At 42.8% G+C, this 50479-nt stretch overlaps 1 long non-coding RNA gene across 1 annotated transcript; it reads left to right on the top strand.

The window, feature by feature from the left end:
* Nucleotides 1–206: 206 nt before the first annotated feature.
* Nucleotides 207–24619, top strand: LOC131519713 (uncharacterized). Its single transcript, XR_009265750.1, has 3 exons — nucleotides 207–1160; nucleotides 2680–2768; nucleotides 18201–24619. It is a non-coding gene; the product is annotated as an uncharacterized LOC131519713 (long non-coding RNA).
* The last annotated feature ends 25860 nt before the right edge of the window (nucleotides 24620–50479 follow it).

The following is a 50479-nucleotide window of genomic DNA, read 5'->3' on the forward strand; positions in this document are numbered from 1 at the left end:
TTTTTGAAATCTTAGAAACTATAGTTAAGCAATCAGAAGAGAACTGAAAATATCTATAATTACTACTGCACCATTGACATTGATTTGTATAACTTCCAGGTCCTTCTGAGAATACGTTTTGATGTAGGCATAACATTATTAAGTAGATAAGCTTCACATTCTTATACTGAGAAGATCCCCTGGAAAATACGGGGGTTAGAAGAAAGAACAAATGCTTTTGGGTAGATATGTTTTAGCAGCATTAATATCAAACTGACTGTTCACAAAAGTTCTGCCACTTGAATATCACTTTAGCCATTTTTTGCAAAACAATAAAAAAAAAAAGAAAGAAAGAAAGAATGAGAAAAAAGAGAAGGTGTGTGCTGTGTGCCAGGCTGCTGTGATGCAAATACCGTCAGTCGACATAAAGTAATGGCCAGAATGAAAACCCCAAACACATATGGCTGGTAGAATATCTGTGGCTAATAATTATTTTTAAGGTTTTTTTTTTTTTTTGAGAGAGAGAGCGCGCACATGCATAAATAAAACATTGAAAAATAACAGTAAGTCCTTTTGAACTTACTTTGCTTAAGAAGTAGTGGACCAAAGGGAAACATTCAAATATCATCTGGATTGAGTCTAAACCAAACTCATAGTCCTTTTCAATTTCTGCTCTGAGGATCTGTGAGACTGAAGCAGGGTTCTCCACATTTGCAGAGACAGATGAAGGGTTTCTGGGTCGTGCCGTGAGCGTAACTGGTCATCAGAGGAAGTGGTACAGTCTGTCCATAGGCTAGAACACACAGAGCGATCTCTACGTGTACTTTGTATCTGGTGCCGCAAAGGCTTTAGGGATATGGGGTGAACAACACAGAAATGCATTCCACCCTCCTTGAGTTCACTGTCCAGTGAGATGACCATTAAACAAACAAGTACTTAGTCCCAAAGGAGAACAAATGACTTCAGTAGTGAATAACTGAAGAACCAATCTTTGTCTCCAAGCTTCAAATGAAACCTCCCGGAGGATCCAGTGGAATGCCAAAGGTGAAGGAGGAGTTGGTCCCCACCTCAGCCCTTCCCCGGAACTTCTGGCAAGAGGCAACCGAACACCAAAGGCTCAGAGGCAGACATTCACAAAACTATAGGAAGACCTCTGTGGCTAAAGAATAAGTGAAGGAGAGGTAAGTTCTTGGTTCATTCTACTGCTATACACATAAACACCATTATAAATAGGGGGTGGTGGATATTTACGAAGAGAATCATCAAACTATGGTGTTAAATCGACAGAATACAAAATTCAGCCCCTTCTTTCTATAATTCTGATCAGCCTTCCTCAGTCTCCCTTCTTTGTTCCCACTTTGAAGGTTGATAAACCCCATAGTTCTGTCTTTGGTCTTGGTCCTCTTTTGTTCTTATGCTGCACACTCTCCTTGAAGATCCCTGGTGTTTCTCAAACAAGTCTGATAGCCTTTGCCCATCCAGGACACTCCTCCCCTCTGTCTTCTCATGGGTTGCTCTCCCTTCCTTTAGGTTTCTGCTTGGATGTAACCTCTTCAGAGAGGCCTTCTGTGATCCCTTACCACTCTCTGTTCCCTTAATGTCCTGTATTTTTCTTGAGAGCACTGATATATCTGGCATTGCATGCTATTGTATTTCTTATTGTGGGTCTCCTTCCCACTCGAATGTAAGTTCCATGATGCCAGAACCTTCGTCTTCTGTTCACTGCTGCGTAAACATTCAGCTACCCATACCATGTTGCTGGTATAAAGTAAACAATAAATATTTGTGTCATGGATAGATTAATGGGTACATGAATCAAGGATAAAATGCATTTCATGCTGTCAATGGATTGAGCTACTACCCACATGCCCACGACTCCAAGACCCAGACTTCCTGCCTTCTCTCTCTTGAGGGCCAGATCCACTTATCCAACTTCCTGTGGGACATCTGTGTTGTCATGATCTAGAGGCACTCAGATTAGCATACCCCAAATAGAACTCATCAACCCCAGTAACCTCATCGTGCTCTTCCTCTTGCGCTCCTTTCTTTTGTGATGTGAGTGACTCCCCCGTCTGCCCAGTTGCCCAAGCTAGAAGCCTGAGAATCCTGTTCCGTTTCTTCCTCTCCCTTATCCTCTGCATTCGGTCACTAAATCCTGCTGATTCCGTCCTTTTGACTTGATTCCATTCCTGTACAGCCCCATGGACAGCATATGATTCACCTGTTTCTCATTTCTTTCCTGAATTATTGCCCCTGACTAGCTGGCCTATCACGAATCTTGTCTCCACCAAATTCATGCTTTGCCATGCCGTAAGGAAAATCTTTCTACGGTACAATTGCAATCATGCTTAACATTCCCCAGCGGCTCCCCTTTGCTGTAAGGTAACAGTCAAGCTGCTATGTATGGTGTGCAAAGCCAATTAAAATTCAGCCCCCATCTAAATTCTAAAGCGTGTCTCTCACTAAGTCTCCTTTTGTCTCCATCTTGTTCCGCCACCACCATTCACACGAGCACAATGACGTGCCAGAAATATTTCCAATAAATATTTCTGGGTCAATTCTCAAAAAAGTATGTTTTTCTTGGCTTCTTGGTTGACCCTTAAGTTTCTGGATAAAGGGAAGGGTCCTTAGAGACAATGTGGCTTACAATGACCTCACTCCCGGCTAAAACCTTTCTGAAAGTCTGCCTCTTTGTGGAAGGTGGAGAGCTATGCTCTCTGGAGGAGCCTGATCAAAACTGTGAAAGGAAGACCAGTCGTGTTCTCAATTTCTTCACTTCCAGGGAAGAGGTAAGCTTTCAATTTGTAATCAGGGGATCGTCCTGACACCGAGAACTTCTCCATCTCACTGACATGCCTCCGTTGATACTGGAATTGTTTCCTTAAAGAAACATCATGCCTATCTCTACATGGGTCCACACAGCTTTCAAGCAGAATAGGGTATCTGGTTAGTCTTTATAAATCTAAGTGGAATAACCAGGACCCACGAGTAGAAGCTCCAGTCATGCCTATTCATTCCTTGGACTTAATAAAAGGGATACATCCCTGGAAATTCAAGCTGTCCAACAAATGAATGAGCCGTCTGGCAAGGTAATGAGTGCCTCATCATTGAGGATACGCAAACAGAACATAGATATCCACTCCATGGTTATTAGATGTTTCAAAGGAATCTTACATCTGAACAGGTGTTGAGTCAAATGAGCACAGATGTCCCTTCCTTACTCTGATATTCTTATTTGTCTCTGAGTCAAAGGATAATTACACGTCCTCCATTTTACTTTGGCTGTAGAGACCTAGACTTTGGTTAACAGATGGGAAAACAGACTTCGAAACTAAAAGCCCAGGAATTATTGTGCCTATTTTTGTCAGTTGGTTTTGTATAATCCTGAGATTAAAAAAAAATACTCCAAAGAAAGTTGTTTGTAGAATGAATTTCATCATAGCGAGTATTGTCACAGTAAAACATTTCCATGGCCAGTATATTGTCAAATCGCAAATGATGAGGCACTGTGATAAACTGATGAACACTTTTCAATGCATTAAATAATGTGGGCCTGTTTTTGAAGTTTACTGGAGTCTGACAAGAACACCTTTTTTTTTTTTTTTTTTTTTTTTTTTTACATTCTGTTGGTTGATTCTGTGAAATGAGCAGCTGTTTGATACAGACTTTTCAAGTTCCAGGTTTCAAAATTAAAGATCGTAGAGAAGCTTTCAATTAGTTTAAGGATTCAAGCTCGGACAAATTATATATAGTATTCGTTAGGACATACTTAGGGAAAGAGAAACCGTTTAGATATTTCAAACAGAGGGAACTTAATATAAAAATTGGTTCCAAGGGCGGGGGAAAGGCTGGAGGAGCAAGAGGGGAAAAAAAAAATCAGGTTACTGAAAAGAGCAACCCCAGGAAAGCAGTTCCTCCCCAAGCCGGGGCCGCTGTGACTCAGGAGTCAGGAGTGGACACCCCAGAGCAGGCCTTGCTGGGAGCTGCCAGACCACTGCTGCAGCCGTGGGACTCCCCTGTCCCCCACCAGGCGCTGGGCCGGCTGCTGTAGCTGCTGCCACTCTTGCTGCTGCCCCTTCCACCCAAACTGACAGCCAAGATGGGAAGAGAGTCAGTTCTCTACTCTTTGTACCTTCCAGGGTCCCTTGGAGCCTGCATCCAACGGGAAGCAGGGGACAAGGGCCCAGGAAAGCACGGCCGGCAGGATCTCAGCCCCTAACTGTCCAGAGCAATGCACAGAGGAGCGATTGAGCTAAGGGCACAGGGGCAAATGTCACTAAAGCTTAGAGGCTGGTGATTGATTTGAAAATGTTGGGGTTCAGAGGAAACGGCTGCTAGGAAAGAATTCTTGGGACACCGTCAGTGCAAAAAGGTGGTTTTATTAAAGTGCAGGGACAGGACCCGTGGGCAGATAGAGCTGCACGGGGGTTGTGACAGGTGACTGATTACATACCTTCAAGTTGGGAGGGGGTTAGGGACAGCGAAAGTCTCTGAGGAATTTTGGAAGCAAGGTTTCCAGGGCCTTGAGGGAGTTAGTTATTGTTTGGAAAAGGTCATTTATTACTGTTTAGTAAAACCTCCATCATGAGACCCTTCAGATGTGTATCAGTGGGCCAGATGCTGGGAGGGTGATTCCTAATATATATCTTGGAGGTAGAGATAAAGGAAGTTCCCAAAGGAATTTCTATATGTTAAAGAAGACTTACAGGGTCCTGGAGATGGGGATAATGTTAAGCTAACATTGCCTTTTGCCCTTAGCAAAGTATTAACATCGAGGTAGCTGAGTTCCTAGAGGAAGGTCACTCCGCCTATATTAAGGACTTGTCATTGGGCTGTAAGTAGTAAGGAAATTTAATTTTTTCTTTTGCCTTCGTTTCCCACATCAGTGACTATTGTCCTAATTTTCAAAGAGGGGCTAACAGTGATTTCTGTCAAGAGTAAACCAATTAGAATGCACCAACCTCTAGCAAGATTCTAGAATGGGTGACTAAGTGATTGTGGGACTGTTATTTTATTGTGTTTAATACCTCTGGAAACCAGAGAATTGCGAGGGCCAAATCTTAGCAATTCCAAAAATGGAAAATATGGGCCATCTCAGGGTACAAGGGTCTGAGAAACTTGTCTCAAATCCGAAAGCAGAGATTCTATAGGAGCATAGAGTCCCCTGGTCCATTAAAGTCCATGTATATGTAACATTTCACAGATGGAGAGGGCTTTTGAGATCTGGCAAGACCACCGAGATCTCCTTTATCTCTGTAGCAGTGGCTGGGATTCAGATCACTGAGCGCCTTGTCTGAGGTCACACAGCTGAAGTTGTCGAGGTGGGTGTACAAGTCAGCTTGCTGTCAGTGCTCTACTCCACGCCAGTCCCCACAAAGGATGGAACACTATGCAGCTAGGTGGCATCTCTGTAAGGATGATTATTGTCTTTGCTGTTGAGATGGAAGTTTTGCAGGGAATCATCCAAACGCTGGTTCTCCAGCCACTGTGTGACCGATGGCAAGCTTTGGTGAAGCATTGCAGGAGTCGGGAATGTGGTTAAGATGTGTCTTTGACATCAGGGACATGCCTGGGCAGGCTCGAGCCTGCTGGGTTCCCTTGGTTCCGTATCCCCTTCCTAGTTGGAACTAGAAACTGTGTTTGGAGTCTACTGTTTACACTAAAGGTATTGCTTCCTAAACTTATTAAAGTTTGCCTGAATAAACTTAAGCATCACTACTGAAAGTAGCACCTAGTTCACCTCTAGGAAAATTTAATTAAGTCAAAAAGAAATTTGAAAGGAAAAATAGCCATGCCCACTGTCTTCGTTCATTGGGGCTGCTATGAAAAATACCACTGACCGGGTAGCTTATAAACAACAAAAATGTACTTCTCACCGTTTTGGAGGCTGGAATCTGAGATCAGGGTGCCAGCGTGGACAGATGAGGGCCCTCTTCTGGGTCATGGACTTCTCCTGTGTCCTTGCATGGTGGCAGGGGCTACAGAACTCTGTGAGGTCTGTTTTATAAGAACATTAATCCCATTCATGAGGGGTTCAGCCTCATGACCTGAGCACTGCCCAAAGGCCCCACCTCCCAGACCATCACATAAGATGTTAGGATTTCAGCATATGAATTTGGGGAGATGGAGGGGACACAAACGTTCAGACATACGCAAACCTAGCATCCACTTAACTGTCATTCACTAAACTGCCCCTTGTACACCTGCTTTGTGCCTGGCTCTGACTCTGCCTTTTATATGCATTGCTTAAAGTCCTTAACCACACTTCTAGGGGCCCCTGGGTGACTCAGTCAGTTGAGTGACCAACTTGGGCTCAGGTCATGATCTTGCAGGTTGTGAGTTTGAGTCCCGCCTTGGTCTCTATGCTAACAGCTCGGAGCCTGTGTCTCTCTCGCGATCTGCCTCTCCCCCACTCTCTCTCTCTCTCTCTCAAAAATAAACATTAAAAAAAATTTAATAAATTCAAATAAAATCCTTACCACTCTCCTGTGTAGGTATGATGTAAGGATTGCCTGTCCTTTAAGGATAAGAAACAGATTCAGAGGGTTATCACATGCTAGTAGTGGTGAGGTTTGGGGGTGATGGGGGGGGCGGGTCCGGAGCCGGTGGCCAAGAAAGAATTCTTGAAAACGTCTTTGGTGCAAAAAGGTGATTTTATTAAAGCACGGGGACAGGACTTGTGGGCAGAAAGAGATGCACTGGGGTTGTGAGGAATGGTTGGTTCTACACTATGGAGTTGGGGAGGCAAAGTCAAAAAGGAGACCTCCAGAGGGACTTTGATATGCCAAAGAGGACTCCTAAGATACCTGACGCCTTGTTATTGTCAAGCCAGTAAAGCATCAACAGTAGGAAGGTAGGGGGTTCCCGGAGAAACTCTATACTCTGCATTTGCCCCAAGTGTCTGCCGATGGGCTGCAGGCCATGAGGAAATTCAACTTTACCTGCCATTTTCCTCTTGCCTTTGTTTCCCATATCATTATTGAGGGGTGATGTTGGAGTGTGTAGGTTTCTGGAGATCAAGCTATTGACAAGATCACCTTTTTCTTATAGCTTACTAAGTTATTTGTAAACTGATGGAGACCCATGTCCTGTATGACTGTGATCTCTGTTGGCTGGCCATTTGTTTTCTTTCCTTTGTCCTTGAGGAGCCAGGGGTGCCTGGGGAATATCACACCTATCCCACCTGGGGAGGAGGGGTGCGGCAGCTTGCACTGAGCCCTCAGCCCGCCCCACAGTGCCTCATCAGTAGAGGAGGAAAGTCTGAGAGCTGAACCGAGTCCCTCTGAGCCCAAAGGGCGTCCTCTTCCCACTCGGATACACCTGGTTTATGTCATTTTTTTTTTTTCTGGAAAAGTCACAGGAATTGTACCTCAAGTATAGTACTCGAAAATGCATTTGTTAAAGAAATAGAAATCCATTTATAAACACGGGTCGATGTCACGTTCTAATAAAATAAAACGGGCTCTTAGGTGCTTGCAGTGAACTTCTGAAATATTTATGTGGCTCCCAGAGAGAGGTTATTTCGCCACTGATGAGATTCTGGGACTTCATTAACCTTAATAAAATTACGTCTGATTCTTTAAATCAAGCAAGAATAACGTAAAACTGAGGACAACTTCTGGCTTAGAGTAGAACATTGCCCATGGCTGGGGGACATGTCACTGTAATGATACTAAGTATTTGGAAGGGCTGGTGAACATTTGCAATCTGCACTTAGCGGGAGACCAACCGTAAGGCTAATGTGTTACTGTGCTAGGAATCTATTTTATTGAAGACAAATGATCTCTTTGGGTAGATATTTTAAGAAAGGAGATTACATTTTTTCTTGTTGCATTTATTTCCAAAGTATCCCCACTAACTGCAGCAGAGGTTGGCTATTTCTGCAGAGGAACAGGGAGTACACATTTAGGCTTTGCAGATCACATGCTTCTGTTGCACCTATTCAACGTTACCACTGTAGCGTGAAAGTACCTCAGACAATAGGGAAAAGAATGAAAATGGCTGTGCTCCAATAAAACTTTATTTACCAAGTGGGAGGCCAGGGAGAGGACTATAGTTTGCCCACCTCTGGACTACAGTGTTAGAAGGCACCATCATAAAAGTTACTTCTACCTATATGCTCAAGAGACTATCAAACCAAAGAAGCTTAGTGACATTTATTAATTTTTTATGTCACTGTACCTACTGGGACATGCAAAGCCAACACAGAATATGACGTTTATGTAATGTGTTGCCGTACTTAATTTAAAGGATTTGGATGAAATCTTTCGTGTTAATTTATCTGTTGTATTTCTTAGTGACTTTGCATAAAAACAAAAGAATCTAGACGCAAGTGATGGAAAGAGGCCAGGATGAGTTTCCAGGTGTTCAGAATCTAACAACTGATGGCAGTGCTAGATCAATATTCAATTAGGAGATAATGAGTATCTTTCCAGCTTCCGTATTCTACCATCTCTGAGACTAGAATTGTGCAGGTTAAGGGCGGGCTGATTTTACTTCAATAAGTTATTAGAATTTTCTGTGACCAAAGTATATGCTAACTCTTCTAAAGTGTTAATCAAGATTAAGCAATTTTGGGGGCACCTGGGTGGCTCAGTCGGTTGAGCGTCCGACCTCGGCTCAGGTCATGATCTCATGGCTCGTGAGTTCAAGCCCCACGTCGGGCTCTGTGCTGACAGCTCAGAGCCTGGAGCCTGCTTCATATTCTGGGTCTCCCTTTCTCTCTCTCTCTCTCTGCCCTCTCCCACTCATGCTGTCTCTCTGTCTCTCAAAAATAAATAAAAAAAAATTTAAAAAATTTTTAGAAAGATTAAGCAATTTTTCATGAAGTTTCTTGGTTTTGTGTCTATGTTTAACCAATAAACGGAAGTATCATCTTTTAGACAGCCAATAATAACATATTCAATAAGGTTTAGTGACAATAATAAATTAATTCAATTATAGGTCTTTTCCTTAGAGATTTTTTAAGGGTTATGTTTCTTATAAAAAAATGACACTCATTTTACATATTTTTCTTAGTTATGATGGAGAATTTCTATGATAATATGAAAAATTCATTATATCATTCCTTGGAACCTTGGTTATCAATCTCATTACGATGTCATAGCAGGTTAGATGTTGGAGCTCAACTGTAGGTAAAGAGAAGAGATAACTTTGAAAATGTAAAAATCATTTTGAAATCAAAGTTATTTTCTAATTGAATTTAGTAATAACAGTTTGACTTCATGCAGTGGATTAGCCTTTGCCTGTTCTTTTCCAACTGTGACCTCTTCCGCTCGGCAATATCCAAAGGCAGTAGGAAGGCTGTGGCCATCCTTCACCCTGTGTACTCTGGGATGCAAGGCTCACGTCTTCCACTTCTCCCTGGGTTCCTTGGCCTTCGAGTCAGACTGTCCTTGGAGGTGGCCAAGCCTAGCTCCTCCAAAGGCTTTCCAGACCATGGCTTGAGAATGAATAAGGCTGATGGGCCCTTCTGATCAGTGTCCTGCTTTGCCTCCTATGCCTACGGTGGCCCTTGCTCTCCTGGAGCAAGGGACCAACACTTCTTACAGAATGTGACAGCTTTACTCACTCGGCCCACAGACCCCTTGCCTATCCTGGCTGGTGGGGATGTGTGAAAGTCAGGCGTGTGATCAGTAGGGACAGGGGTCACTTTCCGAGATTGTGGTGATTTCAGCCTAGAGTTCAAGAGAAGACAGAGTGATCTGGAAGACATGCTGTTCCCTCTTTATGCTATCAAATTCCAAACTGTGAATTTTATATGACCCCCAAATGGAATACTGTTCACATGTTCTGGAATTCCCTATTCTCCCTACGTGAGACTTGCATTTGTGGCCATTATCAGTGAAGCACAATGATGACTTTGTGACAATCATTGGAAACCAGTAATCACAGATCACAGGATGCGTGTTCCAGGACCATGCGTAAGTGATATAACAAGGCATTGAATAAGTGCAGAGATGAGATTCGTATGGTTTCAATATAAACAAGTTCCAAAGGATCGTAACATTGTGAGTAATAACAACATTGCAACCCTTTGCTGTAGTGGAAAATAAAAAATTATCCAGAAGTGGCACATCCAACAATAAAAAACGTGAGTGATGATTCCTGGACCTTTTCAGGAAAAGATGGTCCCTGGACATTGGCCAGACTGAATAGTAAATACACCCCCAAAGTATCTCTTCCACTCCTTCCCATTATTCTGCATCTTTATTGATAAATTCCTATACTTTCCAGGGGCCTACACATTTTGTAAAACTATTTAATCAAAGTCCTTAGTTAGACAGGGCCTTGCAAAAAAATTTTCCCTGGGTGCCATATTCCGCACATGGGGCAGCTCTGCTTAGTTGTGACCTTTTCTTTCAGAGTGAATAAGTATTAATTGACTCACTGCACTGTACAGTGTTCTATGACAAATGCTGTGAGGCCACACCTTATCAAAACTTGTAGGATGCAACCACTGCCCTCAAGAGCCATGGTCTTTCTGGCTACACACAATTAAACACATGAAGCGGATCAAGGGAACTAGAAGACCAGACATTAGTTGGCACGTATTAAATCTCAAAACACGGCAGAAATGGTTAATGCTTGGGGTTCAGGTAGGGCCAAACTCAGGCTGGGCTGGTATCTCCAGGAAGGCTGGTGGCACTTAACACAGGCCCTAGGCCTAGGCTGGGTGTAGAAGACCTCAGAAAGATACAGGCGACAGGTTGGGCAGTGGCAGCAGTGGGAACCCCTTGAGGAGGGAGCCCCACTTCAGGATTCAGACTCAAAGACATTCTGAATCGAGGAAGGCATGGCCCCTGGCCCTGAAGAGCATTTGACTGGCCTGGAGTGGGGGTGGTGAGCTATTAGGAAAACACTGTGAACAGGAGATATTGATAGAACTCCTTTTGGGGTATAAGTCTCTCATCAGAAATATCTTGGTCGGGGGCATCTGGGTGGCCCAGTCAGTTAAGAGTTTGGCTCAGGTTATGATCTCACGGTTTCGTGAGTTAGAGCCTCACGTCCGGCTCCGTGCTGACAGTGTGGGCTTGCTTAGGATTCTCTCTCTCCCTCTCTCTCTGCCCCCCCCCCATTTGTGTATGGTTGTGCTCTCTCTCAAAAATTAAAAAAAAAAAAATTAAAAAAAAAAAAAAGACATCCTCTTGGTGGTTTCTTCAACACCCATTTCTTGGCATAGACCTAGCCCAACAACCACTCTCTTCCCTGTCTCTCTCTCCACCTTGTTCCTATCCTCCCACCCCCTACTGGCAGGGTGTGATTTCAGTGCTTTTCTGCCTGCCATGTTCTCTAAGCATGAACGCTGGTTTTTCACCTTGCACTCCTAACCAAGCCTCACGGAGTGCTCATATGATGGCATGAGCCCCAGACGTGACATCAGAAGACCGGTGGCCGAGACTAGGTCTGTCACTTGCTGGCTCTGTGGCCTTGGGCAGGTTACTGGATGCCTCTGAACTTCTGTTTCTTTTTGCATGGACATGGTGATGCTTTACTACTTACTTTACAGGGCATGGTGAGGAGCAAATGACGTTCTTGAGCTTAAGAGAATAGTTTCTAATACTTAAATAGAGCTTACTTGGTGCCAGGCAATCGTCTAAGGGCTTTAGATATACTAAGTATTTTAATTCTCACAATAACCTTGTGAAGAAGAAACTATTATGATTACATGTGCAGTGGGGAAGCTTAGGCACAGAGAGATTAAGTAATTTCCCAAAGATTACCGCATTCATTCAGGGTAAGCGCTGGGAGTTAAACCCTGGGGAGTCTGGTTCCAAAATCTATTCCCTTAACAAGCACATTATACTGTTTATCTAAAAACAATACGAGAGAACACTCAATACAAGGCTCACTACTTGTCCGATACTGTACCAAAGGCCCAATTAATTCATTTAATCCTCACGATAGCCCTTTGAGGTACCTATGAGGTGGGGGCATTACTAACTATTGGAAAATGATTTGTAAAAACTTCCACATTTAGGAAGGGAGAGTAGATGAAGCCTTCCCTATTCTTCCCACTGAGTACAACTGAAATCCTGTGCAGTGTATATAAAACAAACACAAGAAGACTTTGAAAGGTGGAGATGAGAAGGCAGATCAACTGGGGACCTTGGAATCAGAGGAGCAGGATGCTTCGAGTTACCTGAGTTTTCTGTTTTGCCTCAACTATCCCAGAGCTGGGGCTGAAGAAGCTGGCAGCCTGGAAAGGCCAATGAGTGTAGCCCCCGAAAGCCCCAAAGGAAGCCTGCTCTTGGGAGCCAAGGGAGCAGCCTAACAAGACAGAGACCTTTATCGACAATAGCTGCTCTCCTGCAGCCAAACCCTGCACAGGAATCTGGGAGCCCGCTCTCACCCATGCCAGTGAGGCCCAGAGGGAAGCCTGGACTTCTACCCTTGTGAGGCTTTAACAAGGAGCCCAAACCTCTCTGCCGGGGATTTCATCCCCCGAAGGTAACGAGCCCCCTCTGTGTAGTCGTGTCAATGGAGACCAGTTGGGCACCCTAGACTTCCGTCTCCATCCGGAAGTGCTGAGGCGCCTCTCCCCATCCCGACTGGGATGGTGTCAGAGAAGGCCTCATGCAGAATCAGGACTTTCAGCACTGCCCAGCGGTAGTGAGGCCCCTCCGGACATGCCCGCCATGATGTCAGTGGAGACCATGAGAGGAGCGGTGATGAGGCACCCCCTCTTCTGCCCGGCTGGGGCGAAATCAGTGGAGGCCCAATCCACCGCGATTCTCCCATGCCCCGCGAGCTGGGGGCATCAACAAAGGCCAAGTGGAAAGCCTGAACTTCACCCTCAGCTGGCAGTAATGAAGTTGTCCCCTCATCTTCCCCTGCCAAAGTAGTGTCAGAGGAAGCCAGAAAATATGAAGGTTTAAACAAGATTCAGAGTCTCATCACAAAATAGCCCAAATGTCCAAGAAAAAGAAATTGCTCATTATACCAAGGGCAGGGAAGAGCTCAGACTAAATGAAAAAAGACAAGCAATAGATACCAACACCAAGATGACAGAGGTGCTGGGATTATCTGACAAAAATTTTAAAGCAGTCGTCACAAAAATGCGTCTGTGGCTTATTTCACTTAGCATAATGCCCTCTGGGGAGGCCTTCCTTAGGAAGGAGAGTGAAAAGAAGAAAATCAGGTCCACATGTGCTCCTCTGCCTTTATTTTTCCCTCTAATATCTTGAAGAAATGTACGTACTTTGACAGTTTTCTGAAATACAGTGTTCCAAGTGTTCCCTGAACGTAACCGTCAGGATTTCTCTAAATCCATTTAACTAATCTCTTAATAATTTAAAATGTATGTGACAGGGGCATCGGTTCAAAGATATTTCCAGGTTTCTCATGGATTTGCTTTCATTTTCTTATCAACAACTCATTTGACACAATTTGCCTCTTTCATTCCCTCACATTTCTTTTTCTGATTGTTTCAGCCTAAGGTAGAATTTAACAGGGTTGTACCCCTGAGATTTCCAGTCATAGCGTCATGCTGTTCATCCCTGTGGGTTTTGTCTGTTACCTCTACTAGAGGAATTAGTAAGAACTCCTGCATCTTTGAAGAATCTTGGAGATCATGAACAATCTCCTGTTTTCCTTGCCGGTTTTATATCTGTCCTCCACATCTTTCTCAAACTATAATCTTGCTTTGCCGTCCTTTTCTTCTTTATTTCCATCATGGGATTTTGCTGGTAGCCTCTTCCTGTCATTGCACTGGAAACACATTATTATTTTTATTTCTTGTCCTTGAGAATAATAAAAAAAAAGATAAATATATTTCAACACCACAGGACACTTTCTTCTTTTTCCAAATTGCCTTAGAACTAATGTTTCACATCCAATGCCTTATGGAACACAAATCTCAAAATCAATTAAGAAATTTTTTTACTGAAATTACGGGTGCCCGAATGATTATATAGAATCTTCTTTCCTATTCTCGAGTACTTAGAAAGAAATGCCTTCTAAGCAGGAATGGAATTCAGACATATTTGGGATTAACATGAGGTCCCTGTGGAATCGTATATCGTGGAGGTCTGCTGTGTCCCGAGAGTCTTGCAATAGATGATTTCAGTTGCCCGACCAGTGCCAGGCATCCACACTGAAGTGTGTTGGGACAGTGTTGGTTGAAGTCTGAGTGCTCTCATCCTTCATTTTTCTGATGAAGCAGCCTCAGCAGTGAAGCAGTCTTGAGTAACCATCATATCTCAGGCTGTGAGACTCTGAGGTATTTATTCATGAGATTTGATTTTATTCTCCCAGAGCTGGCTGCTGATTCAGAGAGCAAATTCCACTCCACTCGGCCTGAGCATAAAGAACTTATTTTAAGTTCTAGACAGCTTCTGGAATCCTAGGGAAGTCGGGCCTCCTCTGACAGGAAGTGGGAGCTGGAAATCCAAGGAGCTGTCTCCAGATCTCTCTCTCTCCTGTGGTCTCTCATGTGTCTATCTGCTCTCCCTGTGTCTCACTCTTGCTCTCTCTCCTTCTCCCTGTCATTTCATTCTCTTTCACTGTGAACCTGTACCTCAAAATGTCCACCAGCCCCAACAGTGCATCATCTCCTTCCTGCCCAACATCCTCCTGTAGCCTAACTCTGTCTCTCAGAGTTCTGATTCCAAATCCCCGAGGAAGAAATTCAGTCTCGACACTGTCTTTTAGAGCCCTGCTGTAAACTTCTAGAAAGCCTATCGATGTGATTTAATCAGTGACTGCCTAAGATCTAGGGCTTTCTCATTGACTCAGAAGCAGTGCACAAGATTAGATTATATGAAAAAAGATGGGGCAATTGATTAAAAAAATTTTTTTTGAGAGCACGCAAGTGTGGGAAGGGCAGAGAGGGAGGGGGGACAGAGGAACTGAAGCAGGCTCTGTGCTAACAGCAGTGAACCCAATGTGGGGCTCGAACTCACGAACTGTGAGATCATGACCTGAGCTGAAGTCAGTTGGACTGAACCACCCAGGTGCCCCCGGGAAATTGTTTAAAATACTAGTGTGTTCTCTAAGGACACTTACATTTTTTTTTTTTTTTTAGGTTTGTTTATTTATTTTGAGAGAGAGAGATAGATCATGCATGCAATGAGGGAGGGGCAGAGAGAGAGGGATAGAGAAAATCCCAAGCAGGCTCAACACTCTCAGTGTGAGCCCGACTTGGGGCTCGATCTCACGAAACAGGAGATCATGACCTGAGCTGAAATCAAGAGTCAGGTGCTTAACCGACAGAGCCACCCAGGCACCCCACTAAGGACACTTGTTTGTTATATTTTGGTAATACCTTTCAATAAGGCTTAATACTTGCTGTACAGGGTGAAGTTTCTTACAATTCAGTCTGAGCCAGACGAGGACCCTTTATTCTCTCTTGCAGTAGAGTCTGTGGGAGCTGCTATGTAATTGAGAGGATTATGGCATTCGGGGGATTGGACTACTGGAAAGAGCAATGGGTTGATACTTGGGAGCCCAAAGATTATGCCCAGGTCCCAACATAATACTAATTTATTAGATTGCTAAATACAAATTTATATTTGTAAATACAATTTATATTTAGTATTACTAAAATACTAAATACAAATCAAGTCATTTTCTGGGCTTCTTTCTTTCTTTCTTTCTTTCTTTCTTTCTTTTTTTCTTTCTTTCTTTCTTTTTTCATTTATAAAATGATGGGGCTTGTGTTAGTCAGTGATTCTCAAATTTTTGGAGTATGAAAACTTTTCTTAATTTCAAAAAGTTATAGATAACACGTGATATGGTGTTGATTTTGTTGCCCAGTGAAAGAAATTAAAACAAACAAAAAACCTGTAAACCCTGGTTCCAATACTTGTAATAATTCCAGAACCTCTGGGAGTCCAAATCTCCGGGGTTCCACAGCCTGGAACCCCCGGTTTAGCTGAGTTTGAGGTCCCTCCAGGCTCTGATATTCTCATATTCAAGTCAAGCGAATATGGGCTCCTTAGAAAAACATTCATTTATTCAAGAGGAAAGCTGACATTCAATACTACCAGATCTGAGAAAAGCACGAGTTTTTGAGAGAGGTGAATTGAGGCAGATTTCAGGGTGTACGAATCTGAGCTGAGAAGATGGGAGGAAGAATCAATACTAGTCGCAGTGGGAGTGGGGTGACATGATGGCGAACAAGGTTCCAGAATGTGGCTCATGCCAGGAAGAGGGTCAGATGCCATGATCACTAACAGAAAGAAGCAGAGGAGAGGCAATCTCACCCCCAAGGCAAGGTGGATTAACTCTTCCGGCCTTAAAAGTGAATATATTATATATTAGTATATTAAATATAAAATAATATCTTTTTTGTTTTCAATGTTTATTTTTGAGAGACAGAGAGAAACAGCATGAGTGGGGGAGGGGCAGGGAGAGAGGGAGACGCAGAATCCGAAGCAGGCTCCAGGCTCTGAGCTGTCAGCACAGAGCCCCACGCGGGGCTCGAACTCACAAACTGTGAGATCATGACCTGAGCCGAAGTCAGATGCTTAACTGACTGAGCCACCCAGGCGCCCCAATAGAAAATAATATCTTAATGTAATATGATAATATAAGTAATAATATGTACTCATATGTGTTATGTCAATTAATATTCATCTGTAAAACACCAGGGCAGTGTATGGTATAGAGTAGGCTGGTCTCCCCGCTCCTCCTTAATCACAACGACAGTTGAAGTGTTAACGAAAGCCTTCTAGTTAGACTTCTCTAAAGACGAATACCAACTGAGTTGACGTCACGACGTTACTGGCAATGTCTTAGGGTAATGTCTGCAATATATGTACAAGAGAGAGGCTCACGGAAAAATACATTCTTGAAGCATGCCCCAACACTGTCCCTTTTATGTTTTCAATACTTTGCATGCTTCATATCAAAGAAGAGATTGATTCTGAAAGACATTCTGCCTCACAGCACTCTTCATGTATTTGAAAGGAGATCTGAACTTGACAGTGTACGTTTCCCAGAGTTACATACAGATTTGGGTATTAGGTTGAGGATATCAGGTCAAATTTCTACCCAGATAGTCATCTAACTGCAAGGAGAAGCAAGATGGGCAAATAGGGAAAATTCTTGACAAATCTTTGAGGCTATTAATTCTCAGGGTTTTAAAAAGTTACTAATATTTCAATTCCCATGTTCTAATAAACATTCCCTCTCTCTCCATGCTCCAGCAACCTCAACTGTAGAAACTCTAAGAGGGGCACCTGAGTGCCTCAGTTGGTCGTGTCCAACTCTTCATTTCCTGAAGTCGTGATCTCACAGTTTGTGAGTTCGGGTCCTGTGCTGGGCTCTGTGTTGACAACACGGAGCCTGCTTGAGATTCTTTCTCTCCCTCTCCCTCTGCCCCTCCCCTGCTGTCTCTCTCTCTCTGTCTCTCTCAAAATAAATAGATATGTTTTTTTAAAAAACACAAAGTTTCTAAGAAAGTGTCGGTTCAAATGCGAACCAAACCGAAATGTGGTGATATTCTGAGCAGCCATGGGATGTAGGAAAAGCAGAGCCTCTGCATATTCTATTTCCTTTCTAATATGAATCAAATCATATTACTTTAGCGAAGTGATGAAAAAAATGTTCAGTGAACACTTCCGTGAAAAAAGTTTGTATATTCATCTATCACGAGTGTTGCGTTCTGTTTTCAGAATCAACCGGTAGGCAAAATATGTTCGAAGAACAGAATGTGTTTTAATCTAATCATCGAAAACTGCAAATTGATGCTATGGCTGATAGAAGTTGAAAGTGGAGAGAGGAGGAAGAAGAAAGGAGAGTTCCAGAGGGAGAGAGAGAGAGAGAACAGAGAAAATAATGGGGAAAGCTTATTAAAGAAACAGAAGAAAATTTCCCCCAAATAAAGGGCATGTCTCCAGCCTGAAAGGTCGGACTGATTGTTTAGCTCAGTGAATAAAAAATATGTCCACCGTAAAGCTATGACACTGTGAAAGTTCGAATCCCCAGGGACGGAGAGAAGATTCCCCAGAACTTCCAGATAGAGAAGGAGAAAATCAATGTACGTACACAGCATTGGTTATAAGAGTGGCATTGTTTGTAGCTTATAAATCTCGCTACTCACAGAGAGCTTTTCTTCCACTTGAGCTGATACTGTGCTCCTAAAGACCTGTCTTCTAAGTTTTACCTCTGATTGCTTCTCTGACAGTCCTTCTTATTCCCCGCCCCCGTTGAAAATATTGCTACAAGTTTCTATCAAATATTCAACGTGACCTCTTCTCCCTTTGACCCATTTCCAGATCTGACACAAGTGTGCACTGGCCTGGATCCGTCTCCTCTTGGTTAAGGAGCCATCTCTACAGTCATCCTCTGTCCTGGGCAGTGGCACGTGTGGATTTTCTTAGCCCAGGCCAGCTGACCTCAGACACCAGCGTATCTGCGGAGACCGACCCCAACCTGCTCTTGGCACGCGGAGATGTTGACAACACCTCTTCTTCTGCTGCTGGAAGCAGATACAGTCTGCAAACACCATCACACCATCATGAGAATTCTCTCGGCCTCTTCCCACACCACGGACCCGTCCACACAGCATTACCATCAGGCAGGCAAGCTGAGGCAGCAAGAGTCTGCTTATGCTGACAGCCGACGCGTGGGTGGGTGGGCACCGTGCCCTAGAAGCAAGTACTATTAAGGCTTAAGGATGCAGGCTTGCATTTATATATTTGTATAAGATCAACCCCCCTCCTTCCTTTGTTCTGTCTCTGCGCTCCCTCATTTCCCTTGAATCTCTTTCGTGATGGTGGTACAATAGCACCTACTCCAGGGTGCTGTTAGGCAAGGATTTCTCCTTCTTCCCCTTAGCATTTCATTGTTCCATAGATTTAGGTGTTCCTGTGCCCTGCTAGTCTGAGGACACCAGAAACTGTTCCCATGGTCACTTCTACCAGTTCGTGTTTACTACATAACAAATTGCCCCTTGATGGCTTAAAATAACAACCAGTTTTTAGCTCACAACTCTGCCGTTTGGCCATTTGGACTGAGTGCATGTAGATAGTTCTGGGTGGGGATTAGCTGGTTGAAGGGCCTCAGTTGAAATGGCTTATCTCTACTTTGCACGGTTTCTCATCTTCCAGCAGGCTATCCCAGAATGGTCACCTGGTGACTGCAGTTTTCCAAGAACAAAACATCGGAAGTTGCAAGGCCTCTTCCCCCCCCCCCCCGGTTTTATTGAGAAATAATTGGCATATATCATTATATAAGTTCAAGGTGTAGCACATGATGGTTTAATTTACATATGTCATGAAATGAGCGCCACAACAGGTTGAGTTAATATCCATCTTCTCATATAGATACAATAAAAAGAAAAAAATTCTTACGACGAGTGTTCTTAGGATTTACCATCTTAACGATTTTCCTAGATAGCATCCAGCAGCGTAGGTAAAGTCATCATGTACATTACATCCCTAGTGCTTATTTATCTTACTACTGGAGGTTTGTACCTTCTGACCACCAATTCCCTCTCCCTTCCCTCTTGCCTCAAGCAGCTACAAGGCTTTTTCCATATCTCTTTTCTCACGAGTTTGATTTTTAAAAAATTTTTCATTAGAGTCTACGTATAAGTGAGATCATACAGGATTTGTCTATCTCTTAATTCACTTAGCATAATTTCTTCAAAGTCCATCCGTATGTTGTAGATGATAAGACTTCCTTTTTTTATGGCTTACTAACCTTCCATTTTACACACACACACACACACACACACACACACACACACACGTATGCGTGTGGGCCACCTCTTCTTCATCCATTCATCCATCAGTGGACACTTAGGTTATTTCCAAGTCTTGGCTATTGCAAATAATGCTGCTATGAACATGTCGATGCAGATATAGTTTCAAATTAGTGTTTTCATTTCCTTTGGATATATTCCCAGAAGTGGAATTGCTGGATCATACAGTAGGTCTATTTTTAATTTTTTGAGGAAACTCCATACTGGTTTCCATAGTAGTTGCACCAATTTCCAATTCCACCAACAGTGCACAAGGGTTCCCTTTTCTCCACACCCTCACCAGCACTTGCTATCTCTTGTCTTTTTGATGATGGTCATTCCATCAGGCATGAGGTAATGACTCAGTGTGGTTTTAATTTGCATTTCCCTAATGACCAGTGATATTGAGCATCTTTTTATGTACCTGTTGGCTTTTTGTAGTTTTTCTATGGAAAAATGCCTCTTCAGGTCCTTTGACCATTTTTTTAAGTTGGATTATTTGTATTTTTAACTATTGAGTTGTAGGAGTTCTTTGTGTATTTTGGACATTAGCCCCTTATGTAGTTTGCAAATATTTCCCCCATTCTGTAGGTTATCTTTTCACTTTGTTGATGGTTTCTTTTGCTGTGCAGAAGCTTTTGATGCGGTCTCAATTTATTTTTGATTTTGTTGCTTGTGCTTTAGGTGTGGTTTCCAAAAACTCACTACCAAGGCCCATGTCAAAGAGTTTTGTTTCTGTTTTCTTTTAGGAGTTTCAAGGTGTCTGGTCTTATGTTTAAGTCTTTAATTCATTTCGACTTAATTTTTGTGAGCAGTGTGAGATAGGGGTCTGGTTTCATTTTGTTACATGTGAATATCTAGTTTTCCTAACACCATTTATTAAAGAGACTATCATTTCTCCATGCTCAGCACAGAGCCCGATGCAGGGCTCGATCCTATGACCCTGCAATCATGACCTGAGCTGAAACCAAGAGTTGGATGTTCAACTGACTGAGCCACCCAGGCACTTCTTGTCCCAAATATTTTATGTATTACTTAAGTTACACACGAGAATAATAATCTCCTGACATGTTGAAGGATTCATGATTTTGAGTCAAAACACCTAATTCAGGGTATGTCTCCAGACCTCTTTTAACTATATGTAAGGCCAAGTAATGGCAAGTATTATGAAATCTTCAGCATGGGGCTCAGCACATAAATGCTTAACAAATGTTTGTTGAATCTGAATGAAAAGATGGGAGCAAAAATGCTATATAAATCAGAGGAAATTAGCCTGAAAACCTATCCCATTAATTCTGTGTTTATGATCAACTTTTATCATGGAAATTTGGAATTTAATAGGTGAGAAAAAAGATTCGATTTAACTTCCATACTTGCAGTATGGGCTGTTGGATGGAACAGCATCATGTCCATTGCTGTACGTAATAGTTGGGAATTATAACGAAGGGCAGAATGAAGAGGGTCCTTAAACTTTAGTTCACTAAGTCACCAACTGAATTAAGAAATCACGTATCTTTACAAATTCCAACAATGTTCCTCAGCTATTTCAAGCGGGACCTCGGAGAAGCACCTAAACGAACTATTTTTTAAAAACCTCCTTTCTTTAGAAGTTGCAACACAAATTGGCAAGAAGCAGAAAGTGACCTCTTAATTTTGTTTCATAGGCCCCATATTCAGTTTGGTCTGATGCTCTTTCCAGTCCTGTTTCTCCAAATTAAAAATTGATCAATAGAAACAATAAGAATACATTAGAGAAATTTTTGCAGATTCTTAGTCTAAATATATTTTCCTAAGTCCTATTTAGTAAGCAACTGCAAGAGTAGGCTGGCTATTTACTTAATGACCATGAGAAGCCATCCTGACCCTTCCCAGGAAGGTCAAAGAGCAGCTTGTTTTTTGGATGCCTAATTTAATTGGACAAAGGAAATTGCTTTCATCATTTTTGTTTTGCCCTTCCTAATTGGATTGAATGTCAACTTTCCACGCGATGTTCCCCAACATACACTCATGTTCCTAATGCAACCAGATTAGATCAATCTGCATCTGTCTTCATTGTACCCTGGGACTGCATAAACTTTGAATACATATTTATTTTGTGGATTTCATTTCCATGTTAATTAGAATTCAGGTTCCTGGAATTTCCATTCTGAGTATGATAATCTTCTTATAGTCAGCATGATAGAAACAGCTGCATTCATTTACTTTATGAAAAATGGTGTTTCTGGCTCAGATGATCATTGGATATATACTTTCTAGATCAAAGATTGTGCCTCCATTCCTTCCTATAGATTTATCAGAATGTATTAATATATTGAGAACTTTCAAACTCAATTTTATGAGGTCACTGTGTTTTTTGGAAGACAAAGTGAACAACAAAAATTATTGGGAAATGATACTAAAATGATCTCATTGCCTTTTCTTCTACTGTAATCACTGCTCTCCAAGTAGACTTTTTAAAAAGATTAACTAGTTTCTTAATTATAAAAGTTGTCTACTACTGTTAACGTTTTGATGGCTTTCTTTTCATATACATATAGTAGATTTTTGTAAAATGTTATTACTCTAAACAGATAAATATGATCTCTGTCCCAAAATGTGTTTTTCAACAGCCATCTTTCTAATCTAATCAAGAATTTTTTAGACAACCAGGGTGCCTGGCTGGCTCAGTTGGTAGAGCACGTGACTTGATCTCAGGGGAATGAATTCGATCGATCTCCAGGTTGGGCATAGAGCTCATTATTAAAAGAAAAGTGAAAAACAAAACAAAAAAAAAAAGAATTTATTAGACAATAAAATAAAGGAGATTATTCAATCCAACATCAACATGTGCTAAAGATTTACTATATTACTATGTCACCCGCCTTCCTCTTTGATGGGGGAGAAGGGCACGAAAATAAATAAGACACATCCTTGCTTTGAAAAAGTTTGTAAACTACAGAAAAAAAAACATGGTAAAGTAATTATGTAAATTATGTAAATTACATAGTAAAGTAATGATATCAACCATTTACTGGGCACTAAGTAGGTACCAGTTACCTTTTATTCCTCAGGACATCTCTGATGTGGGGACTATCACACTCCTCATCTTACAGATGAGGAAACTGAGGCTGAGCGATGTGGAGTATTGTGCCCCAGACCGCACAGCCGGTTGGTGATAGAACTGGGAGTTGAATCCAGCAATAGGGTTTCAGCCAGGCCCTTGATCACTGCATTCCACCATAGGGGAGCACTTCAGTTATAACATGCCTTCCATATACTGGAATAAATAAAATTCTCTCCGAGTCTTCTTGACGTGAAATATAGATCCAAGTACTCTACAGGGTCTGTGCACGGTACCTCACTCTCATTTTCTCAAGAGAAGGGACTAGAACATTTATCGTTGAGCCTGTCGGTCTATAGAGGAGATCCCATCCTTGCAGTAATGGAAAGGATAAAAAAGTCAGATGGCCTGGTATTTCGCCACCCTCAGGATCTGGGATAATTTTCCCTGGGCCTGTAGAGAGTGAGCGCAGGGCAGTTTTATTGTTGGTCTGTGCCCAGGGCACACTCTGCCCCACCCTGGGCGCACGATGGTTAAAGGAGATAAGGAGTAATGAGGCCCGCTATTACATATAGGGCTCCCAAGGACCATCTCTCTCATAAGGTACCATTGGCGCAGAGACCTGAGGCAAGTGAGAGAAGGAGCCACCCACTCTCTGGGGAGGAGGATTCCAGCCAGCACCAATGTTCCGAGGCTACCATGTGGCTGGTGTGTTCAAGAAACAGCGAGAAGCCGGGTGGCTGAAGCAGAAGAAGAGAAGGGAATGCAAGAGCTGATGAGGTTAGACAAGCAGCGAGTCAGGACGTAGGGGAGGAACACAGGAATGCTGGAGGCACCGAGTATCTGTTTGTATCACATTCTTTCACGCAGGTGATGGGAGCCCTGCCCGATGAAATTACACGGAATTCCCTGTTGGAAAACTTTGCTTGAATTAAATAGCTCCCACTCAATAGGACTCCGTTTTTCCAGCATAGAAATTGAGAATAATAAAGCCTGTCTCATGGGGCATTGTGCTTATTAAATGAAATAAGATAATGTTTGTGAAAGTGCTTTGTCATCTGTAAGGCACTGTGATAAAGACTACTCTTGTTTTTGCTGTTAAGAGAAGTCGATGGTTAAGTTGCTCAAGAAGCAAGGGAGTGGAGACAGTTCTAAGCTGAGTGCCCTGGATCCTGTGGTCCTCTTCCTTAACTGTTCCCTCCGTTAATTTCCAGTGTCTTTCCCAGTCTCCCCTTCAGCAGGAGGACTTGGTGAGCAAAGGCAGATAAGCAAGCTTCTCATCGGCATGATAAGAGGTGCATAACCACCCCCAGTGATAGCCAAGCCACACGGTGTTAAGATCACCTTCGTTTGCAAATTTGACCTGCAAAATTACAGTGCGGTGCTCGTAGTGGGGGTGGGGGGCCTCAATGAAGCTCAAGATCGTTATTTCCACATCTAATATCAGCCTCTGGAAAACACAGTACATCTGTATAATGACAATGTCAAAGATCCCCGTTTTTGTGTGTGACACCAGCACCCACACAGAACAGGAATCACTCCAGAGTAGGAAGGTAGACATCGTTCTCTGAGTGGTCATGTCAGATGGACATATCTGAGTGTTCAGCACATATCAGACCAGACTACCGTGACGTCATTTGTTGCAATTACTGATAGAAGTCTGCCCAGGTCCAGCCCCAGCGGGTCCAGGGGTTCCCGAAGGATGAACGGCGTGGGCGAGAATGCAAACAGACACAGACAACAGCAGTGTGTTAGACTGGCCGCTTTATTGTGGCAAACGTGGCATTGTATTTGTTAGCAATTTCCTTGTAGAGGGCGTCATCTATGTTTCTCCGCATTACCTAATTCTAAAAATGTTCCTTTGTGTAATCACCCATTAAGGAACATCACGGTTATTTCTTTGTAACGTTCCCTTCTGCCTTTTTGTTTGTTGATTAATTTCTTCTTACTACTTTCATTATGCATCTACATTTATTTATAGTTTATAAAGAGTTTGCTTCCCTATTGTCATGAAAGGTCATCTAGCTCTCAACACCTCAAGTGGAACAGTTACAGGGACATGACTTCTTAATTGTTCCTTTGAACCGTTTGCTGCATAAGGAACAAAAGTATTCTCTTTGGTCTGGGGTGCCCGGAGGGAGCCAAGAGGGCCCTGGGAACCCACGCCTTATGTGCTCCCAGAGAGACAATGTATACCTAGGAACTAATGAACCATTCTGTAGCCTAACCCACCAGGTCCAGTTACCATCTGGAATGCCTCCTGGGGGCCAAGTGGACCTAGGGGTTGGAGTAACTTGTATCCATAGATACATTCCTTTGTTGCAGGAGTGGGGATTTCGAACCCATTTGTCCCCCTCCTTGGCTGGGAAATATATGGGGCTATCCTTCCTTTAGGTAGGGGACGGGAAGGCGGGGGTGGCACCGTCTGGATATAAGGTTTCATTTTTCATCTTCGGAGTCTCATGGTTTTTCCCTCATCCCCAGAATACATCCCCGAGTTTGCCCCCATGGGTTTATTTTGAATCATCAGTGCCAGTTAGACCAGGGGGATGGCCATGATGAGTAACAGGAGGGATACCAGTAGCTTCCCATTTGGAGGGTCGCTGTGCTTTGCCCTTGTGCCAACCACCCGGGCTGTGCCATCAGGAAGGCTGGATGGATCGGCTCCCGGCAAAAGTCATTGGAAAATACTCGCTAAAACTGAAGGAAAGCATGAGTTGTCTTTCCATTCTTTTTCTTTTTCGTAGGTCAGAAGAAAGTGTGCTTCGCTTGAAGAAATACTCCCTTACGTAAATCAAGTAGGGAAGATGGGGATGGGAGGAATCAGTGTAGGAGTAAGAATTTGTCCCAGGAGAACTTGGACGGCATCTCCCTTACATCTCCTATTTATTTCTGCCTCCTACGAATTTACTAAGGGGTCTTGGCTTCCAACAGACCTGGGTTTGAATCCTTGTGCACCACGGACTTGTGAGGCCTGAGGCAAGCTATTTAACATTTCTAAGTTTCTGTTTTCTCCAGCGTTAACAAGAGGTCTGTAGGTAAGCATTAAGGACCTACCTAACAAGAGGTAGGTCTGTGGTAAGGATCAAATAAGGAAACGTATGTTAAGTACACTGTGGTGTTGGGCATATGGCAGGTATTGAATAAATAAATGTTAGCCATTTGTGTTATTATTGGGAAGAAATTACTGACAAAGGTTTATCAGAGGGAAAAAGCATAAGAGTGAGGGAAAAATAGTCAACTTGAAGAATCACTGCTCGTTTCCTAGGATTTATCTAACATATGTGTATCTGTTATAATGCTTAGTCTAGGTGAACTTTTTTTTTTTTTAATGAGCTTATTCAATATAGAGCGTTTCGGAATACATTTGGTTTTCAATTTCGAATACAATAAGATTCAGGATAATGTGAACTATTATTTAAGAAAAGCACACGTCGGGGCTCCTGGGTGGCTCAGTCGGTTAAGCCTCTGACTTCGGGTCAGGTCACGATCTCGCGGTCCATGAGTTCGAGCCCCGCGTTGGGCTCTGGGCTGATGGCTCAGAGCCTGGAGCCTGCTTCTGATTCTGTGTCTCCCTCTCTCTCTGCCCCTCCCCCATTCATGCTCTGTCTCTCTCTGTCTCAAAAATAAATAAACGTTAAAAAAAATTTTTTTTTAAAAAAAAGAAAAGCACACATCATAAAATTTAAATGATGGCATTAAGATTTCTAAAGCAAACATTTCTTTTTATACTACCAATAGAAATAATATTTCTCAAAATCTTATTTGTATGGAACCATGAGTAAATGAAGAACATACCACATAAGTAAAATTTCCAAGTTACTAAAACCAAACCCTTAACATAAAAAAACTTTAAAAGTATATTTTATGTTATAATAGCTATCATTTATGATGACACATGCAGATACATAATATTTTAAATAGCCATTTGGACAATATCCCTTCTTGTTAGCATTTTCTCACTGACTGTGGTTCATTGATCTAGACATCAATTATTGCACAATGCGGAAATAGGCATTGCCCTCAGGAGCTAGTAGAACTCATAAGATAGAAACTCACCAATCCAAATAGCCTCGCACTGAAGAATTTTTCAAGAAATACAATTCAGGGGCACCTGGGTGGCTCAGTCGGTTAAGCGTCCGACTTCGGCTCAGCTCATGATCTCACAGTCCGTGGGTTCCAGCCCCGCGTCGGGCTCTGTGTTGACAGCTCAGAGCCTGGAGCCTGTTTCAGATTCTGTGTCTCCCTCTTTCTCTGACCCTCCCCTGTTCATGCTCTCTCTCTGTCTCAAAAATAAATAAATGTTAAAAAAAAAAAAAAAAAAGAAATACAATTCACATTGCTTTGTAATCGTTTCAGGAAGGCAGGAAGGAAAACCTTTTCCCCTTCGGGTCCATAGCTGTGCCTGAAAATTAAACTGGCCAAGATAGATTAACAGGACAAACGCATGCAAATAATGCTGTAAGTTTCACATGACACAGGAGGCTTCATAAGGAAACGAAAACACAAGGAAAAGGTTAAGCTTGGACATCGTTTATACTAGATTTAGTAAAGAGAAAAAAGTTATGGAAAAAAGTAATAGGACAAAGGAGCGTGAGTTCAGGACAGTAAACTGGGAGAAATGAGCAAAGTCTGTTCATTTCGATTTCCTCCATCTTTGGAGATGAGGGCGCTCCTTTCTTCCAGGTACAGGGAGGAGACCTCTCACAAGTGGGTCCTACACTCTGCTTCAGGGGAGAAGGGGAGGGGTCAGAGAGCTTTTCCTGCACCTGCTGCTCTCAAATTCCTTTAGCTGAAAATATCCAATATGCCAAGGTACCATATTTGAGAGTAGCATTTTTTGAACCCCATCCACATCCTTTTCCTCTAGCGGAAAGAAGAGAAAAAACCTTTTTTGAAAGACAAATGGGACAGGGGAGCTGCACGGTGGCCCCCTCTGTGTTCTTCAGGGTCACCACACTGCCACACCATCTTCTAGGCTCCAGAATTCAAGGGTGATTCTATGCCTTCCTGAGCACTCCCAGTTCTCATTTCTGAGCTTTCTCTAACCCAGCTATTTAGAGAGTCCTTGTCCTAAGCATAGGATTCACTAACACAGAATGCAGCTGGGTGACGGAGGGTTCCGACTATCTTTCCAAGTCTTAGAATATTCTGCCAATGTGGAACTCTGAGCTGATCATTATAGGCCAGCACATATCATTTCCGTGACCATAAGCTACTACTACCATTAGTAAAGTGCTTGTGGCTTTTTAAAAAAATGCTTATTGATTTCTTTATTTATTTACTTATTTATTTTGAGGGGGTGTGGGGAGGGACAGAGAGAGGGGGAAAGAGAGAATCCCAAGCAGGCTCCACACTGCCAGCACACAGCCTGATGTGGGGCTCAATCCCACGAACTGTGAGATCATGACCTGGGCTGAAACCAAGAGTTTGATGCTGAACTGACTGAGCCACCCCGGTGCCCCAAAGTGCCTGTGGCTTTTTAACACCAGCAACATAGCAGATAGTCAATGTGTCTTAGTTGAATTGGGTTAGAGGGTGATCTTTCTTTTCATAAAAGCGTCCATAAGAGAATACTGAGAAAACTGTATTATAAATATTCACAATTGAAATAAAATAGACTAATTCCTTGAAGAATATAAACTATCAAAAGCCAGTCAAGATGAAATATATGTTATCTTATAGTTATTAAAGAAATTAAATTTACAGTTTAAAAACCTCTGGGGGCGGGGGGAAGTCTCCCAGCCTAGATGCTTTCACTGGAGAATTTTACTAAACATTTAAAGAAGAAATGACACTGTTGTACATATCTTTTCTAGCAAGTAAAAAAGGGGAAAACATTTCTTAACTTATTTTTTGAGGCCTGCATCACGTGGGTACCCAAATCAGACAATGATAGTACAACAAAAGAAAACAACAGACCAGTGTTCCTTATAAACATAGATACAAAATCCTAAAAAAAAAAAAATGTGAACAAGTTAAATCCAACATTATTTAAAAAGAATAACACACCATGAGTTGGGATTTCTTTCAAGAATGCAAAGTTGGCTCAATATTCAAAATCAGTCAATCTAATTCACCATATTTTTATTTCGAGCTGTCTCTGCGTTTTAAACATAGCACCCAGCATGTTACAGAAACACCATTCATAAACCCCAGTCACGGGTGTCGGATGGGAGCAGGGTACATGTATAAATAGCCTGTGTATGTCAAACAAAAGAAAAGAAAGGAAGCTTGGGGAATAAGGTGGAAATCATCGTGCCCAATTTAAACCATATTTACAACCTAATTTACAACCCTCCTGGAACGACTCCTCCCCAAAAAGGAGAGAACATCAAATAGAAAATTCTACATAGGCTAACATCCTCAGGTTGAACTAAACAGAACAAATGAGGCTCTAAGTATGTTGTTTCACTTCCTGGACCCTGGATGTGCCAAGATACAGAGTAGGCACTGCAGCGTTTTTGGGACTCGGAACCATTTGAGGTCCTGAGGAGAAGGCAGCTTTGACACTGTGGACCAATTGATTTGCATCCATTGATTCCGCGATGCTTTGGGATTGATAGAAGGACACTTCCCCAGCCTGATAAAGGGTGCCCGTGAAAATTCCTCGGCTAACATCATACTGGATGGGGAAGGTCTGAATGGGGAAGATCAGTGACAAGACAAGTGTAATTTTTTAGGGGTGCGTACTTAGGCAGTGAACTCTAGAGCAAACTCTTCAAGCCAGGCTAGCGGCTCCCTCTGGGAAGGGAAGAAGAGGGGCACTTGGAACTGAGAAGGGACACTCAGGGGTTTTCTGGGCTCTGGCAGAGGTCTATGTGGTTTCATGGGTGTTTACATTACAACAGCCTGTGAGTTGTATATCTGTTTTATGTACCTTCTACATTTGCATTATTATTTCTCAGTAAAATGCTATAGAAGAAATAAAATTGTTTAGAAATTTTAAATGTTAGTTTCTTTAGAAAAACAGTTTAGCCCCTTATTCCTCCTAACTCCCTATGTTTTTAATATTAACACTAACAGTTAATAAATAGTTGAAATAAAGAATTGCTCTCTGGAGCTTTTATGGCAATCAAACCAAAATCATGTTTGTTTGTTTATTTTTTAATTTTAGAGAGAGAACGCTCATGAGCAGGGGAGAGGAGCAGACAGAAACAGAGATGGAGAGACAGAGAGAATCTTAAGCAGGCTCCATGCTTAGTGCAGACCACGATGTGGGCCTTTATCCCACCACCCTGGTATCATGATCTGAGCTGAAATCAAGACTCAGACACTCAACCCATGGAACCACCCAAGTGTCCCCCAGATCATAGTTTTAACTGCTCAGCTTGGAACTTGCTTAACTTAGTTTTGATGTCATCGCCTGCACGGTGAGGGGTGGGTTGGGATGTCTCCCCTGGGTAGGGGTAGCTCCCATACTGGGCAGACCACAAGAATGTTAGCTTTAGACAGCAGTCTCTGTTCTCAGCTTCAATCCAAACCTTCTGACTGAAAAACAATGTCAAAAATTAGCCTTAATTACCTAAAAGCTTTTTATGTAAGTTCCTTAGCAGATTATTTATAGCAAAGCCATTTAATATCATTAAGATAATTCCATGTGCATTAAAAAAAACTTATTTTAAGTTTTAGCGATGGCTCAAACTGTCTTTCCTAATTTTTTAGTTTTCCCTTGCTTAAAATAGTGCTTAGAAATAAAAATGTGGAGCAAGGGGCTAACAGGAATTTTGAAACACAAGCATGGATAGAAAAGAATGGGTATAAGTCCCATAACGACATCCTCACTTATATCACTACTATGGAAAAAAACATAAAGCAAGGTAGGCAGGCTTCAGCAAAAGTGCGTGATAACTTCAGCTCTTTTTTTTCCAGAACTGGAAAAAATGATGTAAAACTTGAATTTTTATTATGAGCCCTCATTTACTCTAAAATTTAAAAAGTTCTTACTTTGAGAGAGATCTGGGGGTTTTCTTAAGTATATGATATAGTAGCCTATCTTTGTGTTTTACCTGTGGTTAAGTTTTAAATGCGTATGCAGTAAAAAGTAGAATCCCCTTTTTTGTGATTCCTTTTTATCTTTTCTTTCTTCTTTTTTTTTAAATTATTTTTAACGTTTTATTTATTTTTGAGACAGAGAGAGACAGAGCATGAACAGGGGAGGGGCAGAGAGAGAGGGAGACACAGAATCAGAAGCAGGCTCCAGGCTCTGAGCCATCAGCCCAGATCCCGACGCGGGGCTCGAACTCATGGACCGCGAGATCGTGACCTGAGCTGAAGTCGGACGCTTAACCGACTGAGCCACCCAGGCGCCACTCCTTTTTATCTTTTCTATGCCTAGAAAGCAGTTCCGCATCTTTTTCTCATCCACCCAATTAATCTCATTCATTTACTTAATAAATATTGAGCATCTAACATGTGAGTGTTCTGGGTATAAATCAGAAAACAAAACAGGCACTCTTTCCTGCCCTCATGGAGCTTATCTATAGAGGAAGGAGACAAAGAGAAAAATTAGTCAGTATGTTGCATATTAGAAGGTAGTTAAGGGTGATGGGGAAGAACCAGAGCAGGCTATGAAGATGAGTGCCAGGACAGGGGCTGGGAGGTCGGGACTTCTGGCAATTATAAACAAGGTGGTCACAGTAGAACACATTTGAGGAGATGACTGTTTTTTTGAGGAATGAGTAAGCCATGTAGATATTTGGGGGAAAATCATTCCGGGTGAAAGAAACAGCATGTGCAGACCATCTGAGACCAGAGGGCAGCTGGAGCATTGAAGGAACGGCGTGGAGTCCACTACAGCTGGACCAGAGGGGGCCAGTGAGACAGTGGTCCGAGATGTAAAAGGGATCTTGTGGGGCATTGTAAGGACTCTGACATCTACTCTGAATAAAATAGGAGCCATTGGAAGGTTCGTGATCTACTTGGGTTTTGACAGAATCACCCTGGCTGCTCGGTTGAAAACAGATTGTAGGACACAAGGGTGGAGGCAGAGGGGCTGTTAAGGGGCTATTACAATAATCCTGGTGAGATGTGATGATAGTTGGACCACAGTGTAACAGTGAAAGTGGTAACAAGCAGTCAGACGTTGGATCTATGCTGAAGGTAGAATTCCCAATGGAAGGATGGAGTTGTTGCCACCTGAGATGAGGAAGACTGTGACTAGAGAAGGAATGGAGAATATTAGCTCAGTTTCTGACACGTCAAATTAGATGCTTATTTGACGTTAATGACAATGCCCAGTAGTGTAGTGGATTGACTAGCATTCCCTCAAAATCATGTCAACCGTGAACGTCACAGTGTAACCTTGTCTGGACATAGGATCTTCACAGATGTGATCGTTTAAATTAAAATGAGGTCATACTGGATTAGGAGGTGCTCTAAGTCCACTGACTGGGGTCCCTAAAAGAAAGACCCACAGGGGAGAGAGCGCAATGTGAGGACAGAGGCAGAGATCGGAGAGATGTGTCTACAATACAAGTCACTCCAAGGATTGCCTGTAAGCAACAGATACTGTGGGAGAGGCAGGGAACGGCTTCTCCCTCCAAGCCTCCAGAAAGAATCAAGGCTGCTGACACCTGGATTGGGGATTTTTGAAGGAATAAATTTCTGTTTGAGGTAATACGTTGCAGCAGTCCTCGGACACTAAGCCAAGTAGGTGTTTGAAGACAAGAGGGTGAAGTTTAGGGAAAAGGTTGGATTGGGGGTATACATTTGTGATCTGGAACAATCGCAAATTGTTCCAGGGCCCTCAATATTAAGAGTCAGGGAAGACGAAGAGGAGTCAGGCAAGGAGAGGGACGAAGCAGGTAGGAGAAAAAGCATGAGTGTGATACGCTACAAGTCAAGTGAAGAAAATCTTACGGGTGCCAGTATATGTACATACGCATAAATAATGGAATATTAGTCAGCCATGAAAAAGAATGAAGTCTTGCCATTTGCAACAACATGGACAGATCTAGAGAGTGTAACGCTAAGCAAAATCAGTCAGTCAGAGAGAGACAAATCCCATATGAGTTCACTCATGTGGAACTTAAGAAACAAAACAAATGAGCAAAGAAAAGGAAAAAAAGAGAGAAAGAGAAGACAAACCAAGAAACAGACTCTTAACTATAGAGAACAAAGTGGTAGTTACCAGAGGGGAGGTGGGTGGGGGGGATGGGTGAACCAGGGGATGGGGATTAAGGAGGGCACTGGTCGTGATGAGCACTGGGTGATATATGGAAGTGTTAAGTCACTGTGTTGCACACCTGAAACTAATATAACACTGTATGTTGACTCTACTGGCATTAAAATAAAAAACTCAGGGGTGCCTGGGTGGCTCAGTCGGTTAAGCTCTGACTCTTGATTTCAGCTCAGGTCATGATCTCACAGTTCATGAGATTGAGACCCGCGTTGGGCTCCATGCTGACAGAGTGGGGCCTGCTTGCAATTCTCTCTCTCCCTCTTTCTCTCTCCCTCTGCTCACACACACTCTCTCTCTCAAAATGAATAAAATAAACTAAAAAAAAGTCTTTTCAGTTGGCGAATCAGCTAAATCATCAAGCAAGATGGAAAATCAGAAGGTAGCAGTGAATTGATTAATAGAATGGACCCTTGAGAAAAAGCATTTTGGAATGCTAAAGGACAAAGCCTGATAGGGTGGATTTAGGGGAGATTGTGAGGGAAGGAACTGTAAACAATGACTAGAGATGTCATTTTTCTTTAAAAGGAGCAGCCCAAATAGGGTTTCTCAAGAAATAAGTGGGGTCAGGAGAGGGCTATTTGAAAATGGGGAAAATTATAGCACACTTCTATGACAAAGGCAGTGACCCAGGAGAGAGGTGAAAATTGGTCCATGCGGGGGAGTCAAGGAACGGGACATGTCCTTGCGCAGTGGAGAAGGAATGGGATCCGGGCTGTACTGACCGATACGGGTATGAGGAGCCACCGGTGGCTGCTGAGTATTTGAAATGTGGAGTCTAACTGAGATGTGCTGTCAGCACGAAATACACATGAAATCTCACAGATTTAGTAAAGGCAAAAGCATGTAGTTTATTAATAATTTTTATGTTGATTACATGTTGAAATGATATTTGAAATATATTGAGTTAAATAAAAGATATTATTAAAATTATTTTCACCTATGGGCACCTGGGTGGCTCAAGTCGGTTAAGCATCTGACTTTGGCTCAGGTCATGATCTCGTGGTTCATGAGTTCGAGCCCCGCATCGGGCTCTGTGCTGACAGCTCAGAGCCTGGAGCCTGCTTGGGATTCTGTGTCTCCCTCTCTCTCTGCCCCTCCCCTGCTCTTGCTCTGTCTCTGTCTCTCAAAATTAAATTAAAAAAATTAAAAAAAATTTTTTTGTGTATTTCTTTTTACCTTTTTTTATGTGGCTACTGAAAATTTTTAAATTCCACATGTCATTTACTATTGGACAGAATGGCCCGAGGGCCCAAGTTAAAAAAATGATAGAAGATAGAAGCAAAGACAGTTTGTCTAAAAGAATAAAAAGAAAAGCAGAGCATAAGGGCAGAAATGCTAGGGGATAAGTAGAGGGGGTGGTGGGTATCTGAAATGGCTTCAGTTTCCTCAGTGAATGAGGGAGGAAGATGATCCCTAAGTTGAGTCCAATTAATTTGTGTTGGATTTATTTTGGTATAGAATCTAAAGGTAAGAATTGAAATCGATTTTTCCCCAAATAAAAGACCCTTTGTCCCAGTACCACTTACTAAGGTTTCTCTCTTTCTCCCCCTATGCTTGTTTGTTTTGTTTCTTAAATTCCACCTATGAGTGAGATCATATGGGATTTGTCTTTCTCTGACATATTTCACTTAGCATTATATTCTCTAGCTCTCTCCATATTGTTGTAAATGGCAAGATTTCATTCCTTTTTATGGCTGAGTAATGTTCCATTACATATACCCAACATCTTCTTTATCTATTCATCTGTCAATGCACACTTGGGCTGCTTCCATAATTTGACTACTGTAAATAGTAATGCTATAAATATAGGGGTGCCTGTATCCCTTTGAATTAGAGAGGAACATTCTTACCCCAGGAGACTAGAAGTCAACATCAAAATGGATCTGTACAAACAAACCTCCTAAAGTGACTGATCTTCCGTTAGTTTCCCCCATATATTTCCTAGTCACTCTCTCACAGTTTATTGCCCCTAGCACAAACCTCTTTGTCTTGTCACTTCTCCACAAATTTATTGTTTCTTTGTTTAAAATGTATGTAAATTCTCAGTCCTAGATGCTTCTTTGGGTCTTCAATTTCCTATAAAACTCCCATGTGCATGTAAAAATAGTAAATAAAATGTACATGTTTTTCTCCTGTTCGCTTGTCTTATGTCAACTTAATTCTCAGGGCCAGCTACAGAACCTAAGAGGGTGGAGGAAAGATTTTCCTCCCCTACATTATGTAATATACTCTGTATGTTAGGACCATCCCTCCCCTCTCTTTCTTTTCACAAATATTCTTCACTATACTTGCTTATTGTGATTCCAGATGAAGTCTTAAGATATTTTTGCCAAGTCCCCAAGATTGTAAGCTAGAGATTTTGCCTGGAATGACCCTAACTATATAAGTTGATTTGGAAAAAAGTGACATCTCTACAATACTCTGTTTTGCCATTGAGTATCTTAGTATACTTTTCCATTTGTTGAAGTCATTTTTCTCTCTCTATAACTTTCTAATCTCCCTCATATAGGAGGCTCAGATTTCTTTTTCTTCCTTGGGATTTTTGATTTGAGGCTTGTCATTTTATTTCAAATGTAATCCTCCCCCCCCCCCCACTATATTCTTTTCTTTTTAATTAATTTTTTTAAGTTTAATTATTTATTTTGAGAGAGAGAGAGAGAGAGAGAGCATATGAGCGAGTAGGGGAGGGGCACAGAGAGAGGGAGAGACAGGATCTCAGGCAGGCTCCGAGCTGTCAGCACAGAGCCCAGCATGGGGCCCGAACTCATGAACTGTGAGATCATGACCTGAGCCAAGATCAAGAGTTGGACACTTAACCAACTGAGCCACCCAGGCACACTCCCCTTCCCCCCATTATAATTTCTAATTGGTAAGTTCTGGTGTGCTGGAAAATTCTGGACTTTTCTATATGAAACTTGTATTTATTCTCTGCCACTTGTCAAGGACCTACCATGTTCCAGACCACGTGCAAGTGCTAACTCACGACTACTTTGAGGAAACTGAGATGAATCAATACATTATTGTAATCGTTTTCCGCTTGATTCTCTGAAGTTTTCTCTATATGTAATTACATCATCTGTACCAGATGTAACCACATCTCTTTCTTTGCAATAATTATACTTTTCATTTCCTTTCTTTGCCTTCTTTCAGGGCAAACTGAACAGCACTTAAGCCTCTTTTTAATGACTCGGGCACGTCGCTACAGAGACTGGCAATGTCAACAGATTATGGGCTGTTTCGTCGCTGGGCTTGAAATTGTTGCCACTGGCGGTATTCTCCCGGGTACTACATCTGGTTACTAGCCTCCTGCTGCTCTACCCCACCTAGTCTGTAGCTTTTAATCTGACAAGTAGTAAACTGCTAAATCGGTACACTTCATTTTAGATTAACTTCCAGGCTGTGTGGTTGGAGGCTCCTGTTGGAAAGTGGTAGCTGATAGCTGTTCTATGTCCTGACACTTCCCTGCTTTCTCTAAACAGTAGAGGTCATGGAAAGCCTGCCCTCTGGACAAGGGAATACTTTTGTACAACTGAGTGTTATTTAAAAATCGCCAGTAGGGAAGCTAGGAGATATGGATTCCCCAGTTTTATTGACTTGCAATATTTGTCACTTCTGCCCTCTGGCTCTCATCTATACCTACCTGGGGGGTAGGACAACAATATTAATAGTTTCTGGTTCTAGAAGTGTCGCGTCACAGGTTTCTGAACTTTTAACACACATTATTTCATCCGTTCTTTCAAATAACCTTTGGAAGTGATCAAGCCAGAGGCCATCATTCCCACTTTACAGATGAGAAAACTGAAGCCCAGGAAACTGAGTTGTACAGACTAACAGAGGTTTCTAGAGGTTGTGCGTGAGCTAGAGACTTGGTTTTCCAGTTCAGGGCTCTCCCTTCTACTCCATGCTTTTGTTACGCATAGGTGCCTTAAAAATCTGTCCAAGTATATTCCCTTAATATTTCTAGTTAGCTGATAAACCTACTGTTGATAGATTTTAGTCTGATTTGCAGGGGGATATGGAGCACAGTGTCCCTCATCCCCCACTACCAATGCTCTAAACTGGGATACTCCCAATCTCAGTATAGATTGTCCCCCAAGAGCAAACTAATTCCTTATTCCCAGGGTCTGGGGTCTGATCTTACTGACGGAGTGCATGTGAGGGCTTTAGGAGCAATTGCAAAGGTAGAGGGCATAGTCCCTGAGACTGTCCTCCCTTCTGACACCAACCACAGTTCAAGGGGTTCCCAAATCATCGTCTGGTTTGGTATTCTCCAGACTTACAGGACTCACTGAAAGCTGGTAGATTCACAGTTATGGTTTATTACAAGGAACAGATACAGATTAAGATCAGCCAAAGGAAGAGACAAATAGGACAGAGTCCAGGAAGGTTCCAAATATAGAGCTTCTGTGGGCTTTCATCCAGGGAGGCAAGATATGTTGTGTGATGCCAATGCGTATGTATGCACAGGGTGTTGCCAACCAGGGAAACTCACCTAAACCTCAGTGTTCAATTTTTATTGGGGCCCCATTACACAGGTATGGTGGAGAGATTAACTGATTGCATGTTGCTGATATCAGTCTCCAGGCCACTGATACTGGGAGACTCAAAGCCTCTGCCCTAGGTCATGTTGTTGATCTTTCTGGGGTGGCCAATCCCCCAATCTCAATCACAATGGCAGCCTCTCCACTGCACCAGAAGAATGACACCCGAGATTACCCCCCCCCCCCGCCCCGTTCCCCCTCCCACCCGGAGTTGAGAACAAAGGTCAGACCTCTTTAGAGGGTGGTTCATTCTTCACCTCACGGTGTAGCTGACATTTCTTTGCTTCCTGTGTAGTTAAGAACCGAATGCAAGAGCTTTGGCTCAGAGGAGCAGACTTTTGGAAGAGGGTTCACCTTGGCTGTGCCTGAAAGGCACGTTCTCTAAGGGAGAATGAACCCACCCTGCATTGGAAAACAGCCCTTAACCAATCAGCAGCACAAACAGAATACTCCAGGAGGCCTCAAATCTCTAATCAGCAACCTGAATCACGCTGAGGAAATTGCCCTTAATGTGTCATCCAAATTTTAAGTAGCCCCAAATGTTTCATTTAAATGTAAAACGAAGATAACAGAGTGTATCCTAGTGAAATGCGCCTCTCCTTCAATCAGGCTGCTCTTTCCCAAGCACTCAAAATTCCAACCCTGCTGAGAGGTTACCCTGCATCACCTTCCAGATAGCAAAACCCCATTAGGGGAAGCCAACTATTTTTTTTTAAGTTTATTTATTTTCTTCTGAGAGAGAGAGAACGTGGGAAGGAGGAGCAGAGAGAGAGAGAATCCCAAGCAGGCTCTATGCTGTCAGCACAGAGCCGGATGTGGGCCTTGAACTCACGAACTGTGAGATCATGACCTGAACCAAAATCAAGAGCCAGAGGCTTAACCAACTGAGCCACCCAGGCTCCCTGAAAGCCAGCTATTTTTAAAATCTTTCCTCAGTATCCAAAATCTATAAAGAGCTCACCAAACTCCACACTCGAAAAACAAATAACCCAGTGAAGAAATGGGCAGAAAACATGAATAGACACTTCTCTAAAGAAGACATCCGGATGGCCAACAGGCACATGAAAAGATGCTCAACGTCGCTCCTCATCAGGGAAATACAAATCAAAACCACACTCAGATATCACCTCACGCCAGTCAGAGTGGCCAAAATGAACAAATCAGGAGACTATAGATGCTGGAGAGGATGTGGAGAAACGGGAACCCTCTTGCACTGTTGGTGGGAATGCAAATTGGTGCAGCCGCTCTGGAAAGCAGTGTGGAGGTTCCTCAGAAAATTAAAAATAGACCTACCCTATGACCCAGCAATAGCACTGCTAGGAATTTACCCAAGGGATACAGGAGTACTGATGCATAGGGGCACTTGTACCCCAATGTTTATAGCAGCACTCTCAACAATAGCCAAATTATGGAAAGAGCCTAAATGTCCATCAACTGATGAATGGATAAAGAAATTGTGGTTTATATACACAATGGAGTACTACGTGGCAATGAGAAAGAATGAAATATGGCCCTTTGTAGCAACGTGTATGGAACTGGAGAGCGTTATGCTAAGTGAAATAAGCCATACAGAGAAAGACAGATACCATATGGTTTCACTCTTATGTGGATCCTGAGAAACTTAACAGAAACCCATGAGGGAGGGGAAGGAAAAAAAAAAAGAGGTTAGAGTGGGAGAGAGCCAAAGCATAAGAGACTGTTAAAAACTGAGAACAAACTGAGGGTTGATGGGGGGTGGGAGGGAGGGGAGGGTGGGGGATGGGTATTGAGGAGGGCACCTTATGGGATGAGCACTGGGTGTTGTATGGAAACCACTTTGACAATAAATTTCATATATTGGAAAAATAAATAAATTTTAAAAATTTAAAAAAATAAAAAAAAGTAAAATCTTTCCTCAGTGCATTTCAGATATAATGTCAGTCAGTCAACAACCAAGAACCCACTTGGGGACAGGCACTAGATTCATTGTGGAGAACAGAGAGGCGAATCAGGGGTGCAGCCTGCCCTCTGGGATCTGACAGTCCGGAAGGGCAAGGAAACACCTGTGCAAATACTCCAAGGACGGTGGGAGACATGGTGCCACATAGACTCACAGGGAAGAAATGGGAAGTTCCTTCCTCAGAGCCTGGGACACGGGCCCACATCTTGTCCTTTCTGAGGCCGGGAAGCCTTTCTCCATGACCATTTAGTCTTGGAACATCGGCTTTACTTGGAAATCAGGCCTCTGGTTTCCAATATGGAGCAATTCTATCCATGGGAATGCATTTCCACCAAGGGGTCAGATTTTCTTAGCCATCCCTTTCCTCTAGACTTCTCAGGATGTCACCGTTGCCTGTGGAGGAAGGCACCAGCAGAAAGGCAATGGGATTAGGGGTTGAATGATTGGAGCCTTGTCGGTGGAGCTGCCTCAGAGCCCTGGTCTTTGAAGAGTCGTCAGAGACAAAGAAATTTGTGTGTCTGGGAAAAGAGGAGCGAGCGCTGAGCTAAGACGCTCCCTTCTTCACTGGCTTAATGGATGATAAAATTAAGTTCAAGAGTAGAGAATGAATTGTTTTATTTATTCCATTTTCCCAGGCATTTCCATATTAGATGACCTTTTAATGTTTATTTACTTTTGAGAGAGAGAGAGAGAGAGAGAGAGAGAGAGAGTGCAAGTGGGGCAGGGGGTAGAGAGGGAGGGAGACCCAGAATCCGAAGCAGGCTCCAGGCTCTGAGCTGTCCACACAGAGCCTGACGCAAGGCTTCAACTCACGAACCGTGAGATCATGACCTGAGCTGAAGTTGGATGCTTAACTGACTGAGCCACTCAGGCGCCCCTTAGATGACCTTTTTAAGAAGCCCAGAAATGGTTTCATTTTTCTGGTAGGACTACATGTGGTTAGGGTGGGGAGTAGGATGGGACCGCGAGGAGCTGCCCCTCATGTTAAAAACAAGAGACTCAGAAGGCCAGTGTTAGTCCGCATGCAAAATTCGAGAAGTCACTTAGCTGCTACCTCAGTTTTCCTATCTGTGAAAAACAACCCGTAGCTCAGGCCACCCACCCCACCCCCACATTACCCACATCAACTTTCCACTACCATCATTTCCACTGGGGCCAGTCTTAGTTCCTAAAGGGCTGACAGGGAGTTTCCTTCCCATGGCCTCTGGCTTCCAAGGCCGAGCCCTCCTACGTGCTCAACCTCGTAAACCAACCCAGGCCTACTGCCTAACCCTGTTCCCTTCCACGTCTCAGCAACCCTCCTCAACTCAGCAAGACGCATGCTCACCTATGTCAGTGCCCTCTAGCGAAGACCACCAGACGCACCCCTGTACAAACCATGGGGGTCCCAGTGTGTGGATGTTAGGAAAGCCTATAGGGCTTAGGCTCGCATTTGCTGATTTGGGGGAGTGTCTGAGGAAGAAGGGCTGGGCTCTAGATCGGGCGTTGTCAGGAATCTGGCTCCTTCTCTGATTGGCGTATTGATAAATGTTAGGTATGGGGAAAGTACGCTAGGGGGGAGACCAGGAGGGTTAACTGATAAAGAAATAACCATCCTCCGTTATCAGCCGGGAGAGAAGTTTGGTAGTGTGGCCTGGACAAGATTTGAGTTTTATCTGTGTTCAGACAGGACTGTGGAGTGGTTTTGTTTTTATCTTGATCCATCACAATCACAGAGCGGCCCTGGCCGATGCTGTTGGTCGCGGATATTGTGTGCCTTCAGTAAAAGAGCACCAAGGCCCAGCTGACCGCACCAGACCAGCCCTCCGCTGTCGGGGCTGTGGTTTGCTTCTTCAACCAGTAGGTCTCCTTGCTCTCTGCTGACCACGTCAAATTATGCCCATCCTTAGTGCTGGGACTAGGGTGAGGCCAGAGAGGCAAGAAGTGCACACAATTTAAGGAGGCATCCACTCTCAGGTACTGACCTTGCCCTGGCGCGACCCCAACAGGGAGCGCTTCCTTACATTTCATGCCTGACCTCCCTACATCGCCTCACCTCTGTCCTGCTCTGTGAGATCCCTTGCCCTTCCTTCTTCTTTCACCCTAAATCCTACCCAGACCAGACGCAGACGTGATGAAATTTTGAGGTGATGGTGGGGTGGCCCGGAGCCGAGGGCCAAGAAAGAATTCTTGAAGATGCCTTTGGTGCAAAAAGGTGATTTTATTAAAGCAGGGGGACAGGACCGGTGGGCAGAAAGAGATGCACTGGGGTCGTGGCGGGTAACTGATTATACACCTTCAGATTGGGAGGGGGTTAGGGATAGAGTCGGTCTCTAAGGAATTTTGGAAGCAAGGTTTCTAGGACCTTGAGGGGTTAGCTGTTGCTGGGGAAACACCATTTATCACCATTTAATAAAACCTCAGTCATGAGACCCTTCATGTATATCAGGGGTCCATAAGCTTGGAGTATGATTGCCAGCATCTATCTTGGGGTAGTTCAGATAAAGGAAGTAGACCTACAGGATCCTCGAGTTTGGGACAACGTCAAGCTAAGATTCTCTTTTGCCCCCAGCAAAGTGTCATGCTTGAGGCAGCTGAGCTCCTAGAGGGAGGTCACTCTGCTGGCTTTAAGGACTATGTGTGGGCTGTAAGCAGTAAGGGAATTTAATTTTTCATTTGCCTTAGTTTCCCACATCGCCATGGCAAGCACTTAAACCCCTTTCCTTTGTTCTTGGGTAGCCAGGAGTGTCCGAGGAATATCACACATATTCCACTGGGACGGGGGGTGCCAGCCTGTATTTTGCCCTCCACTTGCCCCATGCTCCCTCATCAGACATACGGAGACCACAGATGGAGTTCAGAGCTAGTCCCCCAAAATATGGCACACGACCATATTGCATATTTTAAGCTGAAGGAATTTGAGAAAATGGTGAAAACAGGAAGATGACTCTGACCTCCTCTCTGTCTCAGCCTCCTTCCCTGAAACAGGTCATAAAATCTTCCTGTGAGATGTGTGTCCTCACTACATCCAGATACCTGGAGGAAAGGGGGCAAGCTTATCTCTGATGACAAAGGGATGCCAAGAAGAAGCCTAACAAACTGAACTTTCTAGGTTTCCCCCAGTTTGCCCCACTTACCTCATACTCCTCACTCGATCATATTCCTCCGCGACTGTCCAACCCCCCCATCAAACCTGGCATAAAAGTACAAGGTCTGACTGTTTCTTCCTTTCCTTACGAAGGCTCCTGTGTCACGTAAGACTTACCAGTGAATAAATTTGTAGGCTTTTCTCTTATCAATTTGTCTTTGTCCGTTTAATTTTCAGACCCAGCCAGGGACGCTAAGAGGATGGAGGACAAGTGTTTCTTTCCCTATCCCAGATATAGCTTTCACCCCCTTGGCCGTTAATGCCCTCGTGGCCATCACCCCCTCATTGTAGCCCCTAATTATTTGCTAATTGCCTCAGGTGGATTTGTTTTCTCCAACTGTACTATAGACCTTAGCCTGACTGGTTCTTTCCCATCATTCATGTCTCAACTTAAATGAGCCCCTGAGAGAGGACTTCCCAGTGCCTCTGAACGGAAATACACCCAGCTCCAGTCATTCTCTCCCTTTGCCTTAGTTTGCTCTCTTCATTCATTGATCACCATCTGAGATGATTTTAATGATAATGTTATTTTCTGTCTCCACCAACCGCTCCGATGTTAGTAGTACGAAGGCAAGTCTGTCTTACTCATTCCTGTATCTGCAGGGCCTTGCCTTGTTTGTTTTTGACAGTCAATGTGCATTTGTTGTAAGTCCACGTACGGGATATAGTGAGTGCGCTGTGTATACGTGTGTGTGCAGAGGGCAAAGGAGGGATGTTGGAATAGAACAATAGAATCCTTGCCTTCCTGTGGTTTACAGTCCAAGTTCATCAGTGCTTGAATTGTGTGGGATTCAGCAAATAGGTGTCAGCAGATGTTCATATATGAATACTGCTCATTGATTCCCTGATTGCCAATCATTTAAAAAAACCTAATGATCCTAATTAGACTAGTTAAGTTGCTACATACAATCAGCAATTAAACTGCACTTCGGAAAAGGGAGTTTTGAAAATGAGACTTTTCCAATTTTTCGAAATTCGTGAATGTTTAAATTATAAACCAGTGAGGATTCCATGCGGTGTAAAATTCCTGATTCAACCCTCCCCTGAAGAGTTTTAGGTGATGGGGCCAGAATGGAAAGAACAATAATTGTTGGGGCCAGGAGGGCTGTCGAATCCAATTTTTCATTTGTTTGTTTAGGTCTTCACTTTCCTACTATTGTCTTGTGTGACTTTTTATAGTTGTTTGTGGTGAGGGAACTTCCATTGTCATCAGCTGACCCTGACCTCTATACTGGTTCAGTTCAGCTGCTATTTATCAGGTAACATGTACAGAGTTCACAGCACCAAACCAGGCTGCAGCCAAGCCATAGATCATGTCTGCTTCCAGAATAAGGGGTAACACCATCCAAGTGCCTCTTTATCCTTTGGCCAAATGATTTTTTTTTTTTTTTTTTGGCCTTTGAATTATCTGCTAAATTCTTAACCCTTAATAGCCTTCGGCATTCTGTGTGTGGAAATTGGATGCCCGTATTTCTGAGATGTGAAGAATCTCACCTACCTACTTTGGTTTAAGTGGTTGCAGGTTGCTAAGTGCTGGATAGGGCTGTTCATTTATACAAAACTATCAAATGGAACGCCCCATATGCATAGAAACAGATCTGGAAGGCTACCCAGAATGCCCTCTGGGTAAGAAGCAGGATTTGGGAAATAGAGTCAAGGCAGACTTTGGCTTTACCTGGACTGTTTTCATTTTTCATAGTGAGAATACATTTGTATGTTAGTTATATAATAAAGTAATTTTTGGCAGAGCTATTAGGCAAGAAAAGGAAATAAAAACAATCCAAATTGGAAAGCAAGAGATAAAACTGTAGCAGATAACATGATATTATATACAGAACTTTCTAAAGGCTGCACCAAAAAGCATGTTAGAACCAAAAATGAATTCAGTAAGGTTGCAGGATACAAAACCAATATACAAAAATGTGTTACATGTCTATACACTAATAACTATCAGAAAGATACATTTTTTTTTAAAAAAATCGCATTTATAAATGCACCAAAAAGAATAAAATACCTAGGAATAATCTTAATGAAGGAAGTAATAGACTTATACATTGAAAAGCATAAGATATTAATGAAAGAAACTGAAGATGACACAAATAAGTGGAAAGATATTCTGTGCTCATGGACTGGAAGAATTAATATTGTTAAAATGTCCATACTACCCAAAGCAATCTACAGATGCAGTGTAATTCCAATCAAAATCCCAACAGCCTTTTTCACAGAACTGGAACAAACACTCCTAAAATTTGTATGGAGCCACAAAAGGCCCCAAATAGCAAAAGCAATTTTGAGAGAGAAGAACAAAACTGGAGGCCTCATGGTCCCTGATTTCAAACTATATTACAAAGCTATAGCAGCCGAAACAATATGGGATTGGCTTTAAAATGGACACATAGATCCATGAACAGAACAGAGTCCAGAAATAAACCCACGCCATATATGGTCAATTAATTTATGACAAAGAGGCCAACAATATACAGTGGGGAAAGGACAGTCTTCTCAATAGATAAATGGTGTTGGGAAAACTGAACATCCACGGGCAAAAGAATTAAACTAGACCACTATCTTACACCACACACAAAAATGAACTCAAAGTGGATTAACGACTTGAATGTAAGACATGAAACAATGACCCTCCTAGAAGAAAACATAAGAACAAAGCTCTGTGACATCAGTGTTGGTGATGATTTTTCCGATCTGACTCCAAAAGCAAGGGCAACCAAAGGAAAAAAAAACAAAAAAACCAGTGCGACTCCATTAAACTAAAAAGCTTCTGCACGGTAAATGAATCCATCAACAAAATGAAAACACAGCCTACTGAATGGGAGAAAATATTAGCAAATCATGTATCTGCTAGGTAGTTAATATCCAAAATGCGCTAAGAACTCCTACAACTCAACAGCAGAAACCAAAACCAAAAACAATCCAACTAAAATAGGCAGAGGATCTGTATAGATGTTTTTCCAAAGAAGACAAACAGATGGCCAACAAATACATGTAAAGATGCTCAACATCACTAATCATCAGAGAAATGCAAATCAACACCAGAATGAGATATCGCTTTACACCTATCAGAATGGCTAGTATCAAAAAGAAAAGAAAACACAAGTGTTGGTGCAGATGCGGAGAAAAGGGAACCCTTGTGCACCGTGGGTGGGAATGTAAACTGGTACAGCCACTGTGGAAAACAGTATGGAGGTTCCTCAAAAGATTAAAAATAGAACTACCCAGGACGCCTGGGTGGCTCAGTCGGTTTAAGCGTCCTACTTGGGCTCAGGTCATGATCTCAGGGTTCGTGAGTTCACGCCCCGTGTCAGGCTCTATGCTGACAGCTCAGAGCCTGGAGCCTGCTTCCGATTCTGTGGTCTCCCTGTCTCTCTGCCCCTCCCCCGCTTACGCTCTGTCTGTCTCTCTCAAAAAGAAATAAACATTAAAAAAAAAAAAAAAACCATAGAACTACCCTATGATCCAGCAATTCCACTTCTGGGTATTTATCCCAGGAAAACAAAAAACACTAACTTGAAAAGAGATATGGATGCCCATGCTCGTTGAAATATCATTTACAACAGGCAAGAGAAGGAAGCAGCCCAAGTGTCCATAGAAGGATGAGTGGACAAACTAGTTGTAGTATATACATACAATGGAACACTATTCAGCCATACCAAAAAAATAAAAGAAATCTTGGCATTTGTGACAGCATGGATGGGCCTTGAGGGCATTATACTGAATGAAATAAGTCAGACAGAGAAAGACAGACACCACATGACCTCACTTTTATGTGGAATCTAAAAACCGCAACAAGAATGACAACAAACCAAGTTTATAGATATAGAGACCAGGTGGTGAGGGATGGGTATTGGGCAAAATGAGTTAAGGGGGTCAAAAGGCACAAACTTCCAGTTCTAAAATAAGTAAGTCACGTAACTATGTACGGAGATGGATTTTGACTAGACTTGTTGTAAAGATCACTTTGATATGTATATATCCAATCGTGGTTTATACCTGAAATAAATACAATGTTTTATATCAATTATTAAAGACAAAATAATTTCACAAAATAAGTTTGAGAGAGAAAACACACCATGAATGTCGTATTCTCAAATTCTATACCGGGGAAGTAAGAAGAAAATCTCCACTGTCGGTGAGATCGTACACGTTTTCACGAAATTCAGAAGTAAGAGAAGAAGTGTTCCTGGACGTCTGTGGTGATTCCTTTGTGTGAAGCTGGCTGTTCCCAGCAGGTGTCTCATTGATGGCTCTTGGTCTGCAGCTCATTCCTCAAACACTCTCAATTCCCAACCGGATGTGTTTCCATCTCTTCCTAGTGCTGCTTCTCGTCCCCCACACCCTACACAGCTACCACCTTGTGTCACTGCATTTCGTGATCTTCCCCTTCCACTGCTGATAATGATGGGAGATTAATCTCCACTCTTGTCAGTCACTGCCAACATTCCAGCCACCCTGCCCACAAGTCCCTAGGCACTCCTGAAGGAACTGGGTGTTTCTGAGCTCTCTTGGGATGACTAGATCCAGCTGGATCCCTGACAGGGGCAGTCAAAGTCTATAGGCTGGTTAACGGCCCATGAGGTATTCTGACATGAAAAGCCTTTCCAAACAAGGATAAATTGGCTCTGGCCGTCTGGCTTTCAGGAGTTAGAATGGAGAAACAAAAGAATGGGGCAGTTTGCAGTGCAAATTGTACAGAATATGCAAAAGAAAGAGCCTTGAAGAAGAAAGGGGACCATGAGGACCCATGAGCAAGTTGAAGTTGAGAAAAGGCAGAATCCATGGGCACAGAGAGACTGTATGAAAAGACGGTGAGTGAAAGGTGGGGAAACCAGTTGACAGTGAAAGAAAATCAGAGAAGCCCAGAGAAGCAAAGTGCAGAGAATAAATTGGTCACATTACTGGTGGGGGCCTCCCAGAAGACCAAACAATTCCACCACCTGAGCTCCCAGAATGGTCTCCCCGTCTGTATGACTTTCTCATTTCAGTCTCCTCGAGCCTAATTCTGATGTCGCTTCTACGCTTCCTGAAACTTGGTTCTTCTGCTTTTCCTGGGTTCCCTGGGACTTGGCCATGAGGCTGAGGTCCCTGCTTCCTCATTTCTCCACATTCTCCATTGTTTGAGTGACCTGAGTCTTATTCTTAAAATAGAAAGAGCCTAACTCAAATGGTTAGCTTGCCACTCAGGTGTCCCCTCACCACAGAAGGTAGGATGGGCACAGCTGAACCGAGTGGAAAAGGCATGGTCCTCCAAGCATACTGGTCTGAACAGCAGTCCAGAATCTACCAAAGGTGAGTTGTGAGGATTTAGGCAATTTACTTAACTACCTCTGAGACTCATCCTTTCTACCTTGAAATGCCTATGGCTCAGGACTGCTATGAGACCCAAGCCTGGTGCATGCAAGCAGCTGGCGTGGTGCCTGATGAGAGTTAGCACTTGACACAAGTCCGTGCGTGCCCTTTCTTCTCTCTGGATGCTTCCTGTCTTGCACAGTAAAGCCCAAACCACCCATCCCCCCCCTCCCCCCCAGCAGCTATGGTTAAAATTGTCTGCTTCCTGTTTCCATGGGCTCTACTATTTTAACTGTTTTGTGCTTAAACACTTAAAGAGTGATAGTCAATCTGTCCAAAGCTATAAACATGGATTTGAGGTGAGCTAGGGCCCATTTCTTTGGTATCTACTGAGAGTTCATTAGAAGAAAATGTTAAGAAGCCCCACGATGGTGCAATCAACTGTGCAGGCCACTGGGGCGTGGGGTGGGGTATTAACCTTTTTTATGCCTACACCCCGTCAGTCTGCCATCTGCAAATATTTATTGCGTGGCTACTACGTGCAAAGTTACTGTCAAGATAGAAGGACCACAACGTTGAACGTGATGAAATTGCTGTACAGAAAGATTAAATTACGGTAAGATTATTTTGAGTTCACTTATTTAGGAATTGCAGATGTATGCTAGACGTTAGAACAATGTAATAAACATCATAAGGGTAGGGCCTAACTCTCTTTATTAGCTCTTAACTAGGACCAACTAAGATTTGATATAAAAGTGTCTCTTGCATAGTGCTGAAGTGTCTTGCTCCTAGATAGGGCTCATTAAGTATTTATGAATGACTCTAGATGCTGCAGGAATCTGCAAATATCTGTAAATCTTGCTGAGCTAAAGTATGGTGTTACTATGTCGAAAAATCTACGGTCATATTGTGATTATGGTCGTACCAAATTATCCTAAAATCATAAGTTTTAGAGGCATCCAAACACATATTCTTCCTCAGAAACTAATCTGCCTCTTTTCCCTGTTTGGACCTCTTTTTCCTATGAGCCTACAGATGGTAATTTTTGAAAAGGGATAGGTATAAATCTTTCTGAAGCTGTTTGCTCTAAATTCTATTTTCTAACAATCTCAGGGAAGGGACTTTCTGTGCCCCACTGACCTTCATCTCACAACAAACACAACAGCAACAACACCAAAAACCCCACAGACCAAAAAACTGAGCATCCCCAATAATCGAATTAGTCAATGTGAAAATATGGATATTCCACAAGTGCTGTCAATTTTTTTTTAGGCATAAAAGACAAATGCAAGTATCATTATTCTGCCAACTTAAGGATCTGCTTTGAAAAATACAAATCACAGCATGAACAATTCTCTGAGGATAATGAGATGAGGAAGAATCTTTCATGAAAAATCAGAAAACTTGTAGCTAATTCACCCTTCCTACCAGAAACAAACGTTTCCCAAAAATATATGTCTTAAGTCACTGTAAATCTTAAGCCAGTAATCAGGAAAAACAATATCTCATCAGCAAGAAGATCACTACGATTCTCAGGTAAGTAATGAAAAATTAGGCAAGGGAAAGATCTAGAACCTAATTATATTCACATTCTCCGGAAGCATTGTTATTTGTCATGTAATATCCACATACGTTCCATGCCTTGATCTAGTGGTTGGGCAGAACCTGTTTCAATCAGCCAAAATGGTAATTTTTAAAAAATGAAATGTCTGAGTTTTCACATTGAAACCCTTCATATGAGAAATTCTGCTGCAAGGAACAACCTAAAATAGCTTGGCTAGGTGACATCACATGCCAGTACCCAAGGGGAGAAAACACCTCATCAAGAAAAGGTCAAGTTAAACCAGGAGAATAGATGTGGCATCTAATTACCATTTCCTAACTCAACACTTAGTCGCTAGGTAAGTGCCATCAGACAAGATAACAGGCGGAAAGGAACATCTTAAAGGGAAGAATCAAAATGACCAAAATCGTTCAAGAAAGACAATGACTAGGATATTGCTTTCAGGATCCACACCATGAATCCCATGTCCCTACAATGCTTCATTCAATGAAATCCAGTTATTTCTCCTGATTAAATAATCTGGGGTGGGGACCAAAACACACCATTTCCTCCTATTTCATTTCATTTTATTTTTGAGATACTTTCTTTCCTTCGTCATCGGCATTGTTGTCAATATTTAAGGAATTACTGTGTGCCTCATAAGAAGAGAGGCCATGATGTCTACCTGCTAGCATAGTAAGGTTCCTTCCTGCTACTTCAGCTACCATTGCTATTTATTTTCTCTCCAAAAAGACCCTTTCTGTTCCATCTGGCAATGGTCCTGGACTGCCTTGGGTGTAGCGTGCTTCATATGACTCCATCATGCCGAAAGCCGTTCTGGGTCTTATGCTTGCCACCTGCTATTCTCAACTCCTCCGGGTCGGTGCTGAGCAACGTCGTTGGCTTTCAAAAGATACTGACAGAAGTGAAATCAATCAAACACCTTGGTTACACAGGTCTCCTGTCAGTATTTTTTTTAATGTTTATTCACATTTGAGAGAGAGAGAGAGAGGGAGAGAGTGTGACAGAGGGAGGGACACAGAGAGGGAGACACAGAATCTGAAGCAGGCTCCAGGCCCGGAGCTGTCAGCACAGAGCCCGATGCGGGGCTTGAACTCATGAAACGTGAGATCATG

Source organism: Neofelis nebulosa, chromosome 8, assembly GCF_028018385.1.
Source record: "Neofelis nebulosa isolate mNeoNeb1 chromosome 8, mNeoNeb1.pri, whole genome shotgun sequence".
Lineage (NCBI taxonomy): Eukaryota > Metazoa > Chordata > Mammalia > Carnivora > Felidae > Neofelis > Neofelis nebulosa.